The sequence below is a fragment of the Cryptomeria japonica genome, chromosome 7 (assembly GCF_030272615.1).
Source record: "Cryptomeria japonica chromosome 7, Sugi_1.0, whole genome shotgun sequence".
Classification (NCBI taxonomy): Eukaryota; Viridiplantae; Streptophyta; class Pinopsida; order Cupressales; family Cupressaceae; genus Cryptomeria; species Cryptomeria japonica.
The window spans coordinates 848,225,021-848,297,109 of record NC_081411.1 but is presented as its reverse complement, the minus strand read 5'-3'; the positions used below and the strand labels follow the sequence as shown (position 1 = coordinate 848,297,109).

Here is a 72,089-nt window from a genome sequence, read left to right as displayed (position 1 = left end):
AAAAATAATGTTTTTATTTTATATTCATTTCTTGTAGTTTCATTGGTTGAGTTTGGATTTCCTGTAGTATTTCCTTTGTATTTTGTGAAACTAACATGTTGCAGGTAGTATTCTGATGATGAAATTCAAGTCGAGACAATTTTATCTCCCACTAAACATCTCAACAAATTTCCCAAACTCTATTTAACAACTTATGTCTATCCATCAGTCTATGGATGAAAAGTAGAACTAAACTTCAAATCTGTCTTCATCTTCTTCCAAAGTGTTCTCTAAAAATAGCCAACAAACTTAGTGTCTTTGTCTGAAACCATGCTCTTAGGTAATCCATGCAATCTCACCACTTCCTTGAAAAATAGGTCTACTACATGTAATGCATCTAATGTCTTCTTACAAGGTATGAAATGAGCCATCTTCGAAAATCTATCCACTACCAAAAATATAGAATCATTCCCTCTCGGCGTCTTAGGCAATCCAAGTACAAAATCCGTGTTTATATCCTCCCAAGGTCTTACCGGTACTGTCAAAGGTTTATACAATCCCACATGCTGACTACTACCTTTTGCATCTTGACAAAATCTACAACTCTGCACATATCTCTTAACATCCTTATGAATCTGGGGCCAAAAGTACTGCTCACTCACCAATGCAACTGTTTTGTCAATGCCAAAATGTTCAGTTAGTCCTCCACTATGTTTCTCCTTTATCAGGTTCTCTCATGGAACTCTTAGGTATGCACAACTGAACTCCCTGAATAACATTCCATCCTGGATGAAATAATCCAACCATTTGCTCCTATCAACCATAACCAGTTCTCTACATGCTTTCCAAGGTTCTGCAAAATCCGGGTCTTCATCATACAAGGTCTTCAAATCTTCAAAACCTAATACTGTCACTCTCATCTCTGTCAACAAATTCCTTCTCCTACTCAATGCATCAACAACTTTGTTAGATTTTCCACTTCTATTCTTCAACACAAAGGTGTAACTCTGCAAGAATTCTACCCATCTCATATGTCTTTGATTCAACTTACTCTAATTGTTCAAATACTGTAAAGCTTGATGATCCGTATACAACACAAACTCCTTAGGCAACAAGTAATGTCTCCATTTCTTCAAGGCTTGAACTATGGCATAAAATTCCTGATCATACACTGAATATCTCATCCGAGCATCATTCAATTTCTCACTAAAATAGGCTATTGCTCTCCCTTCTTGACTCAAGACTACTCCTATTGTTGTATCGCAATCCACTTGAAATACTTTATTGAAACCGGTAAAGCTAACATGGGTTGCTCAGTCACTTTTTGCTTCAACAATTCAAAACATTCGTTTGCTCCGGTGGTCCACTTGAATTCCTTCTGATCTCCTCTCATGGTCTCAATCACAGGGTTACAAACTGAACTGAAATTTCTGATAAACTTTCAATAAAAACTAGCCAATCCATGAGATGATCTTACCTCCCAAATGTTTTTCGGTGTAGGTCACTCAACAATGGCTTTCCCTTTCTTAGGGTCCATCTTCAAACCATCCTCAGATATCACAAAGCCCAAATAGACTAACTCATCCTTCATGAAAGTACACTTCTTGATATTGATCAATAACTTTTCTTCTCTCAACCTCTGCAAAACTTGTCTTAACTGCAACAAATGCTCCTCTTTTGTTTTACTAAAAATCAGAAGACACAATAACAAACTTACCAAATAATTTCTTCAATGCCTCGTTCATCATCCTCATGAAAGTACTCGGTGCATTAGTCAATCCAAAAGGCATCACCAACCATTCATATAGTCCTTCATTTATCTTAAATGTTGTCTTCCACTCATCACCTTTTCTGATCCCAATCTGATGATATCCACTCTTCAAATCTATCTTTGTAAAGTATTTTGCTCCAATCAAACAATCCATTATGTCATCTATCCTAGGCAAAGGAAACTGGTATTTCACTGTGATCTTGTTTATTGCTCTTGAATCAGTACACATCCTCCATTCTCCATTCTAATTAGGTGCTAATACTGTTGGTACTACACAAGGGCTCAGACTCTCCCTGATCAAACCTTTCTTCAACAACTCTTGCACTTGTCTATTCAGTTCTTCATTCTCTGCCCATGTCAATTGGTGTGCAGTTCTGTTAGGAAAACTAGCTTTGGGAACCAAGTCCATGCAATGACTAATACTTCTTATAGGTGGCAATCCATCAGGTACATTATCTGAAATGATGTCCTCACATTCTGTCAGTGGATCTCTTATCTCTTCTGGGTGTTCTCCTTCCGGTTCCGATCTCTCAGTCTTCTTAGGAATTAAGGCAAAAAACACATTCTCATGTCTCAGTCCATCCATGAATTTCCTTCCATCTACTAAACAGATTATGGCATTCGTACAGACTTCATTCTTCAAAGGTTCCTCCAAAGGTAACAAGGTTTGCTTCATCCCATTGGCCACAATAGTGCATGTATTCTTCCTCCTGTCATGTATTGCCTGTCTATCAAACTGCCAAAGCCTACCCAACAAAAGATGACAAATATCCATAGGCATAATATCACACAAAACTTCATCATGATAATTCCCAATTTTCAATTTCACCAAACATTGTTCACTTACTAACAACTTATGTTCATCTTGAATCCATGCTATCTGATAAGGCTTAAGGTGTTTCAATCTCTCCAATTTCAACTTATTCACCACCTCTTCTGAAACAAGATTATCTGAACTACCACTAATAATAACAACTTTGCAACACTTACTGGATACCTTACATCTAGTCTCGAACAGATTATTCCTTTGCAAGGGCTCTTCATCTCTTCTAGTATGACACAAAGCTCTCCTCATCATCAACAGTTCTCCATCTTCTGATTTATTGTCTGATCCGATAGGGTTCTCTTCCACCACTACTGCTCTTCCGATAGCCTCTATCTTCTTACACTCAAATACACGGTGTCCTTCTCCTCCAAGCGAGTTCCTCTAAATATCCTCTTGTCTTGTCTTCCAAAGTTCTCATTTCGGTAACCATCTAGTTCTCTCCTCCAGTAGAAATTTCTATCTTCTTTCCAGTATGAATTACCTTCTTTGCTCACTTCCTTATCCTTGTTCTGATATGTATTGGTTCCTCTTCCTCCGGTATATCCTCTTCCTCCTTGAAATATTCCTTTTGTAAACCTTCCACCTCTACCTCTCTATCTTTGCTCATGTCTTTTGTTCAATTTATCTTCAGTGTTTAGGGCATACTGGTAAGCCTCTTCAACACTCTCTAATTTGATCATACTGAGTTCATCTTGTATAGACATCTGCAATCCGTTCAAATATCTTGCAATTTGTTCGACTTCATCATCAACATGTCTAGATATGATGTTCAACTTGTAAAATGCTTCGATGTACTCCTTCACACTAGATTCCTTCTGTCTCATATTCTGCAACTTCTGGAACAAATCCACTTGATAATTCGCTAGCACAAACTTTGATTTCAACTTAGCAATCATCTGATCCCATGTCTTAATCTTTTCTTTACCTCTTCTTTGTCTATCAACTTGCAAATGCTCCCACCAAAGAGATGCATGACCTTTCAACCAGGTACATGTATATTTCATGTTCCTCTCTTCTGCAGTGTTTTCAAAATCGAAATACTTCTCCATCTCTGAGATCCAATCCATCAATTCATTCGAATCTAACTTCCCATCATATTCCGATGGGGTAAAATGAGGTTTAGTGTTCACCCTACTCAAAACCCTTGAAAACCTTTCTTCATCTAGATCAACCACCGGTAGGTTTAGTTGTTCTGTTGGGGCTTCTTCTCCTTCATCTTCGCTTACATCTTCAACATGTCGTCCTCTTCTCTGGGCTGTCTCTACGACTTCTAAGTGGGCTTCTATTCCTCACAACATCTCCATCACAATAGGGTTTGCATTCCCAGGCACTCCACCATTCCTAGTTCCTCTTCGCGCCATTGATTCACGCTAGTCCTCTGCAATTGCAGGTTAGATCTGCAATCTGCCACCCTAGAACAAAAAAATTCAGGACACGCAACCTCTAGAATGAAACTTCTCTCAAATACCACTTGAAGCAGTCAATGATGAGGAGGGACCTCAAAGAGATCAATCTGGATTGATCAACAAGAGTAAACACAACAAAAACACAAAGATATGATGGAGGCAATGCAAAATAGATTGATTAATTGCATGAAATTTGATTACATCCAACCGATTACAATCGGGTTACAACATACCAGCTCACAGGCCTCGTAGAATAGGTCACAACCGGGACCTTGAATCGAAAGATCTATCTTCTATGTACAGTCTAACTATCTGATTCTCTGATTTATTCTAATTGATTACATTCTAATGCATAATTACAAATATATATATCGATCTAGAGGATCCAGTCAGCCCAAAAGGGATCAAAACCTGAAGAACAAGACCTAACATGAAAATAACAAGGTTGGCCTCCTCCAAGAGATTCCAAATGATGAAACGTAGATCACGGGAAAAGGTTGGCCACATGCCAAGGAACATCGAAATCAATACCCAAGGCTTCGCAAGCTTCAGAATGGGATCTGGTAGATCACCAAAATAGGTCTCGGGCAACCGGTAACAAAGGGACAATCGGTAACAAGAGACTGTCATAGAAACCGGTAGCGATATCTTGTCGAAAAGTGATCCAAATGCAATGCGGTCTGAAAGCAAGAAAGATGATCAAGTCTTCAAGTAGAATCCAACTCCACAGGATCCGGTGAACCAAAACTGTGACACACAGAAAGGAAAACTGCAAACAAAAAACAAAACAAAAAGGAAAATGTTTTTGGTTGATGCAAGATTGATGTGAACCGGGGATGCTCCTGCATCACTAGGGTTAGGATTTCTAACTACAGTTCAACCTGAGTTATGCCTGAACTACAAAGGCAATTTTGTACCCTTGTTCCAGGGGGGATCTTCTTTTCTTTTCTTCTGTAGAAAACTATGTTTCTCTGCACTTGTAAAATTTGTCTTGCCTTTTCATTAATAAAATTAGTCTTGTTGCCTTTATTCAGTTTGAATAGATTATGTAAATGTTTACCTTTCTGCTTGAATGCATTCTTGTTTGTTTTCCTTGGTTGTAGGTGACTGTGTTGATCCTATTGTGGATGTTGACTGTGAGCCAAATCAGTTGCTCTCCCCATATCATAGAATTCTAACCTTCACTCGTACTTAGGTGACTAATTTAAATAGAATCTTGTACAATTTTGGAGTAGTTTTATTGATGTTTTGTGCAGCTATAGATAGGGAAGACCACCATTTCAGTCTAGGTGCAAACCTTATTTCTCCCCTTTCAAAGATCCCTTCCTTCTCCCTTTTCCCTCTCAAAAATTAGTAGTTTAGGATCTATTTTGTGTTGGGTTGGTCCAACACTTGCACTCAGATTGATAGGAAGTTGACCTTCTCTAGAGACTCAGCCTCACTTCTGGAAATCCCACACTTGGGAGGCTGTTTCCATGTTGCACAAGGTTGATGATCAAGGTTGTTCATTAAGTGGGTGAACTTTTGTGAAAACATTTACCAATTTACTTGTTTGCAATAGGGGTTTGCTTCCATTAAGTGGAGTATAGTTTCTATTTGCATATTTACCAATTATATTCTATTTCAATCTATCTATCTAGTTGCTCGTGGCAATGGAAACACCTAAACGGGGGTCTGACTAAGGCAGGCCCCTACACAACCCCAATAATTTTCCATCATCTCTGTGTGTGTATGTGGTGAACAGGTTCCACATGATAGAGAAAAGTTATTGTTGATTCTCAGGACACTTATGTGGTTTCTGGTCACGCAGACGACAATGCACCGCGCTGGCGTCTACGTTGCGTGTTGGCATCCCAAACCAGAGATTTTCCGAGCTTTGTGGTATATTCTACTCTAAGTTTTGTGTTACTCTATTAATTCAGATTCGTGTATTCCATTGTTTCCACACTTCATATCATTTAATTATTTTTCATTCTAGTATAAACATTAGTTTTGTTATCCCCTAGCTCACCTTAGCGCTAGTTCAAGTGAGGTAGCGGCGAATCGATTTGTCCTCTGAGATTAATCATCTTGGAAGGTGAGAAATCCCCTCCTCTACATTTTGGTGAACCCTACGTGAACACCTGATGTCAGATCTTTTTCTCTTAGAGTTTGATGCTTTTGATAAAGCATTCTCTCAGGATGACTTCAATATGCTGGATGAAGTTTTAGATGACTTCTTAGAGGCACCTCTTTCCAAAAGAGATGTAAAAGAAAAGTCATCCTCTACAACATCCTCATTCAAAGATGAAAAATCTATGAACATTATTGTTGTCTCCGCTGCTCCTCAAAGGCCTAAGAGACCTTACATTCATGTAACTCCAGCAAGTCCTTCTTCGAAGAAGGTTAAAACCATTAATGGGAAACCTTTTAAAGGAGAAGCTTCTGACTTATATACTAGGTTTATACAATCCAAACAATCATCTTACAATATCATTTCTCATACTTGTAATACTCAGAAGAATAAACAAACTCTTGATCAACCTCAAATTTCCTTACCACCTTCTCAACCTAGTCTTCCTAAAGCACCTTCATCGGCAGATAAGCGAACTAGTGATTACGATCTTATTGAGCAACTTAAGGTTACTCCCACTAAGATCTCACTATAGGATTTGCTCTAAGCTGCTTCGGTGTATCAAGGTATTCTACAAGAAGCCTTGCAAAAAAAATTGTTGCCTTCTTCCACAAGACCAGTGGATGTGAATGCATTGATGGATCATATTCATGTGGATTCGCCGAATATTAATTTCTATCCCCATGAACTTTCATCTTTGAAAGTGAGAAATTTGGTAGATCCTTTAATGATAATTGTTCATGTGAATGGTGTTGATATTAGATGAACACTTGTTGGTACAAACTCTGCACTTAATGTGTGTGGCCTGGATTTGTTACCAAAAATCAAGGTGGAACCAAACTCTTTGGCAACCTCTTCCTTGTTTATTCTAGGATTTGACAACAGTGGTAAAACCACTATGGGGACCGTCATATTGTCCTTGAAGGTTAGACCTATTACTATCCCAACCCTTGTCCATGTGATGTCAAGTCCTCTATCTTATAATGTCCTTCTGGGCAGACCATGGCTTCGTGCTTTGGGAGTCGTGTCATCTACATTTTATGGATCGATGAAGTTCGTAGATAACAACCAAGTTGTTACAATCAAGGCTAATCTTGAGGCTATGTGCCTGTGTCAAATAGCAGTAGTGGGTCAAGCCTCGGGTGCGCCTTCCTTTCAAAATTATGTACCTACTCTATCCTCTTCGGTGACAATTTCTACCTCTGTTTCCTATCCTAAAAAGGAAGAATAGAAGGAGGAGGAGGTCCTGAGAAAGCATAATGTCGTGGAGGGGAAGTCACCTAAGGAGCAAGATTCTCTAAAAGAATACTTCTCGAAGGTGGATCTCCCTGAAGTACAAACGTCGGAATCTACTTCTATTGAGTCTTCTCTGGTCAAATCACCTTCTCCATCAAAGGAAAATGCATGCTTAGGTGATGATTGAGGTTCCTTAGATTTTACTAATGCTCATGTTGGTGAATATAAGGTTGACCCCGTCCATCTGAAGTTTCCTAAGATTTCATTTATCTTGACTACAAAATATGACAATGCGTCTATAAAGCCAGGTGATGCTTATCATGTTGATCACCTTTTCTACACAAAACCTCCACAATTCAAGGAATTGCATGATATATATGGTCTTGGATACAAGCTTGTTTCACAACTTGGCTACAATGGGAAAGGTTGTGTACCTAATAAACAAGGCATTCATATTCCTTTGGAACTTGAACCTCGTCACCACAACACCGGATTAAGATATCGCCCTATGGGTCAGAAAACGAAGCCATGGTTAACTGTTAACATGATTTCGGTTGAACCTCTTCCTCTTAATCTTTTTTATCCAAAAATCATCCATAGCACTACATTGCTCAATGAAATTCCCTTGGACCTATTTCCTTCAGAAGAATCCTTGAAGGAATTTCTAGGCGCGTATGATGATTTGCCCTCTTATCATCACAAAAATCAATTCCCTTTTTGCTTGAATACCCAAGTGTATTTTGGGGAGTCTGTTGAGCAGGGGGAACCCTTGTCTCACAATGAGGAGTGTGTATCCACATCCCATCCAGAAGACCATAGTGCTCTCCTTAGGGGTGAAACTACTGACGTCATTATGAGTAATAAAAATTCTAAAAAAGTCATTAAGGTCGAGAAATGTTTATCTTTTGAGGAATTTAAGGAATACTCTGATCTTCTACATCAATTCCCTGACATATTTGCTTGGTCTTATGAATAAATACCAGGCATTGATGAGTCAATTGTGGTTCATAATATTGTACTTAGTCCTGATGCTAAACCAGTGAAACAAAAAATTCAGAAGATGAATCCTAAGGTGGCCTTATTAGTCAAGGCAGAGAGAAAAGCTTTTGAAATTTGGTTTTATCCGCCCTATTGACAATTCGCCTTGGATTTTGAGCATTGTCCCTATTAGCAAACCTGATGGTCAAATCCGCATCTACATTGATTTTCGGGACTTGAATAAAGCTTCCCTTAAGGATGACTTTTCGCTCCCGAACATTGATATATGATCGTAGATTCAACGACAGGTTATGCTTTGCTCTCTTTCATGGATGGTTTCTCGGGTACAACCAGATCCATATTAATTTAGATGATCAGTATAAGACTGCCTTCACAACTCTTTGGGGAACCTTTTGCTATATTGTTATGTCATTTGGGTTGAAAAATGTAGGAGCAACCTATCAATGAGCCATGACCTTGATATTCCATGATTTCATCCATAAGATCTTGGAATATTATGCCGATGATATCTTGGTAAAGTTTACCGCTCTCTAGATGCATATTAAAAATCTTTAGTTGGTCTTTGAAAGGATTCGACTATACAAGATGAGACTGAATCCCCTTAAATGTGTTTTTGATGTGGACGCCAGGAAACTTTTGGGATTCATTATCTCTCATCAAGGAATCGAGATAGACACTGATAAAATTGATGCAATTGTGAACATGCCTCCACCTAGAAACATCTCCCAACTTCTTAGTTTGCAAGGGAAGATTTAGGCCATTCACAGGTTTGTGGCACAATTGGCTAATCGTACCATCCCTTTCAAACAACTGTTGAAGAAAGATGTTCATTTCAAATGGAACGAGGAGTGTCAGGAGGCTTTCGATTCTATTAAGAATTACCTAGCTAATCCTCCCATTCTAATGTTGGCTATGTCTAATAGACCTTTCTTTCTGTACATCTCTGCCTTGTCTTACGCTCTAGCAGCCTTGTTAGCCCAACGTGATGATGAAGGTCGAGAGAGATTAGTCTATTACATTGGTCGCACTTTGATAGAGTATGAGACTCGATATTCTACTATGGAAAAGCAATGTCTAGCTCTCATTTTTGCGATGCAAAAGTTAAGACATTACATCCTCCACGAAGAAACATGAGTTATAACTAAAAATTGTATCCTTAAGAATCTCTTTTCCAAATCTGATCTTTCAGGAAGGTTGGCTAAGTGGGTGATGTTGCTTTCTAAGTTTGACCTGAAGTTCATAACTCAGAAGTCAATCAAAGGGCAGGTCATCACTGATCAGTTGGCCGATGCCCCATCTGAAAAATGTTTTCCTACCTTGGATCTTTTCCTTGGTGAAGATGTGTTGGTTATCGATCATGAATATGTATGGGACATGTATTTTGACGGATCGAGATGTCAGATTGGTTCAGGAGCAAGTGTGGTCTTGGTCTCACCTAAAGGAAAACCAAGCCCTCTCTCATTTCATTTAGAATTTCATTGTACTAATAACATCCTTGAGTACGAATCCCTGATTGCGGGATTGTGTGTTGTGATTGCCATAGGTGTGAAAAACATCTGTATCCATGGAGACTCTGATCTTATCATGAATCAGGTTACAAGTACTTATCATGCTATATAGTTGAAATTATCTCAGTATAAGGATTTGGTCACAACCATACTGAAGTATTTCACTTCTTACACGATCGACGGTATCACACAAAGAGGAAACCATCATGCGGATGCAATAGCAAGCGCTGCTTCCCTTGTAGACCTGAACTTTGGTTAAGATGAATATCAATTCATAGTACAAGTTCTCCACTCTCCGACCGTGACTGATCAAACCCAATTTGACAGTTTCATATGTGCTCATATCGATTCTGGAGAATGGTTTGCACATATCTATAATTACCTAAAAACTGGGAGTTTTCCCGATGATGCCAACAAAAGCTCGCGTGTGTGAATTCAGAAGTTGGTTACTCGCTATATTCTTTTATCTAATGTTATTTATTGAAGAACATATAATGCCCTTCTTTTGTGTTGCTTGACAGAAGCCAAGATACCCCTTGCCCTCTAGGAGACCCATTCAGGCTCTAGAGGTGGGCACTTCGGGGGCAAATATTTGATTCACAAACTAATCCACATGGCGTATTAATGGAAAACAATGGAACATGATTCCTTTACCTTTGTCAAGAAATTCTCCCAATGTCAACAACATAGTAATTTGATTCCCCACATAGGAGCTCCAAACTCAAGTTTCTCCATGGCCTTTTTAAACATGGGGATTAAATATAATTGGAAAAATATATCCCCCTTCATCTAAGGGTCATATCTTTGTCATCACTGCTACAAATTATTTCACGAAGTGGGTCGAAGCTATACCATTGAGATCCACCACTGCTGACATGATTTTTTGCTTCATCTTAGATAACATAGTTTCTCATTTTGGCATACTTTCTACCCTTGTTTCTGATAATGGTACACCATTTAAGAACAAAGAAGTTAAGCAGTTCCTCGAGAAGTTTCATATCCAATATCGTTTCTCTACACCTTATTATCCTCAATCAAATGGTCAAGCAGAAGCAATTGACAAAACTATTGAACAGATCTTGCGCAAGACCATTACCAAACATGGCAAAGATTGGCATATTTGGTTAGTATATGCGTTATGGGCCTATCGCACGAGTGTTCATATGACTGCCGAGACAACGCCTTACAACCTCGTGTACGACATTGATGCTACCATGCCCCTTGAGTTGGAAATTCCATCATTGTGCATCTCCTTGAAAGGGATTATCGATGATGATTCTTATCATACTCTTCGTCTCAATCAACTTGAGTTATTAGATGAACATCGTTTAAAGGCCCTTCAACATCTTCAAGCTTATCAAAAATATTTATCTAAGAAATACAACTAGATTGTGCTACCCCGAGCCTTCAATATAGGTGACCTGGTTCTTTGTGAGAATAAGAGAAATGTCAATGCCCCACCTGGCCAACAAGGAAAATTTAGTCTGAATTGGTTGGGTCCATACATTGTCACCTCTGTTTATGGTTCGGGTGCCTATGGTTTATCCTATATGGATGGTACACCCCTCAAAGAACCTGTCCACGTCGCACACCTGCGTCGATATTATGCATAAAAAACATGTTGTATGTATCATATGCATGATAATCAGGTCTCTGTAAAGGTCACACCATGGTATATATATCTTCATCAACACGACATTTACTCGCCTACGTGTTATGGAGTGACTATGCGTATTCATGTCTGTGTATGTATACATGTTCTATCTGTATCTTGGAAGCATCTATGTAATACTCATCATGGAATTTAATCATGCATATACACAATAATATGTAAATAAAATCATGATGCATATCTAATCTAAATCATCCACCACATGAGCATGTATGTCATGATCATATAAGATAAAAAGTACATCCATCCATTAACACAAGATAAGATTCGAACAATGAATCTCATATATGTGTGTGTGTGTGTGTGTGTGTGTGTGTGTGTGTGTGTGTAATGTCACTGTCAATGTACATGTATCACATCACTACAAAAATATGTGATGCTTGCATATGTATATCTAAAATACATAAATACATTCATATATACATAAAAATAATGCTATACATCTGATAAATCAAAACCATGGATGAATCTCTACAAAAATATCTCATGAGCCCTATGGTGGACAGGTCCATAAGGTCACGGGCTCTAGAGGATCCTGATATTGACATGGAGGTTGTCTCACTGAGGTGGATTGCGATCTCGCCGTAGTGGTGCTCCGCGATCGCAAGCCCCTCAACTCTCCTCGCAACTCTACCACGGTCTCCCGCTATGTCATCAGCTCCTCTCATGCCGTAATGTCTCTCTAATGCACTGCCTCCAAGTTTGACATCAACTGATGCACTCAAGGGTGGTCAAGGTGACCAATTGCGCCTTATTGGGCAACATCCAATAGCCGACGAAGGTCATTGACTTGGCTTTGCAAAGCATCACGTGCCCCTCTCGGCACTCTCAGCTCGCGTCACTACCTGGTCTCTCTCTCCGAGGACAATGCGAACCTCCACCAAAGTCTGGTCTCTCTGCCTCATCATGGTGGCTAGCTGCGTTGCTCTCAGCACCAGCTCCACCTAGGCCTCCTCATACACTATCCACAGTCATGCTACATGCTTGAACAAATGAGCATGTCTCCCTGTAGTTTGGAGAGGCTGGTAGACATCTAGCACTGGCCCCCGGGTCTGCACAGTGGGGACAATCTCTGCGAGTGCCTGATGGATGAAGCTCATCCACTTGGTAATGCCCTCTGTAAACACAAAACATTTCTCTATCAACATCCATTATATCAAAATATCTACATGTATATACATATATGAAAGCATGTATGAGACCGACTAAAGCACGCAAATTAAAATCACCATACATATCAGGATCATCCCTCTCCTAGTCAGGATCTCACAAAAGTGCCCTCCTCGAGGATCCCTTCATGGCGGTCACTGGTGCTGATGGCCATGTTGGTGGTGCAGATGGTGGTGTAGCAAGTGATGGTGGGAGCCTCCTCGATGCAGGCACTCGTCTCTCTGGACTAGGGATCCCCATCCGTTGTCTCTGTGTCGTCCTCTCACCCTCATTGTTTGAGGAGGAATGGTCGTCATTGTCCCCTCCTAAGGCTCCAATGTCTCCTCGTGCCGCATCTGGTGAAAAAATTGATGCAAGACCTACGCTTCACCACAAGCCTGCAAAGTTCGGGGTGATTCCGATGTCGTCTATGTCTAGCTGCGGAGCGATGTCATCATCGTCATTGCCCTCGAAGGTGTCCCAAACATCTCCAAGGGTGGGGCAAGGCAAGTCCTATGGTCATACAACACTCTTGGCAGAACAAACGTATGAAGGCGCGACGAGTGGGATAGTTTGCACCTACTTGAACTGCTGCACACATTGTCGCCAATAGTATGGCATCACAATATGGTCTTGGTGCCCCAACAAAAATCGATCACGTTGCATTCGAGGAAGGTGTGTACAATTTGTGGTCCAAACCCCCATCTCCCGGTAGGACTGCCAAATCACATCCTCGATCCCAAGCTGGTCTAGGGTGACCCGCCAGTACATCAGGTCACAGGTCCGCCACTCCTCGCGCCGTAGTGGTTAGCCATGTGGCCTTGACATATCTAGCAACATCGGTATTGGGAATCCAACTAACCACGTGCATGTGATGTGCTCAAAGATCTAGACATGTAGCAACATGCATGTCGTGAGAGACTGGTACTCAAGATGCACGTACCAAGATAGCTCGTAGTAAAGATGGGTGAACATGCTTCGGCCCCATAAATACACTATCCTGTGCTCCTCCATCTCTCGGATCAGGTGCACAAACCCAACAATCATCTCTAAACCATGGTCGTCTGTGAGTACTCACCATGCTATTGTCGCTATCATAATGCGCCATACTAGGGGGATCGAGACTTGACCCTGGCCCAACGCTCACAGGAACACATGTTCGGTCCCATCAACCCTCCGACCGAGGGCCCACTCCTGTTGCATGCTAAGCGCTGCTATCGATAATGTGGTGGGTGATACTCTCTCCCCTCGGATGAGTAGTTGGAGGATGTGATAGATGTCGATCAATGTCACAGTCATCTCCCCTGTAGGCAAATGGAATGACATTGTATCTGTGTCCCATCTCTCCATGAGAGTTCGCAACATCAAGACGTGAAACTGGAACTCCAACAGATGGAATATCCAACATAGACCTACCCTCCTGAGGAGTCATCTATCTGCCACTGACAACTCCTCCACTCGGGCCCACAAAGTTTGTAGTAGATGGCCCGATGTATGCTCCCGCATCTCAGGAAATGTCTGCACATAGATAAAGTTTCTCATTAGTCTCCATCGATGATATGATCTAGACACTAGTGCCTCCTTACAACACTCATGCATCTTATGGATGCCAGCATCCTGAGAGGACCCTAGTGCGCATCTAAGATGAACGCGTGACGCCCAGACTCCGATGCGCCCCTTGGACGCCTATGTAGCACTAAACCTAGAAATGCTAAAAAAAATGCATAAAATGACAAATAAGAGCGCGATTTGAGGCATACCTGCTCGGGCTCATCGCCTTGCTCTACTACGGTCTGAAACTCCTCGATCCTAGTCACTCTGTGCTCTCGTCTGCTTGGCGTTTTCTCTCAGACTCTATTCAAATCTCAGCGCAAATGTCCACGGTGAATAGTGAAAATGACCCTTCCCGGGGCTTGCTCTCGAGTATATAGCCTAATTTTTGCCCAAAATTCTTCTTGACCATTTTGGAACAGTTTTGGCTCGTTTTCCTTCCTGTTTTCCTCACCTTGTTGGGGGAAAAACACAAGGGGCATACACTCGCCTTCATCTCATTTTTCCTTCCCATCTGGATCAACGCTTCTTAAGCATTCTTCTTACTAAAATAGTTTCCTTTGTTTTTTGTGCTGGCAAACTTTTGCATTTTGCAGTATGAAATTCATCACATTGAATACTGTGGTTTCTCGTGGAGATTTGGGGGCATCGTCCGTGATCGCCGACTCGCTCTCTACAACCTCTATAGTATCCTTTTTGGGCTAAGTATTTATTGCACTGCATGGGCTTAATGAATTTATCCTTCTGAAACTACTTTAGTGCGCCTGTTCCCTTGAGTTGACCAGTCCACTAAAGTGGGGGCAAAATGTAGTGTCCTAAATTGCGCTCAGTGCATTTATGACACTTATGCATGGCGCCTGGTGCATTAATGATGAACTCATGATCAAAATTCTATCATTTTGACATCATGAGTCCCAAAGACAAAGTACCCTCGTTTATCCCAAAACCCCATTTGGGCCTATCTTTGGTAGGATGGCAGCGCACTGTGCTAACGTCTCGATAAATTGCAGAATCTCAAATCTTGTAGTAAGTTGAACGCCTATCGACGCGTGTCCCTTGGCTCACTCTCAGCTGCAATGACTCTCCGCGCTCCTTTCCGAGTTTAAAACCTTTCTTTGCTCATTTTGAAGGGTTCCCTTTTGGGGTTCTTGCTCTCATTCTTCTCTCGGTGTCTCTCTTGGCTTTCATATTGATCTTTCAATGCTCTCTTGAACACTCTACCAATATTATCAAGCTATCTCTATTTACGATGATCTTGCAACAAGCACATATCTCGAGCTTCGTCACACTCACATCTCAAAAAGGGGGGTTTGGCTGCACGCCTTGTCTTCTCTTTATCTTTTATTTGTAATTTATCATTGCATGCAATATATCGATCTTATCTTTGAATGTATCTATCATCTAGGTGCATTTAACTTACCAATTTTCCAATTTACTTGTTTGCAATAGGGGTTTGCTTCTATTAAGCGAAGTATAGTTTCTATTTGCATATTTACTAATTATCTTTTATTCCAATCTATCTATCTGGCTGTCCATGGCGGTGGAAATACCTAGATGGGGGTCTGACTGAGGCAGGCTCAACAATTTTCCCTCGTCCCTGTGTGTGTAGGTGGTGAACGGGTTGCGCACAATAGAGAGAAGTTACTGTTGATTCTCAGAACGCTTCTATGGTTTCAGGTCGTGCAGACGACAGCGCGCTGCACTAGCGTCCCAAACTCGAGAGCTTTCCAACTCTGTGATATATTCTACTATGAGTTTTATGTTGCTCTATTAATTTAGATTCTTGTATTCCATTGTTTCCACACTTCATATCGTTTAATTGTCTTTCATTATAGTATAAATATTAGTTTTGTTATCCCCTAGCTCACCTTAGCGCCAGTTCGAGTGAGGTAGCAGCAGATCAATTTATCCTCTAAGATTAATCTTCTTGGGAGGTGACAAATCCCCTCCTCTACATTTTCATTCTATAAATACTTTATTTCAAAGGCATGTCATGTATACAATAAAGGTTATAGTTTAATTAAGGTTAGGCTTCAATTAGATTTAAGGTTAAAAATTATGTTCCTTCAATAGAGATCTCTTGATGTAATTTAAATAAATTTCTCTAAAAATAGATATGCTAATTAAAAAATTAATTAAAATATAAAATATTCGTTGGACTAAATAATTAACAATAATTATTACAGACAAGATATTTGATAAACCAAATTATATTATTATAATACTTGAAAAACACACACTATATCGTTAAAAAGACACTTGTTGATAAATATTAAATGCCAAAGCTTAAAAAATAGTCTAATTTTTCAGTATTTAATTTTAAGTTCTGAATCCCAGATGGAACAAATCTGATATGTCAAAACAAATTTGTACACGCAATCTCTGTGAAACTTGCAAACAAAACGTGGGTAGTCCCACAAGCCAAGTTTTTCCTGCGATCCAAACTGAATGGCTGAAGTCACACGGAACTCTCAGGAGTTGAAATTCATGATATTTATGATATATAACTTTTTCATTCCTCGTGTTAAGGTGAAGAGCAAGCTGGAGCAGAAGCACTATTCAGGCCGAGATGAATGGAATTTTTAGGCGCCACACTTTAGTTATCGAGATAAGTCCCTTTTGAAATTGAAACTATTTCTTCCCTTTTGATTTACTGTGTGCCCGTGACTAAATTTGCAGTCCAGAATTAAGATAAGCGAGGAATGGGCATCGTGAGCATAGTGGTGAATGTTGTGGGTCTGCTGGCTACGATTTCAGTAGGTGCAAATGTTCTCGCTTTCAGGAGATACCGCAAGAAACATCTTTCCCCAATTGACAATCCTTTAGACGAATCAAAGGAGGTTCTCGCTACATTCGATATTCATAAGCCTGGTAATTAAACACCCTTTACTACTTACTCTTCAAACATATTCTTTCTAAATTCGATATTATATTTTGAATTTCTATTGCAGACGTATTCTCCTCAATGTATTTTGAAATTATTTTTTGCATTGCAGAAGAAGATGGGGGCTTCTTCTTTGGCTTGGCAACTGCCCCTGCCCACGTTGAAGACAATCTGCATGATGCCTGGCTTGAATTTGCCCAGAACAAGAAACAGGATTCGAACCCATCTTCAACAGAGGAACCGGACCGTGTTGAACAGTCAACATTGCAACCGGATGCTGCCGGCAAAAGGAAGAAGCTTTCGAAAGTGGGCATGGAAGCCCTGATCAGAAACATCAACAAATTATCTGAAGAAGAGGAGGAAAGCCATAACGTTGCTGCCTGGCACAATGTCTGTCATCCGTAAGTAGTCATACCCAAAGCTTGAACATGGTGGAATTTGAGCGGCCTAGCTAGTACTTCTTATCATCGACGAATAAAGAGCTAAAGGGCTCCGCAATGAAGGTTTTACAAATAGGATAGCAAGCTAAAGCTATGCTAAAAGTCTCTGTCCTGCGGCCCAATGCTCTCCCGTTGTTGGAGCTCTCTGCCCCCTGCTTTGTTAGGAGATTAAAAACCCTGTCCCAATCCTTGAGGCAATTGTATAAATGCTATTTGTGGGGATAGAGTGCCTGACGTGTCTACAGGTTCTTAACCTTTGCGACCACCCGTACAGGCAGTTGACAGCGTTAATGCCTGTATCTCTGGCAGGAGGAGAAACTTTGTAGCATCTCCCTCTAACTTCATGTGCTTTAACCCAAGTGATAATCATTTAAATGCAATGAGAGCCAAATGAAGAATGAGAGAAGCCTGAAGGGTTCTTCTGAACGACCATACATGGAATATGGGGTCATGAAGATTGACCCTATTGCAATGAGAGCCAAATGAAGAATGAGAGAAGCCTGAAGGGTTCTTCTGAACGACCATACATGGAATATGGGGTCATGAAGATCGACCCTATATTAATGTAGCTGATTCTTGAATGATATCATGCACTGATGTACTAGAAACATGAACCTTTGATCCAGACACTAAAAGTGTCATTAAGATTAACTCGAGATTAACATAGCTGGTTCCTGAAATGTTATCACTTAATTATGCACTGGAAACATCAATTGTATAAAAATTAAAATGTTTGTGATTTAACAGGGAAGAACGATTGCGCTTCTGGTCTGATCCAGATACAGAACTACAGCTTGCGAAAGATACAGGTGTAACTGTTTTCCGCATGGGAGTGGATTGGACCAGGATTATGCCCACGGAACCCGTTGACGGCATTGACAAATCGGTACGACATAATTTACAAGATTGCACTGGACCTTTTTTGGGCAGATGCTGGTCATGTTTTTAAATGCCAAAGTGTTAGTTCACTGCATACATTCACAATCTATAAATGCACTGCAAGGTTTAATAGATGATATTGGATCGGGTCCTTTTCTCTTTTAAGTAGGATAAGTTTGTTGAAATGTCTGACACACATCGGAATTAACTAAGAGAAGAAAAGAGAGCTAATGGCATAAATAACTGCATAGAGAAGGAGATAACAATGCGGGTAAATTGAGCCATTCTTTTAGTATAGAAATTCTCTCTCAATTCCATGGATTAACCATTGTTTGCTTTAATTAAGGATTAGTTTTGAGTCTTGAATAGGCTTGTATATGTTTACCTCTAAGATTGTGCGTAATAAGCCATTTTGACATGACAAGCTTCCTAATCGTTGCAGGTGAACTGGGATGCCTTGAAACGTTATAAATGGATTATAGAAAGAGTTCATACCTATGGCATGCGCGTGATGTTAACATTGTTCCATCACTCTCTTCCACCATGGGCTGCAGCATATGGAGGCTGGAGGCTTGAGAAGACTGTAAATTATTTCATGGAATTTACCAAGTGAGTGTTATGCTTCTGTTCATGTTGTTTCGAGGGACTTGGATGAGATTTGAATGTCTGTAGGCTAGCATTTGTTTTCATGTATATTGGTTCTGTTACTAGTCTCTAGAGTTCAAAACCGATTTGTGAAAGAAAAAAGTAAACGACATGCATGTTTGAAAATCAAAAGCGATAGTTGACTTGCTGTTGAAATATTTATGTGTGATAAACTCTATTTTTTTAAAATCTTCTGATTTATTCGTGCATTGTCTGCTCATAATGAGATTTTTATTCAATAACTGTATCTGTTGGTCATAACTGCTTCTGGATTAGATTGTGTCATAAATTTTGCATCAACAGGGTGACACAGTGCTAACAAAGACAAAATTCTGTATCACACAATTTTTTTGTCTTCGTTAGTACTCTATTATCCTGATGATGGATCACGGAGTGTGATCTGAAATGTTGATGCAAAAAACCATCACATAATCTAATCCAGAAGCAGTTATAACCAATTTCATGAATTTTGGAGATCTGTTTTTTACGACATCTGTTGCTATGAGATACTTTCTTCTTCTATTGAAATTCACATTTTCTCATCATGATCTTGTTCCTCCATTGACATTTCTAGAAATGATTAATGGTTGAAAACAATTTGCAAGGGGGAAGAGAGATTGACCAAATTCCACTCAAGGTTAATATTTTATAAAAAATTAAATTGAGTTCGTAAATAGCATTTCTCAAGAAGGCAACAATAGTTTGATAATAATGCTTGATTAGAATAGTGAAGGGCTAAGTATTAATCATATGATTGTTTTTGAAGAAATATGTCCTTTGAATGGGATTTTTTTCTTTCCCATTAAAGATAATTTATAGCTACATTATAATTCGTATTATTTGGAATGCTCAATATACTAATTTTTTCCTGTATCGGATGAAACCCCTTTTGTAGCATAATCAAGATTGATGTTGTCTCTCCCCATTGACTTAAGATCGTAATAATGAGCTATTCTGTATTGAACAATTAATGCAACATATATAAGCCCATAAGTCTCATTTGTAAATCATTACTGGTTATTTGTGATAACTGATACATGCTTGTCATCTTTTAAATAATGTGACTTTGAGTGAATCAGATTCTGGCTATTAGGAAATCCATTTACTTCCTAAGAAAAAAAGCAATCAGACCCACTCGCATATACATTTTTATGATAATAGCTTTTGATTGATGCTCCCATGATTACGTTTGTTTGAATTATTCAAGGACACAATGCCTTTTACTAGGACACACTTCATTTTGTAAATGAAGGGGCAACCAATGATGTGGCAGTCCTGGATGCTTTCCTACAAGCTAATTCAAGAAGTGTAGTTTGTCTCCAAGAACTGTTTAATTGTTGATCCATCTTTCCCTTGCATACCTTTTGGTTCTTATATCTCTATTTAGTCCACCCTTAGCTGTCTATAGTAGGGGCTACCCCCTACCTCTTTATAACATAGTGAGCAGTGGGGGAGAGGGGCACGGTGAACTACCAGATAAAGGTAGGGCTTTCCTTTACTGTGTGCAGTTGGTGGACTATAATGCCCAAATTGAACCTCCTTCCACCAGAGATATCATATATAGGTAGGGCACAAGATAGATTTACTTTACTATTACTATTATCAAGGGGGGCAGGGCGGAGCTTCACCAATAGGTATGGGGTTGGTGGGAACAGGACTCCCCTACCTTTTCTATAATAGTTTGTGAGCTTCGATCAACATTTGCTATTCCATGAACTGGAGCACCTAACCCTCATCTCCCATTCACAATTAGAGTAAACTGTTGACTGGGTAGGATATAAGAAAGAGTATTGGATAGGCATTTTTAATTCTGTATTTTACCCCAGACTGGCTCACTGGACTTTAGCTAGAATGATTTTGGTCATCCACGTACATTGATATAAGTTCGTTTCTTGATTTCTTTCTACAAGCTCTTGTACCCTGTAAATGAACACCAATTACCCTAAATTTATTTAAAATGTTCCCGTGGCACTTTAACATTTATATAATATTTGATCACTTTTAAAACCATAGTAACACGAGCTTACAACGAAAGCTTGGGCCTTGCTAGGGTGGTTTCTCAATGCAAACTACCAGCATATGAATATTCAATATAAAGGTATAATTACTCAATCTTTGATGTGTTTGTAACTGTAAAATGGTTGCTTCTCTATTATTTTTTATGTGAATTGGAGGAAAAGCTTAATATAATATTTTTGATGATAGACATCGTTGCTTATTCGGTTGAACTAAGTCTATAGTCGTCAGTCTTTATTCTTTTGAGAATATCTTGATTCAGCTTGAAATGCCATCAATAATATTGATTCAAACATAGTTAGTTGAATGCATAAGGTGAATTTCATCTGTTCAATATTTTAAATTTGGTAAAGAGTTAGTCTATCTGCTTAACTTACAGGTTACTATTATTATGAATTCTGTAAATGCAGGCTAGCAGTTGAAAACTTTGCTGGTTTAGTTGACTACTGGATAACATTTAATGAGCCACATGTGTTTGCAATGTTGACTTACTGTGCTGGAGCCTGGCCTGGAGGTCACCCTGATTTGATTGAGGTTGCCACTGCTGCCATGCCTACGGGAGTTTTTAGTCAAGTTATGCACTGGATGGCTGTGGCCCATTCAGAAGCTTTTGATCATATCCATGAGTTTTGGTATCTCTCTCCTACTGCTATATACACACTTGCAGCTTGAAAAGACACACACGTGGGTCACAGGGAAGACTAGAGTAGCTCCAAAGTGTTACTTATTCATTTCATTTTGCGAGTGCTCATTTTCTGTTTTTTTTTCCTGGTGTATAAAGAAGGTTTATTGTCCATTTTTCTTCATTATAAATGTAATTAAAGTTTTTCTCGGGTAGCTTCTGAAAGGATTTCTGATATTGATATTGACAGCAAGAGTGCATCGTTGGGAGCAAGAGTTGGTATAGCACATCATGCTTCATTCATGCGACCTTATGGGCTTTTTGATCTTTCAGCAGTTGCTTTGAGTAATAATATGACTCTCTTTCCATATGTGGATAGCATCTGTGACAAGCTTGATTTTATTGGTATAAACTATTATGGCCAGGTCTTTCCTGATCCCTGAAACAATTTGCTTGCTTTTAGCTTTTATTTAACAGCATATTGAACTGTGGGTCATGGGGTTTTCCTATGTTCTTGATAGATTCTAGTTGCTTGTAGCTATAATATGATACAATATCAAAGAATTAAATTTAGGTTTGATCATTTTAGGACTACAAATCCACTTTATTTTTCCATGTCTTTTCAATGTTTCATTACTTTTCAGGAAGTGATTTCAGCACCAGGCTTGAAGCTGGTGGAGAATGATGAATATAGTGAATCTGGGCGAGGTGTTTATCCAGATGGCTTGTATAGGATGCTGCTTAAATTTCATGAGAGATATAGACATTTGAATCTTCCTTTTATCATTACAGAGAATGGTGTTTCTGATACAACTGATTTAATTCGTCGACCTTACATTATAGAACATCTTTTGGCTGTGCGTGCAGCCATGGACAAGGTTCTAATGAACACAAGGAATTTATTTTATTCTTTATACCTAAGGTTGCTTGAAAGTTGACACCAAGAAGCTATTGCATACATGTTGGGACTTACTCTTGACATATTTCAGGGTGTTCCTGTTCTTGGCTATGTATTCTGGACAATATCTGACAATTGGGAATGGGCAGATGGGTATGGTCCCAAGTTTGGATTGGTGGCTGTGGATCGTGCTAACAACCTTTCTCGGATCCCTCGACCATCTTATTTTCTCTTTAGTGAGGTAACTTTTTTATAATGTGTACGTGCACATGTTATAGGGGCCAGTTCTCTGAAGAACTCCATTATCAATTCATAATGGAGCGAATAGCCTATCTCTCCAATTGCTCGTGTCAGTAGTATCTTAAATTATTCTTGAGATAGTACTTCCAAAAATCCTGTTAGGAAAATGGCATTACAGTGGAAAGCTGAATGTTTTGTTGTTGCACCAAAAGGCTTCAATTTGCATATATAAAACTCGACTACAAGGATACATTGTTTATCTTTATTTTTATTTTTTTAATTTCAAGTGTTATCTTTTCTGAATCTGCAATTTTGTGCAGCTGGTTAAAACAGGCAAAGTGACACAGCAACAAAGAGAAATCGCATGGAATGAACTTCAGATTTTTGCTCTGCAGGGAAAGACACGACCTTTTTATCGGGCAGCAAACAATCATGGTCTTATGTATTCTGGTATTGTTTTGAAAGCTTGTGTGGTTTGAAATGATAATAAGTAATATAGTTTTCATTAGAGACTAAAGGAAATGACTAAATCTGTGAATTTTTTTTCAAAAAATCTTTTAATGATACAGGAATCCATTGATCGATGATTTTCTGTCATTATGCAAATCGAGATTCAAATACAAAAGAACTGATCAATGAAGTCTTTACTTGACTCGTAGTTACTTAAAGTAAACTGATGCTTGTGAATTTTAAAAATTGAAATTATAAGCGTGTAATGCAACAGAATTGTTACGTATCATGTCCATGTTGGAAAATATTTGAAAATTATGTTCAATAACAATTGTTAATTCTAAAGTTTTTAAAAATCAAAGTCAGCAATTTTATGTTAATTTATCCGAGTGAGCTTTTGACATAGTCAAGATTTTAGATCCCCAAAGATCAGTATGATAAGCTAATCTAGCCTTTATATGTTCTCAGATCATGAGGACCAACATTATCATCATCATTAATGTTAGATGATGCAGATAGATTAGAAGAACCACATGCAACTTGAATGCCACTTGCAGTAAAAGTATGTTGGCTATCCAACTTCTCAAAAGTGAAGATTGCGTGGCAACAGAAAATTCCAAGTCAGTTTGCTTTGGGTCTACATCCCACAACTTTAGCAGCTTTCGTCCATTGGTTTCACTGAATACTTATACCCATTTTTTGAGCTCTTTCCTCTCAGATCTCATTGGCTGGTTTGGCTGGCTCCTCTAGCTCTACATCCCACCATGCTGCTGGGCCCTCTTTGTACAAAAGTGTGTTGCAGTCGATGAGACGCAATGCACTATGTATAGCCACAAGCTTCTTTGTTGTCCTACAGGTAAGCCTATTCCTCTTAAAAGAGTGGATGGGTCTATAAGTAGATCAGTTCCCCTCAGCAACTAAAGAACTAGAAACTTGAGATAGCAAATGAATGGATAGAGAGGTAGTTGAAGAATTTGGTCCATGCATAGTCCACCACAAAATTGGGTCCTCCTATGCCATAGTTGCCCTATCCATCTTGGCCTCCTCAAATTAACCCCTAAGAGTGGCAAATTTTGTCCACTCAGTATGAATGATATCAGCTTCTATAGGATCATACATCTTTTGGGTGGCCCTCATGAACCCTCCCTTCACCTTGGCATCTTGTATGGGTGTAACTCTACCAAGCCTTTGCACATACCACTCGGGGTTCAATGCATAGGCAGCCATGTGCAAGGGAGTGTTGAGCTTCTCCCATCTCTAATGAATGATTGGCTGAATGTGCTCATTGTAATATTCTAAGGGAGGGTCCTCTTGCACGACAACCTTCATTTGGTCTAGTATAGAAGTGGTGCACCCATACACCTCTTCAAGGCAAGGTGCATTGGCATCTCCATATCCAATGACCTGGAATACTGGAGTAATGATGGAGACTATATATTTTGCGTCACCCCAAAAAACATCACTCTTCACTGCATCCTTCACCCTCTTCCCTTGCTTTGTCTTGGACTTGGGTCATCGATTCCATTCTTCTGTCATATCCATTAGCCGCATTGCCTTTTGCAACTCAAGTATTCTTTCCAAAAGAATGAAATAGGATGCATATCTAGTCTCAATAGGTTTCAAGAATTTCTTCTTAGATAAGGTCCTAAAGAGTGCATGTGAGGTGGTGGTTGTGGATAAACATCTGCACATCTCTAACATCATCGACCGCTGCTTTGATCCAATCAATGTTTCCCATGTCCTTGAGTGCATTATTCATGGCATGCACACAACAAGGAGCCCACCAAATATCATAAGCTGCCTCAATTTATTTCCTTGCAACTTTGCACACATAGGCCAAATTTGTCACTATTTAGACCACATTTTGTGGCCCAACCTCCTCAATAGAATCCTTGAGGATTTGAAACTAAAACTCGGCATTCTTGCGATGCCCTAAACAATCACTTGCCTTAAAAAAATATGGGCCCTTTCAACATGTAACCATGATATTGATGAGTGGACGATGCCTAATGTCCATCCACCCATCCATGATTATACAGCATCCACTTGCCACACAACATGCCTTCATTTGCTCTATTAACACACTTATCTTGGAATAGTTCTTATCCAAGATTGCGGTTCACAATTTTGGTTCTCATCATGCCTCCATTTGCTCCATTAACACATATGATGGTCCATGCCAAGTTGCAAGGATTAAGACACAAAGATTTTGTTTTTGTTTTTCTTACTTCAAGTCACACAAAGCGCATAAGCAAAGGATACACAAAAGTTTAATCCTAGTTTGACAAAATAAAAAAACCAAAGCTATCAGATTTCCACAATCCATGTACAATTCATTAGTGGCTTCTGGATTAGATTGTGTAAGAAATTTTTTACAATTTGATGGTAAAATTTTTTTACACAATCTAATCTAGAAGCCACTAATGAAAATAAAAAAAATTGAACATATAATTTTATAAACTAATAAAAGTAATTTCAATTTGTAAACTATAAATAAAAAAATTAAAAATATGACAGCTTGTTTTATAATTAAAATTTAATTTTTTTTGCAAAATTTAAAATTTAAAATTAAACTAATAATTATTCAATACACAAAAGTTTAATCCTAGTTTGACAAAATAAAAAAAATTGAACATATCTAATTTTATAAACTAATAAAAGTAATTTCAATTTATAAACTATAAATAAAAAATTAAAAAATATGACAGCTTGTTTTATAATTAAAATTTCATTTTTTTTGCAAAATTTAAAATTTAAAATTAAACCAATAATTATTCAAAATTTAAAAATTAGAATTGAAATTTGCAATTTAGGATATGATTTTTTTGATTTTCAAATTTCAATGTTGATGACAATATGAATTTGCAGCCATGCCTATGAATATGCAACTAATTAAAAAATAAATAGAAAAATTCATAGAATCCTACCTCTTGCTTGAAAAATCCTTGCAACTTGGCGTAGATTCCCTTCTTCTTCTTCTTGCTCCTCTTCAATCCTCTTGCACTTGCAACACTTCACTCATTCATTCACTTTCACACTCACACTATTAGCATGTTGATTTGTGTTTGAGTTAAGATGAGGATTTAAGGGTGTTTTATAGGGTTTGTGGGGCTTGGGTGGGGCCCATTAGCCATTAGGGTTCGGGCTTGGGTGTAGGTTTCAAGGAAAATTTGATGAATTTTATTTGAAATGACTTTATGGCTTGCAGGTCCTAAGAAGCAATATAAACCTTATTCTAATCAACAGGAAAATTTGTCTTATTTATAAGACATCACAAATTTTAAACCAAGAAGGCAGCGATCATCTGGAACAAAGGGCGTCAGGTTAACTAATGCAACAATTTAAATAAATATGCAGTGCAGCCTTAAATAACAGCCAAACCTGGGCCGACTAACATTAGGAATAGAAATAATAATAAAAATTGTTAGTAGAAGAGGGCTGACTAAGCCCAGAAGAATAAATAATTATTGGTAAATTATAAATATCATACAACGGCCGACTATGCTAAGGAATTAAGTAATATTCCAATAATAAATTCTTCAAGGCTGACTGAGTACTGTTTAGGGCTGCAATCAGTTGGAAGAGACATCTCCTTTCGAGAATAAGAAGACCCTTGGTAAAGTCACACCCCTACATGGATATAAAAGGAGAGTCTCCCATTAGAGAAGGGGCATCAAATAGGAGAAAGGTAAAAATCCAAGGAGCGTAGATCGATCAAGCAGCAGCACCTACAAGAGCAGATCGACCCCTAACATATATATGAGCAATCAGATCAGTAAATCATTGTTTATTGCAGGCTGTAGCATTACTATTCAATTATGGTATGCATAAATATGTGTGTTATGTATGCTTGATGTATGGGCTTTAATATATGTGTAACGATGTATTTAATGAATAATCCTTAATAAATTGATATAGGCAATTATGTGAAATGACTAGATTTCCAATCTGTCTGTCAATTTGCTGCAACCAACCATGAGGAGGTTAGGAAAGGAGTACAAGGAAGGAGAAATTGTAATGAGATCCTCTTCTAGGAACACCACCTCATGGTGGTGATTGATAGTCCCATGAGGCCAAGGGGATGCAAGGAGTGCCCCGCCCTTGGGCTTAGAAGGGAAGGACACTCCGGACACCCTATTGTGACTTCCCCACCAACCTCAACAAGGGTTGATTATTGGAATGAATCTAAAGGGATCTCAATCATAGATGGCAAATAAGGAGGCATGAGTAGGGAGAGCAAATACAAGTGTCCTCACTAGGTACATCACCTCATGAAGGATGGATGGTGGAAGGCCACATGAGGCCAAGAGGGATGATATATCTGCTCTTGGGCCTAGGGTAGAGAGTTGCTTCGAGCACCCTATCATTTCCCCTTAACTGGGCCGTTATGGTGGAACCCCAAATAATAAATTATAGATATTATATTATTAAGATGGTTGTGAATATATGTGCTCTAACCTTAGTAGTAATAATTTATATTGTGTATTGTATTTTTCAATGATTATCTAACATGATTGGGATCTCATCTAGGATCTATCTTGTTCAGCAATTCAAGTTGGTAAATGATATCCCTAATTGCACTCCATTTCTTGTTTTACTAGGAATTGTATTTTAGGGTAAAAACTAGGGCATTTACAAAAGGGGACATTCCAAGTGGTATTAGAGCATCGTTCTTGCCAAACTGAGGGCTGAACAATAGTTGATGCCACTTAGTCAAAGGGCTTTAAGGGATCTAGAAAAGGAAAAGAAGAAAATTGCAAACGAAGACAACAATAGGGGGGAACAAATGGAACATGAATTGAGGGCTTTTATGGAGAAAAATGAACGAACAACTCAACCCCTTCTTCAAACCCTAGAGAATATAAACACCACTATGAATACTTTTAAACCTAACCAAAGAAATGAGAGAGATGTCAGTCCTAGGCAATCTGAAAATGACAATAGAACTACAAGATCAACCCTAGAAACAACTTGACCTCCCTTCTTAACTAGGGAAAGGCCATCAAGGGAAGATGAGGAGATTAACACGCCCAATCCTAATCTGAATGAACTTGTCGAAGCATATGCAAGGCTTGACAGGGAAGTCACGAGGAGCATCCCCTTCACGATATATTATGAGGCCAAAACAAAGAGTATTCACAGAAGGGGGAAGAATCAAACTAATCAAGATTTACAACACAAAGTAGGAAAATTGACCATCCCTAACTTTGATAGGTCGGGAAATTTTGCGACCCATGAATGGATCCAAAAAGTAGAGACCTACTTGTCCCTTAGCCCCATGTTAGAGGAAGATGCCATTACATTTGCCATATTCCATCTAGAAGGGGTCACTCATGATTGGTGGTACCATGGCTTAATCACCCAAAACCATCGAAGCATAGAGACCTATGATGCCTTCAAGAAAACACTCATTGAGAGGTTTGACCAAAACCATCCCCAAAGATACTTTAAAGAGTTAAGAAGAATAAGGCAAGAAGGGACCCTTGAAGATTATGTGACATAGTTCCAAAGACTAGCAGTCATGGTACTTGGAATATTCAAGGAAAGGCTCACCTACCTATTTACCTAGTCATGGTACTTGGATACCATCTATGGCCTAGTAAGTGCCTTTGACCCTACTACACTCCAAGAGGTAATCCTAAAAGCCACGCAGCTCAATACCACTAAAACAAAGGAAAAGGATCACTCTAGAAAGGAGACATCAAAGGATAAGCATTTCTATGGAAAGGATGGGTGTGAAAGAATATTTCTATCTCAAAGCGCTCGACAAGAACTTCGAAAGAAAAATTAATGCTTTGATTGCAAAGGGTGATGGGAGTGTGTGTTCGGGAAAGAACTAGTTAATCTATTAACAAAAAAGAGGTTACAATTATAGGGATTACAAATTACTGTAGATATTTAAGTTTCTAACTACCTCTAATTACTGTTTATTGCAGACCAACTAATTACAATATAATTGACCATTAAACAATATAAAGAAATATTATTCTAACGCCCTCTGTTAATGGTCAATCTATCAAAAACACCAAGTTGCCCCTTGAATTTTACAAACTTATCCGAGCTCAGAGACTTGGTGAGACTATCTGCAGTCTGATCCGTTGTGGGAACATACTGCAACTGAATTGATTTGTCTTCTTCTAGCTTGCAAATGTAGTGACAATGAAGCTCAACATGCCTGGTACGTTCATGGAAGATCGGATTTTTGGCCAGTTTGAGCACCCCTTGATTATCTGCATACAAGGGAGGAGAACCTGCTTGGGGCATTTGCATGTTAGAGAGCATCCTCCGAAGCCAAATTGTCTCACATGCGGCCTTGACTGTTCCCTGATATTCGGTTTTGGTCGAGGAAAGAGCCACGACCTGTTGCTTCTTGCTGCTTCGAGTGACAACACCTATACCCAAACTAAATACATACCCAGAAGTGGATTTTTTGTCATCCATTGATCTTGCTTAATCTGAGTCATTATAACCAATCAGCTTTGGATCGTTGCACCTACTATATAGAATGCCATAGTCTGAAGTGCCTTTTACATATCGTAGCACTTGCTTCACTGCAATCCAATGATCAACTTTTGGGGCCATCATGAAGCGAGAGATGTAGCTGACAACAAAATTGATGTTAGGTCTAGTGGCGGTGAGGTAGATGAGGCTGCCTACTAGTTGCTTGAATTTGGTTTCATCTACTGCAGGTGAATCAGACTTGGCTGATAACTTCAGCCCTTTCTCCATAGGTGTGGAAATAGGTTTACAATCCTGCATTCGAAACTTGTCAAGCAAATTGTGGACATACTTGGACTGTGAAATAAAGATATTGTCATCAGTCTGCCACACTTCGATACCTAAGCAATAATGGAGAAGCCCCAAATCTGTCTTGTCAAAATCTTGGCACAAGTCTTGTTTGATGGTTGTAATCAAATGTGCTGAATTGCCAGTAATGATCAAGTCATCCGTGTAGACAACAAGAAAAAGAATATCATGGGAGAGTTTGACATACAAATTAGTGTCAGAGGGACCACGCTGAAAACCATGTTCAACTAAATACTGATCAATCTTGATGTACCAAGCCCGAGGGGCTTGCTTTAGGCCATAGAGAGCTTTTACCAATCTGCGAACTTGATGTTCCTTATTAGGAACCTTGAAGCCAGGAGGGTGAGTCATATAAACTTCTTCCTGCAACTCACTGTTGAGGAATGCACTCTTAACATCCATTTAGTGAAGTTTCCATCCAAACTGAGCTACAATGGCGAGAAGAAGATGAATTGTGCTCATCTTGGCAGTAGGAGAAAAAGTCTCCTCATAGTCAATGCCCTCCTGTTGTGTAAATCCCCGAGCAACCAGTCTGGCCTTTACTTATCCAAAGTACCATCTGCATGATACTTGACTTTATAAACCCATTTACAACTGATAGGTTTCTTTCCAGGAGGCATATTAGAAAGAACCCAAGTATTGTTCTTCAAAAGACTAAGGTATTCTGTCTCCATAGCCTTTTCCCACTTAGGAATGCCTTTAGCCTTGAAATATGTCCGGGGCTCATGGATGCTGTGGATGTTGGCCATAAGTGCAAAGTTGACTGTATTCTGCTACTTTCTCTTTCGGCGAACTAATCTATCCTCAAGAAGCTCATCATCACGAAGATCTCCTATTGTCTTGGCCCACCATTGAGGCCAGAGGGTAGAAGTACCAACATTTGGCATTGGAGGAACAACATCCTTTGGAGTTTCTGGAACAAAGTCATCGAGATGCGAATCCTGTGAAAGATCAGGTGGTGCTGGATCGGTAGATTCCTCATCTTCAGAGTCAGAATGCTCTGAAGCCCTCCCATCATGGGAACCAAGAGGAAGATGAATACCAACATCAGAAGTCTTCACAGATTGAGTCATAGGACTAGGAGTAGTTGAAGGCATAAATGGACCAGTAGTCTCATCAACCACAACATCACGACTAAAAATGAGACGATTTGTCTCCACATCAATCAACCTGTAGGCCATGTGGTTGTCGATGTAACTAGTAAACATAAGTGTTTGGCTCTTTGAATCCATCTTAGCATGCTTGGCGTCTGGAATCCATACATGAGCAGTAGAACCGAAGACTTTCAAATGGCTCACTTTAGGCTTGCGTCCTGACCAGGCTTCTTCAGGAGTCATCTTCCTAACGACATGTATAGTTGACCGATTCAGGAGGTAGATTGCAGAGTAAACTAATTCAGCCCAGTATTTCTTAGGAACATTGCGATGCTCCAACATAGATCGAGCCATTTCAGTAATGGTGCGATTTTATGTTCAACGACACCATTCTGCTGAGGGGTGTATGGTGTGGTGAGCTGGCACTGAATGCCATGTGTAGCACAAAATGTAGAGAAGTCAGTGGAACAAAACGAACCCCCATTATTTGACCTTAGAGTGACAATCTGAGAACCAAATTCTTTCTCAACTAAGGCCTTAAAATGCTGAAATGTACTGAACTTATCTGATTTATTCTTGAGAAAATACACCCACATTTTTCGACTGAAATCATCAACAAATGATAAAAAGTACCTAGACCGAGTAACAGATGGAGTGTTCATTGGCCCACATACATCAGCGTGAACCAATCAAAGGACCTTGGAGGCTTGCCAAGAATCCCGATCCGAGAATGGTGTCCTATGCTGCTTCCTAGCTCGACAGGCTCCACATACTCCATGATTTTGAGGTTGGATATCAGGTAGACCAGCAACCAAACCATCTCGAGATAACTGAGAGAGATAGTGCACGTTTAAGTGCCCATAACGCTGATGCCAAAGTGTTTTGATGGATGGATTCTTAGTAGCCAGAGCGTACTCCCGAGAATTGCTGGAATCAGCAAGTCTATACAAACCATGATCCTCAAGTCCCATAGCGATTGTAGTACAAGTCTCCCTATCATCAATGCTGCAGGTGGACGAATTGAAGATAACATCTAATTGAGGAGAATGCCTTATGATCTTGATGATGGAGAGGAGATTATGTTCCATGCCTGGAACATAGCAGACATCAAGAAAAATTAAATTTCTACCTCCTGAGTGAATTTGGACGGTTCCCTTACCAGCAACTGTGTACTCTTCTCCTCCTCCAAAGATTACTGAATCCAAGAATGGTTCAAATTCCGTGAATCAATCCTGATGATGAGTAAAATGCCACGAAGCCCCTAAATCGATATACCAGGCAAAAGAGTGTACTGGATCTGCTGTTCGTTAGAAAGCAGATTTTGTCTACTCAAAGTGCTTTGCGACATTTTTTTTTGGTTGAGACCCTCCCTGCTTCTTTTGTTCAGAAGCCAGTCGAATTCGACAATCAATCTTCATGTGACCAAAATTATGACAATAATTGCACTGAATGTTCTTCTTGTTGTCTTGAGAAGAACAAAAGCCTTTCGACTGAGAGATTGAGCCTTCCCTTTGTTCTTAGCAAAAGATATGGCAGAGAACGCTTGCTCGGTGGAGGTGGAATGGGTACTACTTCCAAACTGCTGTCGCCACCGATCTTGCTATAAAAGCTTGTTACAAAGATCAAGAAACTTCATGTCAAGTGATCCTGCAGAGGTGTCCTCTCGTTCATCATAATCGAAAAGAGCATGTTCTTCAAAAAGAATGCTTTGCTCTTGTCAGAGGTTTCATGAAGACTCTTCAAATGATCCCATATCTCCTTTGCAGTTTTTCTGGATGGTACCTGAGGTAGCTGCTCATTGGTGACAAGGAGTTTAACGAGCATGACTGCTTCCCGGTTGCGCTCATCCCATTTTCCCTGATCTTTTCCGGCAGTAGTTGGATGTTGAGACGTGCCCAAAACAACTGCATCAAGACATCGGTACTCAAAAATTGTCAATATGCGCTGCTTCCAGGTGTTGTAGTTGTGGCCGTTGAATTTTTGGCTACTTTCGAGCATAATGTTTGTAAGAGATGCCATCATGTACCTCGAGGACGAATTGTTGAAAGCACGAATTGCAATGCACGAAAACCAGGAGATGAAAACAGGGTGTTTTTTTTTTTAATTCTGCAAGTTGAATTCTAAGGCAGAAACTGAAACTCTAGCACGGTTTTTGAGGCATAAATTTTTTCGGAAGACCCCAAAAAATTTGAAAGCAACCCAAAAGAGATCTCGATAGACAGACAAACCAAAGAAATGGGACTCGGACTCGGGAAAACTTGGCTGGACTCAGAAAAGTGAAAAATTCAAGAAATTTAGAGATTTTTAAAGATTTAATTCTTGTTTCATGCACCCTTTATTAAATACACCTTAAAGACACAATAACATCATCAAATAGAAGCTAATTTGATTACATACACAAGTATACATCAATCACATAAGCATAAACGCAAATTGTAGCTGAAGGAAATAACAACATAGATATATAAATATTGTCAAATGTATACAATATTACAAAACTCATGGATTGAAAAATCCATGTCATCATATGATCAAATGAGATGCAAACTCTTCCTTTCGAACTCTTGATGCACCAAATGAAAGTATATGTTACATGGAATTGGAGCCTAATCAGACTTGGAGGTTAAATTTCCCTACTTTTATCGGTGCAATTTCCCCCCTAATTTTAAGCTGGGGTCAAGGGGCAGCGCCCCTGGAACGCTCCCTGTCGCAACACAGGGCAAGGTCGAGGGGCAACGCCCCGCAAGGCCAAAAGACTTTTATTATTTTATACAGGTGTCGGGTGTTATTTTTCTATTGTTTCTCCTCACAACCCACCTTTCTCCTCCTATTTTGCCAAATGAATGAAATGAAGTTCACTTTTAGGTTCAAAGCATAATATAAACCAAAAAAATCAATTCAAAACATAATAGAAGTTGTGTTCTTTTTAAGTTTTAACTTAAAGTTACATGCCGCCGGTTGAGTTTGGGAGTTGGGACTTGCCAAACTCGGCGATTTTGGGCGATTTTTTGACCTAGACTCGTCTGAGTCCAAGTCCAAGTCCACTGGACTCGACGAGCATGACTCGACTTGGAAATCGCCCAAACTCGGTGGTTTTGGGCTATTCGCGTTTCTTTGCGACAAACCCACGAATAATTTGCAATCGAAAAAAAAATCGCCTTGAAACAAAGGGCCAAAACCCTAGACGAATTTGCAAAATCTCTAGGCAACAAAAATTTATAGACCTGAAAGGAATATCAATTGGTGTCAAAAATAGATGGAGGGTTTTTGGAAACCCTAGGCACTGCCCAGAAACCCTAGCCGGAAACAAAGAACCCAAAAATTCTTTGACTGGTTGCTAGAAAATACAGAGAGTTGAAAATAAACCCTAGCCAGCAGCAGGAACTGAGAAAAATTCTGCAGAAGGTTGCGGAATAAACATGATAAAAATCGTGAAAAGCGGTACAACCCAAGCGACCAAACCCTTGCACGTCGGAAACACGCAGACCCGCGGGATTTCTCAAAAAAATAAAACGCCACCAAAGATATCAGAAGCCAGCCGAAAATCAACCGTGGGTCGACACAGAGCCAAAATAAAATCGCGCACGCAAGAAGACCCCGATGTGAAGTGTAGAAGACGAAAATTGCAAGCCGAAATCATGTGAAAAAACATGAAAACAAACGTCGCGAAAATGCATAGAAAAAAATGGCCGTCAGGGGTTTTAGAACAAACGTTGTTGCCACGACGCTGGAAAAACACCCATGAAAATCGCGGACAGAGCATAGAAATAACTGTGCAATCACGAAAATCGCAAAAAACCCAGAAAATTTCCGCAAAAAAACACGTCACGAAAACGGGTGAAAATCTCGTGAAATGCAAAATGTGAATAGAGGAATTCGACACTGGAAAACCCCTTCGTTTTTTAAAAGCAAAAAACCCGACGAATTTGCAAAAAAGGGGTTCGATTTTTCATGAGAAAGACTCGCGAAAATTAGAAAACAAAAAACCCTCGATTTTTCCTAAAAAAAATCCGTGATTTTTTAGGGCATAAAAAACAGAAAAAAGATGATCTTTAAAAGCTTTAAAAATAATAAAATTCCTTTTGAAATTTTAGAAGACCACATTTTTTTAGTGCCTGGGCTCTGATACCATGTTCAGGAAAGAACTAGTTAATCCATTAACAAAAAAGAGGTTACAATTATAGGGATTACAAATTACTCTAGACATTTAAGTTTCTAACTACCTCTAACTGCTGACTACTGCAGACCAACTAATTACAATATAATTGACCATAAAACAATATAAAGAAATATTATTCTAACAGTGTGGACATGTTTGCGAAAAAGAACACCAAGAGAAGAACTTGTGCTTCAAGTGCAAAGATTCATGAAGTGTGGGCATATTTGCAACCGAAGGGGCCTTAAAAGATTGAACTTGTGTTTCAAGTGCAAAGAAAATTGGGAGTTAAGACACATGTGGAAAGAAAAGCCAAGTGCGTAATATGGAGGCAATACCCGACGAAGAAGCAAAAGGAAACTCGAGCAAGAAAATAAAGCATGATGAAGGAGCTCTTAAAAGCATCCAATCAAAAGATGAAGGGGCAATAAACAAGTTGAGCTTTGTGGAGGATCAAATCTAGTAGTTATGACACCTTTACATCCTCAAGATCTAGAAATAGATTATCCAACCAATCTTCACAATGAAAATTGTAATATGTCAATTTGAAATCTCTTCTTAGAACATTATTTAGATGTATGTCATGCTTCTAATCCTTATCTTAATATGTGGAAAAACTCACAAAAATATCCAATGTGTAAAACCTAAACAATCTTGCAGATACAATTAGTACTATTTCAAGATAACCTTGATCTTTTTTTTTTTGGAAGATGAGAGAAAACTTGTCTTAAATTAAATCTCGCCAGTTTCCAACTATTGGTTATAACTCACATTCAAATTAAGGGAGGAAGTCTTCAAGTTTGAAATTGCTTGAGGGCAAGCAATCTCGGGAAGGGCGGACTGTCATGCCCCCGCCTAAGAAGCAATATAAACCTTATTCTAATCAGCAGGAAAATCTGTCTTATTTATAAGACATCACAAATTTTAAATTCCTAGAAGGCAGTGATCATCTAGAACAAAGGGCGGCAGGTCAACTAATGCAACGATCTAAATAAATATGCAATGCAGCCTTAAATAACAGCCAAACCTGGGACGACTAATATCAGGAATATAAATAATTATAAAAATGGTTATTAGAAGAAGGCCAACTAAGCCCAGAAGAATAAATAATTATTGGTGAATTATAGATATGATGCAATGGCTGACTAGGCTAAGGAATTAGGTAATATTCAAATAATAAATTCTTCAAGGCCAATTAAGTACTGTTTAGGGCTGCGATCAGTTGGAAGAGACATCTCCTTTCAAGAATAAGAAGACCCTTGGTAAGGTCACACCCCTTCAAGGATATAAAAGGAGGGTCTCCCATTGGAGAAGGGGCATCGAATAGGAGAGAGAGGAAAAAAAGCAAGGAGAGTAGATCAATCAAGCAGCAGCACCTACAAGAACAGATCGACCCCTAACATATATATAAGCAATCAGATCAGTAAATCACTGTTTATTGCAGGCTGTAGCATTACTATCCAATTATGGTATGCATAAATATGTGTGTGTTATGTATGCTTGATATATGGGCTATAATATATGTGTAATGATGTATTTAATGAATAATCCATAATAAATTGATATAGGCAGTTATGTGAAATGACTAGGTTTTCAATCTGTCTGTCAATTTGCTGCAACCAACCATGAGGATGTTAGGAAAGGATTACAAGTTACATTACAGACTATCAGTCACTACCTCATGGTGGTGACTGATAGTCTGTAATGTACCTTTGCTGTACCTGCCTTGCCTTCCTGAGATTAGGATCAAATTCGTTACTCCAAAGGTTTGATTAGGGCAATAAATCGGATCTAGGGTTCCCTGCAACATTATAGACATTGCAATATATATATGTCAGCAATAATAGTAAATTAGTTACATAACTGTTACATGAAAATAGACCCATTCAGGACGTTGGGGATGCTCCAGGTTGGCTGGGCTACCCATCCAAACCCATCCCGTCTCTTAGGGCTCATAGGGTTACCTGAGGATGGGCCCAGCATACCCCTGGCTGGGACCCCTTATTCCGAATGTGCTAACAAACAGAAAACAGCAGGAAGATAACAAATGTCTACAGGGAACAAAGATTAATGATTTCAGAATATGTGTTACTTGGTTATTATTTATTCATCCTGTTAATTGGAGAGTTGGTTCATTATATCTGGCTTAATTTCAGAAACATGACTATCATTGATTGTTGTTCTTTCCTTAATTCATATTATTGCCTGTGCATTATGTTTATCCTTTTCTGTCAATTACTAGAGTACATTTTTACGACTTATAACTGAACCTGATATTGCAGGTTGTATATTTGGTGGGGAAGATATCCTTGGGCATGTTATAGATTTGATTAATTCGTGTGGCAAGAATATTTATTTATTGATCCAAATTTGTGATTGATTAGCAATTAATTTGTACAATTACTTGGATTATGTTCATTCCCATTGATATAAAGGCGAGTTACAGAAAATCAGATTGAATACAATTTGCATATGGAAACACTTTCAATGAACGATACATACATGGACACACTATGATACCCAAACGGACTGGCCTGGGAACGTACCAGACTACCGACGATGGGAAGGGGGTGCTCTATACGATTAGGCATTGGTTCTTCATCGCTGGGAAGAACCAGCGATTCTCCCTCTGCATCGTACCAGCCTGATACATTCACAGGCTATCCCGTTGGTTGTTTAGGCATCGTAATGAAACTGAATTAATATTATGGCTGAGTAACATGGTTACCTGTTTGCAGATTCTCCATGTGATTTTCTCCTTGTCACCTCCTTCCCCCGTGCTTCCCTTGGTGTGCGTGGTTTATACCTTTTGAAACCACGCGGCCCCCTTAGAAGCATGGCGTCTTTTCCAGAGATGACTTGGGGATGATCGCATCCTTTCCTTAATAACATTAGTTAATGAGCAAACACAATTAATCGATCATCCTAATTTTATTAATTGAAATTTGAGAATATATATATACACAAATCTACTAATGTATTTCACAGTTAGCCTCTAATGATCTCGTTGTCTACATGGGGACATGACATAGTCCCATGAGGCCAAGGGGGTGCAAGGAGTGTCCTGCCCTTGGGCTTAGATGGGAAGGACGCCTCCAGACACCTTGTTGTGACTTCCCCACCAACCTCAACAAGGGTTGACTATTGGAATGAAATCAAAGGGATCTCAATCATAGATGACAAATAAGGAGGCATGAGTAGGGAGAATAGATACAAGTGTCCTCACTAGGTACACCACCTCATGAAGGATGGATGGCGGAAGGCCACATGAGGCTAAGAGGGATGGTATATCCGCTCTTCTGCCTAGGGTAGAGAGTGTTTCGGGCGCCCTATCATGTCCCCTTATCCGGGCAATTATGGTTGAACCTCAAATAATAAATTATGGATATTATTTGATTAAGATGGTTGTGAATATATGTGCTCTAACCCTCGTAGTAATAATTGATATTGTGTATTGTATTTTTCAATGATTATCTAACATGATTGCATGATCTCAACCAGGATTTATCTTGTTCAGCAATCAAAGTTGGTAAATGATTTCCCTTACTGCACTCCATTTCTTGTTTTACTTGGAATTGTGATTTTAGGGCAAAATCTAGGGCATTTACAAAAGGAGACATTACAGTAGGAGACACCTAGGAGCCCTGTGGATGTCATGGGACGTCCCGACGGAGGTGTGGGTGTGGTGGGGTAATGTTTCCCTCAAGTCCCTGCATCGCAGAAATGTCCCCATCCTAGAAACACGGGTTTTTTTTGTGGGGGGGGGGGGGGGGGGGAGTGGGGCCGCATCCCTATGGAACACTAAAACAAACACAAGGTATACCCTAGGAGCTACAATTGGCTGTACCCATACATGAACTATATCGAGATGGGAATGGATACATGCACGTTCTTGTTGTTAGGCAAACTTGTTAACAGAGCCTAAATTTATACATGGTAAATCTCTGTATCTAGGGGCATTTCAATCACCATTCCAGCACAGCTTTGAGAGATCAGGGTGCTGAAATGTATTAAAAAAAATATTCTGGATTTATGCTATTAAAAAAAAATCAGAAATCCAGAATTTTCAAAAAGGTTAGTTAAAATTTGTATAATAATTGAAAAAACTGGACTGAACCATATTTGGTAACTATGCTGAAATCATGCCGGTATTGGCATAGTGATGGTTGGTGGTGTTCTTGCCATCAAGGTCCAAACCCCCCTGGGTTGTTATTGTTGAATGTTTATATCAGAGACGAAGTCCCTTGTTTGTGACCTCACTGATTCATAGCTCCAGGTCAAAAGCGTTTATCCCTTTAAAAAAAAATCCATGCTGAGTTCACGTTTCAATTTGAATTAGTGGTTTTATTAAGGGGATTTCCTCGTAATTTATGCTATTAATGGAGAATCATCTACCAAGCTAGAGTCTGAAATTGGTTTTCAAATTCACCTCTTTAAATAGATCCATGCATCTGAAATCATAAATTTATTTATATTCCAAATTTTCAGTGATACAGCCAGTAAATTCTGTGTTGCACCATGTGAAATTGCCATAGGCAACCACCAGCTTATATGTACTGAAATTCTGTAGTAATTGAGCTTGTTGATGATTGAGCTGCTGCTTTCTATTTTTCCTTTTTGATTTGATTGAATTGAAATCCCCACTCAGAATAAATAAAGGATTTTGAACAGTTTGTACCCATCCCAACAATGCTCCTAATGTTTGCTCCCTCACTATTCGGTCAGGAGGAATACAAATTGAAAGGATGATGATGAGAACATTGAATTCAACTGAAAGGACCGAGGAATGTCTTTAAGATCATAGCAAAAGCCTTTTATCAACCTTGTTGCTGAAATAAATTATTTGTTCTTTTCCCAAGATGAAATGACACATTCTAGTTTCCTGTTATTCGATCTGTGTGGTTAGAATTTATCATCTCTTGAGTTACATGTAATTATTTTTGCTATAATGGATTTGTTTTTAAAAGGCCATTGTATCTTGTGAATGATTTTGACAGGTCAGATGAGAATAGCTGCTGCCATTCCCCATGGTCTGAGCACTTTCTGTGAGGAACCTGGGACATATCTCTGATAAACCATAAGATCCTCTAACTTAGGAATTTCTGTGACTGATTATACTTTTCTTTTCTCCACGAGGGGTCTAAGGGATGCTGATCTTATAAACTATTGTTAATAACGAGGAGCATGGAAACAACTGTACTTTATCAATAGAAAGCATGCATAGATTCATGACTATGGGGGATGCCTTACCCTCTGAAGAGGTGGTTGAAAGAATTGAGGGATGGACAGCATATCATACTCACCCTGATCTATTGAATCAAGTAAACAAAATGGTTTTCAGATTGGATCTGTTTGATTTTGCTAAAATGAGTTTATCCACTCTGGAATGGCAGTGAGGTGCCCCTGCCTTGAAATTGAAAGTCTGCGTTTCTCCTTTTATTTGCATTAAAATCATTCAGATCTGAAGTCTTCTGATTTTGATTTGTCCAAGGTTACTTGATCTCTTGAAGATGGTATTTCTGAATGTTGGTGTGTAAGGAAAACATCTGCCAAATGCCTATGGAGATGTCAAAACCAAGACTGAAAGGGAAGGCCTTCATAAGCCACTCGATCTTCTCACTCTGTCTTCCCTAATTAAGGGGAAATTCTGTTTGGTAGAGGCTGCTCCAAGCCAATTTGGACTTGTGTGTATAATCCAGATAATCCAGAATTCACAGTTAGAAAGCTCCGAGGGAGACATGGTTTTTCAATAGAGTTGCCTATCCTTCTCAGGGAAGTCTCTTCTCAAAAATCACTTGGCAATAGAGGGAGGTGTATCTAAACCTAGACTGAGCTTGTTAGATCATCTTTTGGGTTGAAAACTGGGGCCAACATTTGAATGAGCCATCTTTCTTCAGAGACCAGGGCTCTTCTTGAAAAATGGCTTCATTTTTCAGTACTTGAGGAAATGATGGCCATGAAATAGCCTTTGGGCATTATAATGATGGTGATTGAGCCTGACGGTTTCCACCGGTCATATACACATGTTTTCAGAGTTTCGGGCCCAAGGTGAACTCCCATAAACCCATGTATTGACTCTTTATTCTTGGGTAGACATAACCAGTTTTCTACCTCTTTTAAAGGCAAGCACATCCACGGACATTTGTCCATCTTTAGGTTGCATCTATTTTCTTGTTTGGTAGGAAAGTATTCTTGACTGCCATTTTCTGGTCATTGAGATGGAAAAATATTAGATCACCCCTGGATGGTGTCATGGTCCTTGTGTAATGTCTTTGAATGACACTTTTATGGTTGCTTTAATGCCACTTCGAGAGGGGGTAGAGGGGATGGGGGGAAGTCATTGTCTTTGCTTAAGAAGAGACAAATAGCAAGTTTTCAGAATGGGGCTAAATCATTTTAGACTGACCAAGCACAGGCTTCAAATTTAAAATGATATATGATTATGATATTCATGATATTGGTTCACTTTTTAGTCTTTTCAGTATTAAAGTCCCTTCTGGCTTGCAAGGCAACAATGATTTACATTTGAGATGAAATCAATCTATGTAGGACCAAAGGGTTGTAGTTCAATTGGTTGAGCACAATTGGTGAGGGTCATGGTATGTTCTTTGATTATGCCATCCACTGGGGTTTGAATCCCCAGGGGTATGATATAAGGGACGAGGTTGAGATTGTGCTCCCGGGAAACTTTGGCAGAATGTATACCCCTTAGTTCTTAGTTTTTAGCAGAGGAGTTATCAACATAGGTTTGTGCTCTTGTATGAGGTAGCAAAACAAACTCATGGATGATATAAGGTCCACCATCTTAAAAAAATTCAATCTAGGTAGGACCATATGTATCATGTATAATAAATACATTTACTTTGATTTGGCAGTCAATATGTAGGCCAAGGATGAGCTCAGAAATGTTTAGTAAATCTGCACTGTGGAAAATTTCTACACAAAATTAATACAACTATCACATTCAGTTGGATACAACAAGAGTCATTTGAGTCTTTCCTGGATGAAAGTCTTTGAATGCCAAGGCTGCAGTTTTGATTTACTTTTCAGGCCAAATAATTTGCAACAGTGCTGCAAACGGTCTCTCTTGGGGCACAATACGAGAATATCTTTACGATGACATACAGATGTTGGACCAAAGTCTCTGTGCATGTCTTTAAATTAATCTCTAACTGTATACACCTGCCAAATCTCAGTGCGTTTCAATGAAGCAATAGTCTGCAAAAAATCACGATTATACCCAATTAATCCTGAATCCTGGAGCTAGCCGATTTATTCCCCGAAAAAATCCCCATTCATGAAAAAATCGTTGGCCAAGCATTGACCCAATTTTAAAAGATTTTTTGCATTTAAATCACGTTAAAAACCCCAAATATCATTGTAAAAACTTGCAAAACCCTAGAAAAACCCGTGAAATTATTGAATTGGTCAATGTGGAATCAAAGTTGAAAAAGTTTGTTATTTTGTCCATTTTCGGGGGGTTCATCATTCCCCACACTTCACTTGTTCAAACCCATGAGCTCAACGACCCAATGAAGGTAGAAAGCCCACGAGCTCAATGGCTAGTAGGGGTTTGAACCTTGGTGGCTACCTCACCAATGGAGTTTTTCTACCACAACACTAAACGTTCAAAGACATATTTAATATCTGTAGATATAGATATATGATTTATAATTAATAATTGATATAGTTATTTTTTGCTCAAACAAAGACATACAATTCATTATGTGAGTAACATATCTAAAGTGCTCCACAAAATAAATATGAATGGCAACAAACAAGCTTACATAGTTGTAATAAAAGAGCCTCCAACACACAATCATTAAAATTTGTCTCTACCTAAAATAGTAGTTGCAAGCTAGGTATTGCCAAAACCAGTGGCTTGCTAATCTTTTACTTCAGCTAAACAAATGCCTTTTATTGAATTCTACCCCATATAAAAGACTTACCAATTGCCATCAGGGAATATAAAGCATTGCAATTATGGAATATGATTTGATAAGCTTTCTCAAATATTTAACTACCCCTAGAAAACTCCTTGCCTCAATCACAATGAAAGTCTTATGAAAGTCTTGGATCACTTCAAAATGGCTTCCACTTTTACCAAATTCCTAAGGATTGTTGGATCTCTGTCTGATAAATTTTGATCTCAGCTACTTCATAGACTTAACTAATCTTTGATCTCAGACTTGGACAACTATTTGGTGTATTTGGTAACTGCCCTTTTAAAAAGTAAAATGAATATTTGCCTATGTAATCAGCAATAAGAATATAAACAACAAAAATCTATTTTCTACAATTCATGGGTTAAAACTCCTTGTCTCAATCACAATGAAAGTCTTGGATCACTTCAAAATGGCTTCCACTTTTACTAAATTCCTAACAATTGTTGGATCTCTGTCTGATAAATTTTGATCTCAGCTATTTCATAGACTTAGCTAATACCCCTAGAAAACTCCTTGCCTCAATCACAATGAAAGTCCTGGATCACTTCAAAATGGCTTCCACTTTTACTAAATTCCTAACAATAGTTGGATCTCAGTCTGATAAATTTTGATCTTAGCTACTTCTAGACTTAGCTAATCTTTGATCTCAGATTTAAACAACTATTTGGTGACTGCCCTTATAAAAAGTTAAATGAATATTTGCCTATGTAATCAGCAATATGAATATAAACAACAAAATCAATTTTCTACAATTCATGGGTTAAACTCTATTTTATTTACTCTCTATATCTCTATGCTATGGAAATGCCCTTTAAGTTAAAAAAAAAAAGTAGTTTGTGTCTATTTTTCTACAAATTTTTACTATTTTTTAAAATCCAATTTCTTACCAATTCTTTCAAAAAAATCTTATACTTTTGGTTTGCCGATCTTTTCCTCAAATGATTTTTGTTACTATGATATAAAGCATTGCAATTGTGGAATATGATTTGATAAGCTTCCTAAAATATTGAATTAACCCTAACCCTACACAACTCCTTGCCTCAATCACAATGAAATTCTTGGATCACTTCAAAATGGCTTTCACTTTTACTATTTGTCTGTTAACTTTTGATCTCAGTTACTTCATAGACTTGGTTAATATTTGATCCGACTTAGACAACTATTTGGTGACTGCCCTCTTAAAAAGTTAACTGATTATTTACCTATGTAATCAGTAATATGAATATAAACAAAACAAAAAATTATTTTCTACAATTCACGGGTTAAACTCTATTTTATTTGCTTTTTAATCTCTATGCTATGGAAATGCCTTGAAGTTATTTTAAAAAATAGTTTTTCTCTCTTTTTCTAAATTTTTAATGTTTTTTTTTTAAACCCGATTTTTTCCCCATTTTTTCAAAAAATCTTATACTTTTTGGTGTGCCGATTTTTTCCCTAAATGATTTTTGCCACTATGCGTTTAATTGCTTGTCTTCTTATTGTATGATTATCTTTGTTATCATAGTGAGACACTTAAACTTTTTTGAACTATTTCAGACTAGAGTTTAATGACACTTAGCCGGTCTGTATGACATCTTTAATAATTCATTGAAAGCAATCTTACAAATTTGATACAGTCGTAAAACCCTTCCCTTTTGGTGGTAAAGAAATGAATTTAAGAGATAAAACATTTATGGCAAAAGGAAAATTGCACTTCAAGTAAATAGAGAAATACAAAGGGATTAAAAAATATAAAGCATCAAGGGTTCAAGATATTTAAAGATAAAATTTCTATCCTTATGCAACATGGAAACCCACACAAAAAGCTTTACAGAATTAGAGGCCAAGCATTCAGGAGGATGTTTGTTATTATTATATGGCATGCTTAAAGGAAAAAGCATAGGACCATATGCCAAGAGTACTTTCGGTGATTGAATTCAACGATTTGTTTCTTATTTAAGTGCTTGGTCAGACACGATTTAAATTGTAGAGTTTATATAGCTATTCTACATCTTGAGTTATAGAAAGTGGTTTCACTTTCTGCTGTTCACATGGTTTCAACTTTCAAATATAATATATATTATGATGAAATTATATAATATACACAGCGAGGATCATAATTGAAGTTTCAAGTATAGATTTCCATGGTTCATGAAATTTCAGGCTTAAGTTCCTAGATAAATGTGGTTTTTTCTTCTGTGCAGGAGGTTTGGATGTTCCAATTCAGAGGCCGTTCATTCAGCGTGACTGGAGATTTGGCCATTATCAAGTCGATGCACTTCATGACCCGCTAAGCCGTTTTGGCAGATTTCTCTTGGCTATTTTGTTTTTGAAGATAGCAAAGAACAGAAAACGGGACAGGAGTTCTGCAGGTGGTCATTTGGCTCTTCAATATTCCACTGTGTCAACAGAGGAAAAATATCTACCAGACCTCAGTGCTGAACTCAAAGAAGAAAATCTTCAGCCTGCAGCATCCTCTTAGTAATTCAGCAAATTCATAAGATCTAAAGAGCTCTGTTACAACAGCTACATAGTTGGAGTCGTCAGTTGTTTGGCCGGAATCTCGGCGGTCATTAATCAAACTGCCGCATAACAACAAGTACATTTGGTTGTTGGTTACTGGAGACAAGGCTCTTTGTAATCTTCTATATCTTTTATTGCTTGTTATCTCTGACGTTGAGTTAAAATGGCAATATGTACAATTGATTGTTTTCAATTATTCTATCGAATAAATGATTTATGTCTCTTATGTTTTTTATCCTCAAAACAAAATATTTGAAAGACCAGCTTGGCATGTTCAGTATACAATGGTGTTACAGATACAGGGCTGATCGTAAAACCTGTAATATACTACCCACTTCGCCTCCAATTTTCAACATGCTAATTTTTAATAGAACTTACCCTTTTTATCAAAATAAGGACAAGAACTTCACACGGTTCTGAATTATTTTATGGGTACGCATGATATCAGGCCCATGTTTTATTTTCTGTCCAGGAACCACTGAAATCTATTGCACCTGATCAGTTCCAATTCCATGTTAACTTCAACATTGGATTAGCCATATAATATGTTCACTTCATCTTCTATATCTTTTAGCTCCCTTCCATCCTGAAGATGGATCACCACCAAATGTGATTCGAAATGTTGATAAAAATCCTTGCACACAATCTAATCTAGAAACAGCATCAAACATATAACGAATAACATTCGGCTTGCTTAGAAATGCCAAAGATTGATGATACACGCAGTTCCAGGCATATGAATTATAAATAAATTTCTTTTTTGGTTTACTGCTTTTCGTTTTAAGTTTTAGCTCCTGCATGAAGACTTACACTTAAGGCATTATGCCTTTTCCTTTGATATGATGGACTGTGTCTAGGGTAAACTCTTACAGGTAGTTTGTCTAGGCATGATTTGTTGGGTTTATTACATACTGCTGTTTTATACATTTTTATTTCAATATTCAAAAAAATATATTAAAGGTGAGATTTTAGTTCTTGGCCTAGTTATCATGCCAACTCGGCATATGAAAGGGCCTTTCCTGTTCAAATTTTGTATCCATCAGGTTTCTACTTCATTACCAAGCGTAAAAACAAACCGAGCTTTACGTTGCTAATCCACAATGCACCCCTAGTTGAGGGGTGAAGGTACCGAGAATGGGGTGGCAGGGACAGCAAAGACTTCAAATTCTGGGGGGTCTGACGAAATGATAAAGAATGTTCCGATTTTGGGGATGGCTATGAATTCAATATATGTAAAGTAATATTTGATCTTTTTAGAAACATAAGTAAACTAAAATATCTGAAAATACCATAAACCAATCAAAAGAATATGAAAATTTGAAGAATAAGGGCATGATTGGATAATTAATGTGATTAATTTATAGTTATAATCAGACAAAATTTGAAATGGTGAAAAGAGCATCGGTATGATAGTTTCAAAAGTTTACATCTAGCATGAGGAAATATCATAATAAATGTATTTGATGACAAATAGCACAAAAAAGTATAAAGTTGGGCACGTTTACTTAGCTCTATCCACAAGTCCTATGCTATCTCTTACTATATTCCTATGCACACATCTCTCTCTATATATACAACTTATTGCTGCAAGGGACCTTATAATTTCTTGCAATTTGCATCAAATAATTTTTTTTTTACCCTATTTTTTGTTTTATTTGTTGTATTATAGTTTGTAATGAGAAAAACATATCTGATTTTATTTTATCCTCACAAGTTTTAGAAGTATATCAAGTTCTATTTTATCATTGAGTTCGAGAATTTCTCAAGCAAAGAGTGGTCAAAACAAAGCCTCCTTAAAGATGACTTGAGCATAGCAATTGAAGAGTTGCCTTGTGTCTGCAAATGGGATCCTGTGGCTACATATTGAAGTGGGATTTTGGTGCCTAAAATAGAGAGGAGTATTTGAATATTGTTGTGAGCGTAAGTTGTTGGGATGTGTTTTTGAGTCTATTGTGAATTATTGTAATTACTTGTATCATTGTGATATGATTGAGATTTGATTGAGATTGTCTTTTGCGTTGAGATTGAGTCTCAATTGCTTTATAGCTAGAATTTGAAGGTTGAAAATATTGTGTTCGCTTCTTATTCAATTGTTTTATAAAAAAATTGTTGTGTAATTTTTATTTGTGTCGGTTTGAATCTCTTGTTTTAATTTGATATACTCCAACTACTGTGTCAATTGGTATTAGAACTTGTTAAAGTGTGGGAATTGAAGAATGGACCATAATGATAGACAAAGAGGTGTAACTATTTGGGGGTGGAAGAGGCTCTAAAAATGTTTAGATTATAGAGTTTTTGGAAGCCATTAGAGGCTCATAGGATTGAATAGAGGCCATGGAAACTGCCCAACAAAGAAGATTGGAGGCAAGAGAGTGATATAGAAAATGTAAAGGAAGAATAATGAGAGGAAAGGGAAGGGCCTGAAGAAATGATAAGCAGGACTATTGCAAAAGTGGGGAGCAAGCCTAGGATTGATTTACCCAATTACGTTCATAGCTTGAATCTAGAAGAGCTAATTGAGTGGATACCAAACATGGAGAAGTATTTTATCTCAGAACAAATTCAAGACTTTGAGAGGGTGGACACAGTTACTAAATTGAAGGGTATGCATCATTATGCTGCAATCAAGACCAACAAGAAAGAGTTTGTTGAGGAAAAATAAAGAATCAAAATATGTGATACAATTTTAAGTTGAAATATTACTTGATTATTCTATTATGTTAGATCTAAGTTACAAAATACAAATTGACATTTTGAGTTGGTCATTTTGTGAGACTCCACCCACATTTTTCATGTTGACTCTTTGTTACTATAGATGAAGAGATTATTGCATTATGTTTTGCTTATATGATTGGAGTTTTGTGGATGCCTATTCAACTCTCACGTATAGATGATGTTACATTTATATGTTCAATTATGAACATCATTGGGTTTCTTGATTATGTGATGCTGGTTTATTGTTATTAGTGATGTATACTTATTGTGTTTTCTAATGCTTTATTTATGCGAAATTATAAGTAAATGTTCTATGATGATAATTAATGAAATTAATTGTGACTGATATATGGTGTCTTAACGATAATGATCTTCTAGATGATAAATGTTTTAGATGTTATTTGAAATGGGTGTTTGATGCTTTGGCTATTGGTGTAGTTAATTATATAAGATATTGACACTTTTTGTTGAGTGAACAGGGGTTATGGCCATTGGTTACTAGGGGGTCACATGGCTCATTCCTTTGTACATTTCCTTGTGAATACTGATTTCAACTCAGATCTAGTGTTGGAATGTGTGCTCCTATTATTTGTGTAAATTTTATGTGTGGTAATGCAATGCTGTGTACTAAGTTTTAATTTGGAGTTATTTATTTATATCTTACTTTTTGTGATTTTATGCTCTAATTGTGACTTTAGAAGAGTTTTTATGAGTTTAAAATGTACCTAAGAGTTAGATACGGTGGTGAGGGAGCAGTTAAGACCTAGAAATATTAAATTTTATATTTTTAAAGACCCTTAACACCATTTCCAAAAGTGACAAAAATGGGGTGGTTAAGATGATTGAGATGAAGTTTTCCTTTTTCCTTTCTTGATGAGAAGAGGAATTTTGCACTTTTGAAAATTAGCTCTATATTTTGGAAATTTCTTGGGTGATTTTGGAAACACATTTGGGAAGGCTTGGGAGAAGGAAATGGGAAGGGAGGCTTGTGTTTTTTAATTTTTTTAATTTTTTTATTTCAAATTTTCATCCTTTTGGGAGCAATTATTAAGGTAGGGTTTGAAACCCTCTCTTCTACTTTCTTGCAATTTTATGTGTAAATGATGATAAGATTTTTACAATCTTTGTGTGGATTTGTGGTTGAGTGAATTCTATGAAATTTGTGTGTATTTGTGTAGAGATTTTGTAGGGGTTTAAGTTCCTTATGTGTTATGGATTTGATTACCCTTGAGGGGGTTTTTGGTCCTCCATTGTGATATGGGGTTGCAATGGGAGATGCTTTTACATGGGGTTTCTAATTAGGGGTAAGAGTACCCCATGTGGTGAAATTTTGGATAAGAGTATCCATGTGTATTTTGTGGATGAATAAGGGTTTTCGGTGGAAGAAAATTTGAATCTCAATGTGATTATCCTCTTACTCTCATTGTAGTTGAATCTCCACTCCCCCTCACTTGGATCCAATTATGGAATCCTTTGTGCTTGTATGGGCTATGTGTTTTGTTGTGACATGCAATTTTGTGATAAAATCGTGAAGTGTGGCATAATGTGGTATTGTAAAGATGTAAACGTCACTATTTGATTTGTTGATTTTGAATGAAATTGAGAACCTTGGAAAGAGCTATGTGACCCCTAGCTTGGAGGTCGGTTGGATTACCCCAACCCCATGTTTGGGCGGAGAGCCCATTGGCTTATGTGGATTTTCCTTTGAGATTTTGATCTTTATTGTGGGAGAAGACTAATTGTAGACACCTAAATTTGATCAATTCAATTAATTGAATATAGCTGTCTCAAGCACCTTTAATTAAGTAATCACACATTATTTAATTAATTATTGTTACTTCCCTCTAGCTAATTAATTCTATTGATTATGTTATGGTTCCCCTTTAATTAATTAATTGGTAATTATAAATCAATTAATTAATTGAATTTATCCTTTTCTTCTATTAAATACATCAAATGTGCAATTTGATTATTTAATTCATGTTGGCCTTTTCTTGTTAAGTGCTCTCAATAATTAATTAATTCTATTTTCTCCACATGCCTCCTAACTTTAAACCCCCATCTAATCTTTCCTCTAACCTAACCTGCCTAGTTAACCAAGGGTTTTGGTCAACCTTATCCCTTAACCCTCACCATATGTGTGCACATACCCAAAATATCTTAAATTTCCTAAAATTTGGGGAAATATCCTTGAATTTGGGAAAATATCCCAAATATCCTAAAACATGGAAATATCTCTATATTTGGAATATAACTGTAATCACACAAATCTGTCCAGCTTAATTAAATAAATATTCGCTATTTATTTGATTAAAAATCCACTAGCCACCAGTTAATTAAATTAATATTTAATTAATTCATCCCCAAACATTCTTCTATTAATTAAATAAATTATTCAATTTATTTTAATTAATTCATTAAATCAAATTCCAATCAATTAAATAAATAAAATCTATTTATTTAATTAAAACCCCTTTTTCCTCTTTTAAATAAATTAAATAAAACATTTATTTAAATCATTATCCCCACCCCACTTGCATTTTCCTACAAATGCAACTTGCACACATTTATTGAAATAAATGAATTTTTATTTTTAATAAAATCCTATTTTCGTTCACCCACCAAATCCAATTGCATTCCTAAATCCCCTTCTAGATTCTTCTAACCCCTTCCTAATTAGCCTAATCCATCCCCTAATTATTGTCACATTCCTAAGCAAAATGGAGTCACTTCTCAAAGACTCCAAAGTCTTTGAAAAACATTTAATGCTTTGTGTGTTCAACAAATTAACCCCCAAAGTCTTCCAAGACCACTAATGGCTCTTACATGACCATTTATGGCTCTTACATAACCATTTATGGTTATTTCAAACTTGTCTCCCCAAACATTTATTGTTTTGACCATATTCATCCTTTTCACATTTGCACAAGAGTTTATCCATTGGATAAAAGCTTTATTCTTTGAATAAATAGTTTATTTATTCAACTAACCTTGACTCTAACTCCCAAGGTCATATCAAACATTTAATGCTTATTCCCTCCCCTCTCAACCTATCTCACATTGACACTTGTCATCCTGGGATTGGGTTGAAAGCCCTCACATGGATTTGAAATCATTCAATCCTGACCCTTGTTGAGATTGCTCAATCTCATTCATCCATTGCTCCATTTTTCCTATAAATAGAGCCCATTTCTTCATAATCCAGATCCTGAAAACTTGTATGCATTTAAGCTATAGGCATTTTAAGAGAGCATTTTAGCATAATTAACTAATATCTTGTCATTTTGGATAAAATCAATCATTTTAGTATCAATAGCTTAATATTAGCTTTTCATTTTACATTTAGAACAATATTTCAATCTCAAACCTCCATAAGCATCCATAGTGCAAAAAGCTGCTGAGAGCTACACTATTTTGGAACTTGGAGAGGAGAGGAACAAGGGAGAAGGAGCTAAGAGCATGCTAAGAGGCATTCGGAGATGCCTCATTATCTTTGTTTCATTAGTTAGAGATATTAGCATGATTTTAGTGTCTCTCTTGATATGCCTGTTTAGATTAGTTTTTGATTAAATAACACTAACGGTTTCTTGTGTGTTTTGTGTTGTTTCTCTTAGACTAACCTTGTCCATTTTGTAGGGCATCATTTGGTGAACCCGACGTGAATCCAAGCACCAAAAATATCATTTAAAAAAAAAAACTAACATGTTTGAATGTTTAAAATGTCACACAGGTTGCGCTTTGGCGCTATTGAACTCGTTCTAATGCTATCAATACTTATAGTTTTAGCGCTATTGTTCTTACAATAGCGCTATTGCCTCAAGTTCAACGCTTTTGAAACTGTTTTGGCGCGTTTGACATTATTTTAGCGCTATTAACCCTGTTTCAGCGCTTTTGCCTCTCTGTCTTTCCCTTTCTTTTAGCGCGTTTGTGTTAAATAACGCTTCTATTCAAGTACAGACTAGCGCTATTGTAACAGAATGTCGTAAAAATCACCTTGTAACCAAAAAAATTGAAAATTTTAGGCTTGTGGAAGCCCCCCTGGGACATAGATTTTACTAACAATTTGTTGTTTGTGCAGGTTTAAAACTCACCATAAAAAAATCACAAACTTGTCTTTTTGGTGCTTTTAAAACTTGAACAAAAACAAATCTTCCTTGTTTTCTAGTTTGGGTCACTCGTCTTTTGGTGCATTAAAAATTGAACAAAAGAAACATTTCATTGCAAGTTAGGACTCATTTTCTTTTGGGGCTTAAAATCAACAATTTGATTTCCTTGCATCAAACGAAAGAATTTACAAGCCACACTTAACATTTTGGTGCAATTAAAAACTTACAATCCACTTGTTCCAATTCTTGCAAGCGATTTACTTCAAGCAAAACGTGCTTTTTGTTAAGTTGACCAGGACTTCCCATTTCTAGATTACAACATATTGCCTTTGAAGTTAAAAAGAACATCATGATTGTTGGAGCAACATCTCCAAATAGTTAGACCACATTTGCGATGATGGGTTAAAAAGAACAAGTGTTTTTCGTGTTTGTCACGCTTGTGCAAAAAGTCGGTTGAGTGGTCCTACCTCTAACACACACTATCCTCTCCCTTGGCTTTCGTGGTCCTAGATGCAAAAGAAAAGTGTTAGTAACACTCAAAATTTTTCTCTTTTTAAGAGAGGCCTGCCAAGGGATCGATACTCTTGGGAACGACCTCGAGCGGTAAATCCTTCGAGCCGCTATAGAAATCAGGTGAGAGCGAAAGCTGTAGCCTTGGGTATAGCTGTTCCTACAGTGTAACTGGCCGAAAGGACAAATGGGCCCCACCACCAGTTACAAGGCTCTTAAGTGAGTCACTGCAGAATGAACTTATGTCCAAAAACATCGAACATGACTAAACACCTTTAAGTAGTATCCCACCCATTCTATTGATTGAGGATATTTGCGATATAATTTAGTGCAAGAGCATAGATGGTTTTGCTCCCAAGATACTCACCATACATATTTCCTTGAGTAGAAACATAGCTTTTTGAAAAGTGACTTGTGGCTTGATAAAAGTGGTGACTCCCCCATCATAGGGATCATCTATTTGCTATGCTTGTGCAAGACTTAGTATATCACATCCTTACCTACCACGACGGGATTCATAAGGTATGTAGTACCAAAGTCGAAGAAATATCAAGATGTGGGCTAAATTTGTCACAACTGGCCATTTGACCTTAGGGATAAAAAGTGTTTGAAGTGTATTCGTTTTAGTCAAGACCAAGTGCAAATTGAGCCGACTTCAAGCTTTGGAAATACACCTCAAAATACATCTAAAGGAAGGGTCATATACAAGTCCAAGGATTGGGTTGATCTAGACCCATACTCATTTGTGCCTTTGAGGCTACATTCTTGTGTTTGTGTGTTTGCTTTGTTTTCTTGTCAAAGAAAAATCAGAAAAATCACTTCCCAAAAGAAAAACAAAAGTATTCATCCAACCAAACATTTTTCAAAACAAACAAACACATCAAAAGCAAAGTGCAAACAACAAAGAGTCAAATTTTATGACCATTCTTCACATCTTGTGAAAGAAGAAGCGTCATCAGAATATCAACTTGAAAAGAAGACCATTAAGCTCAAAGGCTTTGATCAAAAGGAGGAAATTCTTCTATATAAATAGACAAATCTTTGTCTCACATAGAATTTTTCTGCGTCACATGCGTCTCTACCTTCAAGGCAAAACAAATGAATTTGATTCAGAATCATTGAACCGCAGAGCTTTTATGCAATATAGAGCTCTGAGTTATCACAAAAACCAAGGAGGTAAGATTAATCCCAACTTTTTCCCAAACGTCTGTATCACATACAACATAGCTCAAGAAGTGCCACCAACGCCCGAAAGGGAAGAGGTAGAATTTGTTCCATTTATGACACACCCCCCTTTTTTCCAGCATTACTTTCCCTCCAATCGATATCTCTATTCCATGGCAACCGCTAGTTGACAGATTAGAAGTCCCGAGTAGCTGTCCAGTGAGGAGTAGCTGTCGAGTGCCAATATCTAGTTAAGGTAGGTTCGACATTCTGGATGCTAACCGGGGGTGAAGGATGGCCTAACAAAGCTGAGGACTATAACACTGAGGAGTAATGCTGAGAAACGAGGGTAGCTGCCGGAAGGCCGAGGCAATAAAGTTTCTATCCGGTGCTTGGAAGGCCCCAGGACAAAGAAAGAAAGAAAAAGTTTTTATTGAAGTTGAAAACATTTCATCCATCATCTTATTCATACATCATCACTTCATCATCAATTCATTCCAAACTCTCAAAACATTAAGAGGTTCTTGTCCCAAAGTTCCCTTTTAGATATTGCTTGAATCAAACACTTCACATCACTTTTTAGATTGTTTCTACATCTAGGATAAGCTCATCCTAAGAGACACATCTACGCAGGTTAAAACTAGTTCATGAGTGAATCCTCTCATTACTAGGTAGTTAAATCTATAACACATCTCAGATTTCTCTACACCTTATCACATCAAAATCTTATCAAACATGCAAGCAATTCAAAGAAGGAATTTCGGTTACATCTACCTTAAAAGTGCTAGAGATCTACATGCAACACACTTCACCAACCATCAATCTTTCATTTCATCAAAAACTCATCATCATTTTCACACAACTTCAACAAAAGCTTGTAAAGAAAATGGCCCAAACCCGATCACAGTCAAGGCAACGAGAAATAGAAATGGAAGAAGAAGAAGAGGAAAATCTCAATGAATTTCAAGAAGCACTTGGAGGAAATGCAAATGACGAAAACCCAAGTACTCCCACTCCTGCAACAATAGAAAGGGCTCAGCATAACCCTCTCTTTAACAGACTGTTTGACGAAATACTCAGGAGCAATGCGGATGCTCACTTCTTAAAACTTGCTCAAGAAGGAGCAAAACTCCCCTCTGACTTTGATCTTGCCCAATTAAGACAAGCATTAGAAAGACAAAGTCGCCATGAAGAGGAAAGAGGTAGAGATCCCATTAGATATAACATTCCTCGAGGTAACCCACCACCTCCTCCTCCAAATGAAATGGAGATGTTGCGGCAACAAGTCGAGAATCTCGCCCAACAACTTCATAGTGGTGTCAAGACTAACCAATTCTCACTCAATGACATCTGTCCCTATCCTTTTGATAGGAATCTTTAGATGCCACCCTTTCCACGAGGATTCGAAACACCCAAATTTGAAAAATATAGAGGAAAGGGAGATCCCCGTGATCATGTCAGAGAATTTCATTCTGCTTGTCTCGAAGTGGCATATGAAGACACATACCTAATGCGCCTTTTCCCCCAAAGCTTGGGAGGAACAACCACATCATGGTTTTCCCGACTATCAGGTGGCATTAGAACATTTGAGGAACTTATCCAGAAATTCCTCGCTCATTACTCCCATAATATTGAACGCGACATCACCATGGCTGATCTGTGCAACACTAAACAAAAACCAGGTGAACTATTCTCAGTATTCCTGCAACGATGGCGCCAAATGTCTAGCAAACGTTCTCTTCAGTTACCTGAACGAGAACTAGTGGAAATATTCATTTCCAACTTAAACTAAGAAATGGAATTTCACCTGGATGTCAAAGACACAGACTCTTTTAATGATATGATCACCAAGGGTTTGAAATGTGAAAGGGCACTTATCAAGAAAGGACTCATCAAAATCTTTAATGAACCAAAAGATGGTCCTCGCCCACGCTTCAATAGCGATAAACCAAACTTCTGGAATAAAAACAAGAATATCGTCAATGATGGGGTTGTGGATGCCCGGACTATCCAAAATGCACAACCTGTGGTTCGGTTTGCAGGACAAAATCCTCCACCTTAGAATAACACAAATGTTCCTTCCAATCAAGGTCGCATCACATCTCATGATGAACCTAGACCTCGTCAGCAAAAATAGAAACGAACATACACTCCCTTAGGGGAACCCATTGAAACAGTATTGCGACAACTCATTTCTCAAAATTTGGTCACTCTACCTAAACTATCAAACTATGAGCCTCAAGTCAAACCGGCATGGTGGAGAGATACTGAACACTGTGAATTCCATCAAGGAAGAGGACACAAGACAAGTAATTGTCACTGATTAAAAGATCTTATTCAGGATCTTATTGACCAAGGAGAAATTGAAATTGAAGGACATGACCCAAAAACAACAAATAATGATCATCTAATGTTCAAAAATCCACTTCCATCACAAGATCAAAGGGGTCCTTCCACTTCCAGGCGAGGCACTGATACCACAGATTATACGCAGGCTGCGTATAATTACACTGTAAATCATCTGTATGATGCCAGTGAACAAGTTGCAACCATAACCTTCAAAAATCCCAACTCAAATTGCAATGTTGTTACACGTCGCGGTAAGGTTACCATAAAGGCAGCTCCACAAGGCACCACCTCCATCCCAAAGCAGTACAATCTTGTGGAACAATTAGATAAAACGCCTGCGCTTATATCCATTTTAGAGCTATTGCGCCTATCGCCCTCTCATAAAACTATCTTGGATCAAGCACTCCAAGAGGCGTCAGTCCCTGCAAATTTGAATATAGACCAATTTCAAGCCATGGTTGGAAGTCTAAAGTCATCACCTTGTCTCACTTTTTCTGAAAGTGACAACTCTTCCTTCCAGCAACCTCATAACGCTTCACTACACATTGAAGGCTTTATCAACCAGCATAGGATCAAACGAGTCTTGATAGATAATGGAGTAGGCCTAAATATTTGTACACTACAGTTGGTCACAACATTGGGATATGCGGTAGAATCAGTGGATCCTCGTAAGAAGATCACAATCAAAGCCTATGACGATGCAGAGCGGTCATCCAAAGGAGCTGTGGTACTACCAATCCGAGTGGGCCCTGTGGTAAAGCACATCATCTGTCAGGTTCTGGACCTTCCTCTGCCATATAATCTATTGTTAGGGAGACCCTGGATACATGCTATGCAAACCGTTCCATCTACCTACCATCAATGTATCAAGTTCCCACATAATAGTGTAGAGATCACAATCCTGGGTGATGCAAATCCCTTTGCATATTGCCACAATATCAACCATCAACCAGAGATTACTGTTCCTAATAATAGAGAAGCCATTTCCTCCACATCATATATAAGTCCCGCCTCTCTTGCCAGTTCAAACACCACTATACCAAAGCAAGAAAAGCTTAAAATGAAAATAGCAGAGGAAGGTCCTGGGGAATACAACTTGAGTCAACTCTTTTGTGTGGGACAAATGCCCACTTCTCCTCGAACACATGGTAAACCACAACAGGTACTCCAGCAACCACTAATCACGCCGGCATGTGCTTTGACATCTTTCATCCTTGGAAAGAGTCAAGAAGAAGAAACCCAAGAGGAGGACTTAGCGGACTGGATCTATAAAGATCCCATCACCACTGATATACCACAAGTTAGACTTCCTACGGATCAGTATGGAAAATATAGGAGTTGAGAAAATACAACACCATAGGAGCCTGAAGATCTTCTGCAAGCCGAATTACCTATTACAAGGAGAAGCAATGAAGCAAAATCTGAAGAACATACAAAACACAGAGAATATGCTCAAAAAGAGAGAGCTCAATATTCACAAAAATATGTAATGTGATTCTTACAATGAAAAGAAAGAACTCAACCTTTAATAGGTCAAGAAACCCTAAAAAGGGAAAACCTAGGTTTGCACATAATAATTAATTAAAACAATTAATTATATGCACCTAAAGTTAGCTTAAGTGTAATAGAGATAAAGGGAACTTAAATAATTAAACAAAGAATGTTTAATTAATCAAGTAAATACCCGAACACTCTAACACCCCCCCTTAAGCTAGACTTAGGGAGAAGCTAAAACCTAGAACAGCTACTGAAAGCAAGAAAGATGGGTCCCGGCAACAAGGCCTGATCAGGTACCCAAATACAATGAAATCTCTATGAACTGGAGAAATAGAGAAAACCACATGGGAACAAAACTCTACTCCAAAAAGAGATGGAAAAGAATATCACTGAAGCATTAAGACCCTGCAAACTCTGTCGAAGAATAACTGCTGATCTGAAGAACATCCACTGAACTAGAACATGACCAGGTAGAGAAGATTGTAATCTGCATGAGTGCCCTCAAATGACACTACTCGAATCAGGAGGCAAATAAGGCAAAACAACTGAAATCGAAGATACAGATGGCATGAGAAACCAAAGCCTGAAGAGTTGATCAATCGAACCACGGAAGCATTAGAACCAACAGGATAAACCTCCCCATAATGCAGAAGTGGGAGAGGGACAGGAACACTGAAAAGGACAGCCAAAAACAACTGCATGATGAAGAACCAAGAATATCAAAGGTGCTGAGACACATCATCATGAGGTGAATGTCATGGAAGGAACACTCACTTGACAAAGAAAGATGGCAAACAAAGGCAAACATCAACCCCCTCATGGCACTTGATCAACATTGCATGTACAACAAGACACAAGATATGCAAGATTCCAAGTAAACAATGCATGATGGCACTTTATCTCAGTGCATTTGCATAATTACAAGCTACAATGATAAGAAAATTGGTAATAGAAACGAGAATCAAAACAAAGACATCCTGCTCAGAAAAGAGATCCCAGGACCTGAAACAACCACGATATCCACCAGAGTGTTGAAAAGCAAAAAACTGAATAAAATATGTATGGAGTAGAATCTGGAAATAAAACCCATATTTCTGGAAATTACACAGAACACGCTTTCCAAAAATATAAAGTTTTCGAAAAACGGAGGTCGGATGCTCATTCTACATCTCCCAGAGTGCAAAAAAGAGACCTCACTTTGATTGCAAAAAAACATAGTCAAATAGAAAAATTGGAAAAAATTACCAACACCATGAGGTTGGCCTCGGAACCAGCTGCCTCGGAACCAGCTTTCCGACGCCTATTCGTTCGCCAAAATCCGACTCCGGAGGCACGATCTAGGCCCAAAAAACCAACCCCCTCTCAAAAGGACTAGAGAGGAGGGGTTGGTGGTGCTCCGGGCGGAGGTGGGGCTCGGGCCGGGCGGAGGTGTCACTCGGGTCGGGCGGAGGTGTCGCTGGGGCGGAGCGGTGCAACGGCCGGGTGGAGGTGGCGTAGCCCAGCGGAGCGGAGCGCAGCCGGGCGGAGGTGGCTCGCCGGAGCGGGGCAGGGACTTGCCGGAGCGTCGCCGGAGCGGATCTTAGGTCGCCGGCAACGGGGAGGGAGTGTGGCCGGCGGCAGGAGTTCGCGGGCGGCGGGAGTACCTAAATGCAGCGCCTGGCGAAGCGCTGGTAAACGGCGGCACGGGGCCCGAGGGCAGGCAGCGGCAGGCTGTATTGACACCTGCAGGGGTCCCACGGTACCCTGCGTACCGTGGGAACCCCCAAAATTGTATTTTTTCTTTTGCCAAAATTTTTTTTTTTCTTAAAAAGAAACAAACCCCCCCCTTTTTTTTTTCACCTTTTTTTTTCAAAAGAAAATTTCGCCCTGCATGCCGTAAAAAGGCAAATTTTTATTTATTTTTTCTCGATCTGCGTGTCAAGGCCGTACGCCCTGGATCGGAGAAAAAAATAGCTCCCAGAGGCTCAGGAACCAAAATAGGTCAAATTTTATATGACCATAGGGGTTTTCGGGCCTTCTGAGCACGATGGTGAGGTCCGTTTAGGCCCAAAGTGCTCAGAAAAAAAACTCAAACCCTAGGTACACAAAAAAAATTCCTGAAACCTCAGATCTGCTTCCAAAGCCAAAAATCTCAAAACAAGAACAGGTAGTTGCAGATCCGGCTCTGATACCATATAGGAGTTGAGAAAATACAACACCATAGGAGCCTGAAGATCTTCTGCAAGCCGAATAACCTATTACAAGGAGAAGCAATGAAGCAAAATCTGAAGAACATACAAAACACAGAGAATATGCTCAAAAAGAGAGAGCTCAATATTCACAAAAATATGTAATGTGATTCTTACAATGAAAAGAAAGAACTCAACCTTTAATAGGTCAAGAAACCCTAAAAAGGGAAAACCTAGGTTTGCACATAATAATTAATTAAAACAATTAATTATATGCACCTAAAGTTAGCTTAAGTGTAATAGAGATAAAGAGAACTTAAATAATTAAACAAAGAATGTTTAATTAATCAAGTAAATACCCGAATACTCTAACAGAAAAGGCCTCCTCATTATGCAAAAAAAGGGGTATGATGGTCAGAGTGCTTTGGGATATTGCAAACAAGGACGACATGAACCTCTACTGTCGGAATTAAATCCCAAAGGTAATACAGGTCTAGGCTTTGAAAAAGAGATTTTTCCTAAATTAAAATTCAAAGGAAAACCCAACAAACCATTATGTCAGCGTACTGCAAAAAGGACACCTTTCATTATCAAAGTAGCATCGAGCACCATCACAATTGCCCCACCGAGGCTCAGAATCCCAACACAACCATCACCAATACCACTCATCCCACCAAACGAACCCGTAATCCCATCAACAACACCATTAGCAGCAACAACTGTATCAGAACCCGAAGCAACATCTATGGCACCAACAGTTCTAGCAGAAGCCACAGAGTCAATATTACCAATACTCCCCGTACCAGATCCTTTAATCCCCATCGACCTTCCTGCAACACCGATCACTACAAAGGTACATCAACCAATCACACCTGCAGTATTTAACTCAAAAGACATCCCAGTATGGTATAGTAATCGGATGTTGGAAAGTGACTCAGAGACCGACTCACATGAGTGGGAATTTGATTCTGTACAGCTTAACACTTCAGATGAGGAAGACACATCACTACCGCCACCACACAAAGACATCCCTGTTTACGGAGAAGCACAGATAAAGACTTCTTGGGTTCCTGAGCTGGAAACATCTTCCACAGACCCTACGTCTCATCCTACGCCTGATTCTGATAGGGAGAGTACCATTAACGACCTTCACCATAACATCTTAACCCTCACTGATACATCTAACGCACTTAACCTAATCGATGAAGTAATGCCCATTATCCACCCTGAACTCATCGAATGGAACCAACCAAGTCCCCCATGTCTTGACTTCTTCCAAAACGATGAGGCCATCATTGACTTTTTGGAATTAAGGGATAACCTACCAAGCGGGGATCACAAAGCTGGATTCGCCATCGAACTTAATAGCGCAACATACTTCGGGGCGGATGCCAAACCTTTCAGCTGCAAAAATATAACAATAAAACATGGATCTTCCAGTGAAAACCACACTGTGGCACTGTTTGATCTGACAAAAGTAAAAAAAAAGAGCGTATCCAATGGTGAAAACCTCTCTGAGGCGCCTGAGGATGAAGGGTTCGACATTCTCCCTGCTAGTACACAACAGGAACGATCAACGATTCTCATCGAGGAAACCAAAGAATACAATGTGGAGACTCCTGAAAATCCTCATCTCATACATCTGGCATCTCTTCTCACTCCAGAGGAACAACCTAAATTTATAGAATTCTTCCAGACGCGCCAGTTCAACTTTGCATGGTCATATGCAGACATGCTTGGGCTTGATCTTGATTTAGTCATGCATCACCTTACCGTAGCAGAAGGAGCCAAACCTGTCAAGCAAAAGCTTCGTAAGATGCATCCTCAGATTGCAGTACTAGTCAAAATAGAACTCAAGAAACTCCTAGATGTTGGTTTCATTCGACCAATTGATTATGCAGAATGGATCTCCAATATTGTGCCTGTCGGCAAACCAAAAGGGGGCATCCGCATTTGTACTGACTTCAGAGATCTGAATAAGGCCTATCCTAAGGATGACTTCCCCCTTCCAAATATCGACATCATAGTGGATCTGATAGCGGGACATGCCATGCTTTCACTTATGGATGGCTTTTCAGGATACAATCAGATAAAGATCGCACCAGAAGATCAACATAAGACAACCTTCACCTGTCCATGGGGCACATATTGCTGGAATGTAATGCCTTTCGGTCTCAAGAATGCAGGAGCAACCTATCAAAGAGCAATGACCACCATCTTCCACGACATGATGCATACTATGATGGAAGATTATGTGGATGACTTACTAGCAAAATCACTCACCAGAGAAGGGCATCTCTACATCTTAGATAAAATCTTTGATAGACTGGAACAATACCATGTTCGACTCAACCCAAAGAAATGTGTCTTTGGAGTAACCTCCGGGAAACTTCTAGGATACATTGTCTCAAGCAAAGGCATTGAGGTCAATCCAGCAAAGGTTAAGGCAATCATGGATATGCCACCACCAAAGAATATCAGTTAGCTAAGGACATTACAAGGGTGACTTCAATCCATCCGAAGATTCATTGCACAATTGGCTGATAAGTGTCACCCATTTACACACCTGCTACACAAGAACATCCGCTTTCAGTGGGATGCCCGATGCCAACAAGCATTTCAGACGCTTAAAGACTATCTCATGAATCCACCATTGTTGATGCCACTAGATCCAAGTAGACCGTTGTTACTCTATATCTCAGCAACAAGTATAGCATTGGGTGTACTACTGGCACAACATAATGTAGAAGGAAAAGAGTGTGCTGTTTACTACATCTCTCGCACACTGGTGGGCTATGAACTCAATTACACCCCTATTGAGCGAGCTTGCCTAGCAGTAATCTTAGCAGCCACTAATCTGAGGCACTATCTGTTAACCCACAAAGTACAACTCATTGCAAAGATTGATCCACTCAAGTATTTACTCAGCAAAGCAGCATTGACAGGCTGCTTGGCCAAATGGGTGATGATTCTAAGTGAATTTGACATTGAGTATGTAGACCGTAAAGCTATCAAAGGGCAGGTTATTGCAGATCAGTTGGCTGATGCAGCTCTCATAGGTGATCATCTTGTCATTTCCAATTTTCCAGACGAAGAGATATTCATGATCACAACAACACAACCATGGAAACTTTACTTTGATGGTTCATACACTAGGCATGGCTCGGGGGCAGGCATTCTGTTTATCGCACCCCAAGGTGACAACATCCCGAAGTCTTACAGGCTCACATTTCCATGCACCAACAACATCGCAGAGTATGAGGCCTTGATCACAGGACTCAGGTTAGCCGTACAATGGAAATTACAAGAACTACAAGTATATGGCGACTCCCAACTGGTCATTCGACAAGCAACTGATGAATATCAGACCAAAGATGATAAACTCATGCCATATAAGCAAATGGTGGACAATCTAAAGGCATCATTTACCACAATTACCTTTGAGAAGATACCAAGAGATCAGAATCGAGCTGTTGACACTATGGCTACCATCGCATCTCTATTAGATCTTCCACATAATTCAACACGCTACGAGTTCTTGGTCGAACAGCTTTGGATTCCCGCTTATGATATCCCCGAATCCGAAATGATATGTCACCTTGTCGGTTCTGAATCCCCATGGTATGGTGAATTCTACACCTATCTCCGCGATCACACCCTTCCTCCCAACCAATCCAATAACCAACGTAAAACCTTCATTCGCCAAACTGCTCGATATACCATTATTGTTGAAACCTTATACTGCCGTAGTCTTGATGGTACTCTCCTTCGATGTCTAGAACAAGATGAGATAACAAAGGCTTTGGAAGAAGTCCATGAAGGCATTTGCGGGACTCATTCAAGTGGTCCATCACTCGCCAAGAAACTCCTGCGCAATGGATACTATTGGCCATCTATGGAAAAGGATTCCTACTACTTTGTCAGAAAATGCAAGAAATGTCAAGTTCATGGCGACTTGATACATGCACCAGCACAAGAATTGCAACCAATCACAACACCATGGCCTTTTTGTCAATGGGGCCTTGACCTTGTGGGTAAGATCCATCCATCTTCATCCAATGGCCATAGCTTCATTATTACCGCCACTTAATATTTCACAAAGTGGATCGAAGGTGTTCCACTTACCCAAGTCATCGGCAAGCAGATCGCCTCATTCATCCTCAACTACCTCATCTGTCGGTATGGTGTACCCATGTCCATCATCACAGATAACGGTCTTCCTTTCAAAAATCAGGATGTCCGTGAACTTTGTGAAAAATTTCATATCCAACACCGCTTTTCCACTCCCTATTACCCACAAGGCAATGGTCAGGCCGAAGCATCCAATAAAAACATATTGAGGATCCTAAAGAAGACAATCAATGATACTGGCCATGATTGGCATGTTCAATTAAATCCAGCGCTATGGGCATATCGAACTAGCATTCGAACCCCTACAGGTGCAACTCCTTATTCGTTGGTCTATGGTGCAGAAGCTATCTTGCCTATTGAGGTCGAGATACCATCATTATGACTTTCCTTGCACAATCTCATCGATGATGAAGCATACAGAGTCTCACGCCTCCAAGACTTAGAATTACTTGATGAGAAGCGACAAGCTGCATACAATCATCTCAAAGCCTATCAGTAGCGCATGAGCAGAAGCTACAATCACTGAGTTAGACCTTGTACATTTGAGGTAGGTGATCTTGTTCTACGAGAGAATCCTCGCAACCAACCAAACAGAGAACATCAGGGCAAGTTTGAATCAAACTAGCTGGGCCCATATGTTGTCACTGCTGTGTTTGGGTCCGGGGCATATCAGTTGGCTACATCAGAAGGAGAACCGCTTGCAGATCCAATCAACAACATGCACCTAAAATGGTTTTATACCTAAGGTGTACAGAGCATCAGGCTCCCCTACATACCAGAAAATACCAAAAACATTCAGAAAAATGTCCTGAAGAAAATACAAAAACATTCAAAAAAGTAAAGAACAATCATGCATCCAAACGGTGAACAACCACTTCGGTGGCACCTTGGGTAAGCACGATGGTGAAAACCTGGCAAACAGGCGCCACTCGTAAAGGCTATGGCTCCATTGTCTTTCAGACTTGTTGCGATCACATCTACTTCATACATACATCCATCCATCCAAAACCATGGCTTGTTATTCATCTGCAATTATGATAGTACTCCATACATCTTGCATCCCGCTTTTTCATAGTCATGTCTAAAACTAGGGGCAATGCCTTTAACCTATTGATGGAAGTGGATTCTACATTGTCTTATGATTCATTAAGTTCTTCATTCAAGCAATCATCAAAATACCAAAAAACATTGGAAAATGTCTCAACAAAATACCAAAAACATTCAAAACAACACAAAAATACCAAAAACATTCAAAAAACAATTCAAAATCCAAAAACATCGACAAACCATTGAAAAATCCAACAAAAACATGGCAACACTTTGTACATACTCATCCATGCAGATACCAAAAAGAACATTGACATAATACTCACATGATGACCATTTACCAATCGACCACACAATCACCATCAACACTCAAAACTGTCTTCAACAAGGATGCATCCTTCCTTACCAAAACAAAGACAAAGGTGACGTTTTCTTTAACAAGAAAATTATGTTAAGCTATCAAATACTGGGTTGATTTGTGAGTACAATCATTCGTTTATCTGTATCGGGATCTTTTAGCATTGTTTTGTATTGTTTGTGCATTATTTCCGATGAAGTTCTGGGGCATGTACTAATGGTGTCTACGTGGGAAGCTCACTAAGTTACATGATCATAGGCAAAAATACAGTCATAGATCACTACGGCTTGCTGACTACAGCGTATACCTCGACCATATGAGCATGAACCATTACCAAGGATCCATATTCTTTATTCTTTATGTATATACTGTTTGTTTGCAGGTGCAATGCTCATTCTTTGGTTCCTCATCCAAATTGGATAAAGGTTTTATCTCTTAGTACAGTATGCACTTGTCTCAGGATATGATCAGCCTAAGATCAACGAGGATGATCCAAGTCATGCATGAACAGAGATAATCCTTGTCTGTTCCGCAAGCAATACTCTGGTCGACTTGACCCTTATATCAAGTCATTTGTATTAACTTGCTATATAAAATCCATGAAAGGAATACTCAGGTCATCTTGAATCATTATGTCAAGATGCTTGTATTCTCTTCCAACATTTTAAAGCTCAATGATGAAAATAGAGCACTATGGATCGTCATTTCATCTCATTTGTTTATATATTGCATTCCGTTGCCTATCACCCATCCATTCATTTATTCATATATAGGCTTTTTATGCAAAAAGTGACCATTAAAAACTGGTCTTGGATACAATCACGACCGAGTACTCTGATACATCATCAATGCATCATGCAAAGTCTTAAAAACCTTGCATTCCTCATGGTCATCTCATCATCGCATTTAGTTGCATCTCGCATTAAGAACATTCATGTCATTTTTAACTTAACATTGCATATAGTTCATTTTTGACATTAGTTTTTCATTAAATCATTTGCATCATTGCATCAATCATAAATAATTAGATTCATTCATGGGATCAAATTGTCTTTGATTATATTAAGCCATTTACTATGCATTCCTTTAGTGTCAGTTATCCATTATCATTTTATTATCCTTTATCATTTATTATTGTATACATTCATTTATCCATTTAGTGAAAAAGTGCATTCATTCATCCATTAACTAAGTATCTTATTATGCTCATTTTAGGATTCATTCACATTGCATTCATTATCCTCTTTTTAATTGAATTAAGGTGCAGTTATTAAAACATTAGTTATAGTATCATCACATTATCATTTGTACTTAAATCATATTTACGCATTTAGAATCATAAATCCACTTGTTTATAAAACATTGGTTCATAACATTTTATATCCATTATACATATGCATTCATTTCGACATTATCATATAAACATTTGTACTTTACATTTTGTTTATCCATATTACATTCATCTAAAAACATCTAGATGCATATCCATACATAACATCATTCCTTTGACCATTGCATAAATCATCTCATCATTATATCAAAATAGGAAACACCAAAATCCTGTTCATAAATCATCATAAGCATACATCATCATCATGGCATTACATACATAAAAACATTACATCAAAAATCAAAACAAATCATACATATATAAACATGCATTCATATGTCAGTATCCTACATCATAAATCATCATAAAAACATGCATACAAGAAACATCTCATCAAATGCATACATATACACACATCCATCTAAGCAATAACTCATCATCCTGCATAAACATTCATACATAATCAACTGCATATCATCAAAATATGGGATCTCCTCATATATCTCAGCTCATATATCAGAGTGCAATGAAGTCTACAAAATCGGCTACCAAGAGCCATCCAAGATACAGTCCAAAAAAAAAAAAAGAAGACAATGATACAATACATATATGCAAAAAATGCTCTCTCAAATGCCACTCTGGCCAGATGCTGTACCACCACCACCATCGCCACCGTCTCTCCCACTGGTGCCTGCACCACTTAATCCATCTCTCCGTGGAGGCCTCATCAAACCACCACTCACTCCTGCATCCCCTGATCTCTCCCTCCGCAGCAGACCTGTCACACCCTCACTGCTCTGCACCCTTTGCGATCGCTCTGATCTAGCCTGCCGCATCTGCGAATAGCTAAGAGCTCGCTGACTAACTGGCACCACCTGCTCATATGAACCCCGCCAGTAGTCTATCTCTGCCTATGTTCGTCGCATCTCCCTCATCACCTCCCCCGTAGACCCCTGTGCTCGTACTCCAACCCGCACTCTCTCCTGCAACTCTGCCAATCTCTCCACTGCACTATCCCTCTCCCGCAGCACCACCGCCAGCTTTGACTCCCATGCAAATAGCTGTACATCTCTAGCTGCCACCTCTGCCTCCAAATGCTCTATCCGAGTCTGCAAACGTACTATCATATGATCTCGCAGATCTCCAGTGGCTCCCTCCCCGGTATCCATAGCCGCCTCACCTGCACCACCCTCTCCAGTAGCCCCCTCCCCTCTATCCATCGGGATCTCCCTCTCCATCCCCCTCCCACTCAGCTGAACTCCTCCCTGTATCAATGGTCCCTGTGATATCTGTAGCGGCAGTCCACCTCTCCCTCTCCGCTGACTCCGCATCCCCAATCCCCCACCTCCTCCTCCACCTCCTCCTCCTCCTCCTCCTCCTCCTCCACCGCCTCCACCTCCACCTCCACCGCCTCCACCTCCACCTCCTCCATCTCCTCCACCTGCCCTCAGTCCTCAACCTCCTGCCCTCCTCCGTCTCCATCCCCTCTCATCCTCAAAAGCTGGGATCGGCTCTGCTGGATCAGATATCCGTAAGATCGGGTGCACTGCCCAGTACTGTGTGTACTCATCTGTAACACCTGCATCCACGACCCTCGGTCGTATGTCCCATGGTCTCGCCTGCAATGTCCGAAACTCTACCATTGCCTGATCATATGGTAGCACTGGCCCCCATGCGTACCTCTCCCGAATAACTCAAGCATACTCTCCTGATCCACTGGGCAGTCCCTGCTGCCACCCAAACTGTCTCAGCACTCTCCCAGGCACCTGTCTCTCCACATAGCATGCGGTCCTCCCAATGAGGAATCGAGTCATAAAAATGTAAGGCAGTGCCTCTGCATCATCATCCCATGTCTCACACTCCAAGTATGGCCGCCATATAACTGCCTCCAGATCATCTAATGCCCGCCGCCACCACTCTAACTTCCCCAGGTGGGGCTGACTCATCATACCGCTATACATGAACATGTACGACTGATCTACTGCCCGAAATCTCAGACTCACCAGTCGAGTCACTGGTAGGTGCTCTCAAGCCCAAATATGCAGCAGCGTCATGCCCACTGCTAAGGAACCCCTCCCCCGGTAAACCACCTCATGTAGCTCCTGGTACAGGTGCGCCAGCACGCACGACCCCCACGCAAATCGGGTCCCCTCGGTCCTCATCATCTCGATAACCTGTCCCCATCCGACGACCAAACCATGTGATCGCCTGTCTGGACAAAGAAGTCCTCCCACAATACCTGATAAAATTGTTGAAAGAGGCTCATATAACGCCGCTATCTCCTCCCAGGCAATCGATCCATCATCAATGAAAACATCCTCATCCAAAATCCTCTGCACTGCAAGAGTCCCCCAAGATCTATCATATGTGACCAACTCCCCTCGAATCAGAATTTGTAGGATGCGCCACACATCCTCCAAGGTCACTGTCATCTCCCCCTGTGCCAAATGGAAGGTGCACGTCTCGCTGTGCCACCGCTCTACTAGTGTTGTGATCAAACCGTGATTCATACGAATCACAGGCATGTGCATCATCTCATATAGTCCCGTCGAGGCAATGCAGTCTATCTCTGCTTGTGTCAATCGATCCCGCAACCCCTGTGTCGTAGGATGTCGCTCACGTAACTGCAACACGCCCAGCTCCTCCTACACATGAACATTCATCAATCACCATCAGTTGTTTTGTTTTCAAACTTTCTTAAGTTTAAACCTAGACTATCAACATATACTTTGATCAAGTATCTTTGGGTCTCAACAGGTAAGCAATCATGGCCACCTAGACTTCAACGGGCATTTATCCTAACAAATGACCTAAGTCTCATCAGGCTGCTATAGTTCAAAAAAAGTCCCACTTCACCTTGCCATCCATCAATCATTGGCATCGAGAGATTTTCTTCATCCACACTGGGGCATCTCTTTATCCTAAAGCAAAAGCGCTATTTTACCATCACAAGCGCTAGTTTCCCAACAATAGCGCTACAACCCTAGCAAAAGCGCTCAATTAGCTATCCCATAGCGCTCAAACTACAAATGCGCTCAAACAACTACACAGTAGCGCTAATAAAGTTCCATAGCGCTCACACATGCCCTCAATAGCGCTTATTAATCAACAATGCTTAAACTTGCATACAATAGCGCTACAACAAAACAAATACGCTCAAACAATGGGGCAATAGCGCCGTTGCGGCGCAGTAGTGCTAGTTCATGAAGCAAAAGCACCAAAACCGTAGTTCCAATGCTCTTGCTCCGACTTGACTTGGACTCAGCTAAAAACCTATCAAAAATACATAAAAATTAACTTTTCGAATTTGCGTACCGCTGGTCCATAGTCGTCTGGGCGCTGGAACCGTCGAACTCGCTCAAATCTGTGCTTGGTAATCGGTATCGGCATCCTGACTGCTGCTCGCTCCTCCAAAAGGTCACTATCAGAGCTTTGGTTTCACACTGATCGTGGTCACAAATGATCCTGTTTTCACCCCTTTCACCCCATTTATACCCTTCGCCGTCACCGTAACTTCCCCTCGCTCACCGCCGTGGTCCTCGTGAACTTCCCAAGCCCCCCATTTCTCCTTTTTACCCCCATTTTTTTCTATTTTTCACCCGTATGGCTAACTTCTTCTCTTCTACCACCCTGCCAATTTTCATTCTTTTTCGAGAGATCGCCCGATTTTTTGAAATTTTTCGGCCCATCTCTCGAGGGGGCATACCACCCATTAAATTTACATTTTATGGGGCATTTTCTTCACATAAGTTTTTCTTTCTTTGAAACGACGCGATAAACCGCACCGTCTCAAAGAGGGGCAAATGTAGTCACACAAATATGTCCAGCTTAATTAAATAAATATTCGCTATTTATTTGATTAAAAATCCACTAGCCACCAGTTAATTAAATTAATATTTAATTAATTCATCCCCAAACATTCTTCTATTAATTAAATAAATTATTCAATTTATTTTAATTAATTCATTAAATCAAATTTCAATCAGTTAAATAAATAAAATCTATTTATTTAATTAAAACCCCCTTTTCCTCTTTTAAATAAATTAAATAAAACATTTATTTAAATCATTATCCCCACTCCTACAAATGCAACTTGCACACATTTATTGAAATAAATGAATTTTTATTTTTAATAAAATCCTATTTTCCCTCACCCACCAAATTCAATTGCATTCCTAAATCCCCTTCTAGATTCTTCTAACCCCTTCCTAATTAGCCTAATCCATCCCCTAATTATTGTCACATTCCTAAGCAAAATGAAGTCACTTCTCAAAGACTCCAAAGTCTTTGAAAAACATTTAATGCTTTGTGTGTTCAACAAATTAACCCCCAAAGTCTTCCAAGACCACTAATGGCTCTTACATGACCATTTATGGCTCTTACATAACCATTTATAGTTATTTCAAACTTGTCTCCCCAAACATTTATTGTTTTGACCATATTCATCCTTTTCACATTTGCACAAGAGTTTATCCATTGGATAAAAGCTTTATTCTTTGAATAAATAGTTTATTTATTCAACTAACCTTGACTCTAACTCCCAAGATCATATCAAGCATTTAATGCTTATTCCCTCCCCTCTCAACCTATCTCACATTGACACTTGTCATCCTGGGATTGGGTTGAAAGTCCTCACATGGATTTGAAATCATTCAATCCTGACCCTTGTTGAGATTGCTCAATCTTAACCATCCATTGCTCCATTTTTCCTATAAATAGAGTCCATTTCTTCATAATCCAGATCCTGAAAACTTGTATGCATTTAAGCTATAGGCATTTTAAGAGAGCATTTTAGTATAATTAACTAATATCTTGTCATTTTGGATAAAATCAATCATTTTAGTATCAATAGCTTAATATTAGCTTTTCATTTTACATTTAGAGCAATATTTCAATCTCAAACCTCCATAAGCATCCATAGTGCA

The 72,089-nt window shown here is 38.9% G+C and overlaps 1 protein-coding gene across 1 annotated transcript; it reads left to right on the top strand.

The window, feature by feature from the left end:
- The first annotated feature begins 16,507 nt into the window (after nt 1-16,507).
- On the top strand, nt 16,508-46,015 carry LOC131074847 (galactolipid galactosyltransferase SFR2, chloroplastic). The gene is made up of 10 exons (XM_058011568.2): nt 16,508-17,081; nt 17,207-17,495; nt 18,282-18,420; nt 18,856-19,022; nt 21,485-21,706; nt 21,947-22,121; nt 22,341-22,574; nt 22,686-22,835; nt 23,155-23,284; nt 45,471-46,015. The coding sequence occupies exons 1-10, from the start codon at nt 16,913-16,915 to the stop codon at nt 45,746-45,748; spliced, it is 1,953 nt and encodes a 650-aa protein (XP_057867551.2). The 5' UTR covers nt 16,508-16,912; the 3' UTR covers nt 45,749-46,015.
- The last annotated feature ends 26,074 nt before the right edge of the window (nt 46,016-72,089 follow it).

What these genes read in the sequence shown, in the direction of transcription:
- LOC131074847 (XM_058011568.2), top strand. Translation starts at nt 16,913, where the DNA reads ATGGGCATCGTGAGCATAGTGGTGAATGTTGTGGGTCTGCTGGCTACG. An exon ending in TGGCACAATGTCTGTCATCC is followed by an intron (nt 17,496 to 18,281) that starts GTAAGTAGTCAT and finishes GTGATTTAACAG; the next exon opens with GGAAGAACGATTGCGCTTCT. An exon ending in TGCGTGCAGCCATGGACAAG is followed by an intron (nt 22,575 to 22,685) that starts GTTCTAATGAAC and finishes GACATATTTCAG; the next exon opens with GGTGTTCCTGTTCTTGGCTA.